The sequence below is a fragment of the Zalophus californianus genome, chromosome 16, assembly GCF_009762305.2.
Source record: "Zalophus californianus isolate mZalCal1 chromosome 16, mZalCal1.pri.v2, whole genome shotgun sequence".
Taxonomy (NCBI): Eukaryota; Metazoa; Chordata; class Mammalia; order Carnivora; family Otariidae; genus Zalophus; species Zalophus californianus.
The window spans coordinates 37,040,247-37,107,156 of NC_045610.1; the positions used below are offsets into that span (position 1 = coordinate 37,040,247).

Genomic DNA, 66,910 nt, shown 5'->3' on the forward strand with positions numbered 1-66,910 from the left:
GTCCCCGGCGGCGGGCACGGCCGAGGCAAAGTCCCGGGGGCCGGAGACCGAGGCTGCTTCTCCCCACGCGGACGCAGTCCGCTCGGGCGAAAGAAAGGGGCCGAGGCGGCTGCTTCTGCGGCTCGTAAATTTGTTCCTCCTTACTTTTAACCCGCCCCCCCCTCCGGCCGTCTTTCTTTTCAGGACAGGAGGGGACGTAAACCATTTGAAGTTCATCAACACGGCGAAGTTTTATTGTATTTCCGGTCCCCAAGATTTATACCCGGGAGGGGGAGCGGGCGGCCAGGCAGACTCCTGCCCTCCCTCGGACTTCCCCGGCGGACACGTGGCCACTCGGACCCTCGCCTCCGGGGCCGGGGCGGGAGGGAGCCGGGCCCGGACCGGGACAGGCCGCTGGCTGCGCACCTTCCGCACCTTCCGACGGCCGCTCCCGCCCCGCGCCGCCGCCGCCGCCGCCCAGGTGAGTCCGCCGCCTCTGCCCGCGGGGCCGCCCGCCTGCTGCGGGGTGTGTGCGTGAGCACCTGCGACGCTGCGGGTGTCTGGAGGGGGGAGAGGTGGCAGGAGGGGACATCGGTGGGGGCGGGGAGCGAAGGGCTCAGGCTGAAGGTCAGGAAGGAAGATGCAAACTTGCTCTCTGCGTCCCAATCTGAGTCCTCAGCCTCTCGGGTTCGTTTATGAACTCGGAACGCACGGTCTTACCTGGGACAGCTCAGCCTCTGCAGAGCCAGCCCCACCGCCCCCCCCCCCCCCAGGACGCTTCTGGCAGGGCGACTTCACAGCGACTCTTCAGGTCAGCCCGCTTCCCCTGCCAGTCATATTCTTCTGTTTGCTCCCTAGTTTTCCTGGTACTTTCTCACACTCTGCTTTTCCATCTATGTCCCCTGCAGACACTTTCTCAGCACTCCCCTCCACTCTCTGTCTATACTGCAGTCTCAAAGCAGAGCTGCCCTGAGTGACCCTGGAATACAGGCACTAGCCCGCCGGCAAGTGTAGACGCACCTTGATTACAATTTGAAGGTGAGAAATCTTATCTGGGGAGACCTCCAGCTGCAGAGACGGAGGCCGAGGTGGTGACCAGGCAGGTGTATTGCTGAGGCCTTGCCCAGCCCTGGCGCTGGGCCTAGTGTCCCCATCCATCAGGGCTCCTGGAAGAGAGCAGAAGTCCCTGGAATCTGAGCTGCCAGGCCCAGCTCCAGAGTGGTTTTTCCTGGAGTCCTGCCTCCAGGTCTTTGGACATGTTGTTTACTAGCAACTGGGTTCTGTTGGGGAAGTCGTGGAGGAAAATGGAGTTAGCTGGCCAGCTGCTTGGGCGCACAAAATGGCTGCAGGGGCCTGCCCTCAGGGAGCCCTTGACCTGGAGCGTGAACTGGAACTGCTGAGTGAATTAGGTAGTTTCATGTTGTTGGGCCTGGATTTCTGAACACAACGACATTAAACCACCCGACTCACGGCAGTTACTGCTCCTCGCTTAGCTGGAGGAGTGGGGAGCTGGGGAGGGAAGTAGAGTGAGGGCTAGTGTATCACCCTTGCGAAGTCGTGAGGAGGTTTGAGGTACCTCACCCAGAAGCAGCAAGGATGTTCCCCCAGAGGAGAGATCTGGGAAGTTTCTAGGGTGTCTTTCCACTTCTGTATCTTTTCGTGTGCGTTGGGAGGGAAAGGGGGAATGGGGAGCATTCCACTCACCAGAGGCACCTTGCTGGGCTGTTCCACAGAGCCAAAGAAAATGGTGGTTGGGGTTTCAAGCTTTCTGTCTTGGGATCTTGGGCTCCTGTCTACATTTAGATTTTCCAGAGTAAGTCTCTCCAACTTGGCAAAATGCTTGCTTTCAAGAGATATGGGGGGGGGGGGGGTCCTTGAGGTCTCTGTAACCCTTGGAGGGGGGAGAGGACTCCACTTCAACAGGAAACTTCAGGTCCTTGAAGAGGGCTCAGTATGTCCCATTCTGAAAAGGAAATATCAGGATCCCTTGTCGCCTCAGCCTGTGGGCCTCCAGGGTCCTTCCTAGGGCCGCCTAGTGGGGCAGAAGTGGGTCAGAAAATGTCCTACCTTTCCCAATCCCTCAGCTCCTTCCCCACAAAGTGGCCAAGGCTTCCCCATAGACCTTGGGGCTGGACTGCAGGTTTACCTTAGGTCCCAAGGGCCACCCACTGGGAGAGGGGCCTGGCTTGCCTGCTACAGGGGAGCCCCGGCTGTTGGGCCCTTCATTCCAGACTTAAGGACTGACTGGAGATGGAGCAGAGCCGGGGGCAGGGGCAAAGCTGTGATACCCTCTTTGACCCCAACCCATTCGAGGCTGCTGGCTCGCTGCCCAGGAAAGGAAAAACTGGAAGTACCGGAGGAAGGAGGGGGACGGTCCAAAGCATAAGCTAACTTTTGTTCCCAAACTTTTCCCCCCTGCTTGAGGCAGAGGAAATGTGGAAAGCGGCTGGGAAAGAAGCCCCGACCGGATGGGGCTCCGGCGCCAAGCTGACCTGGGGGGGGGGGTCTCTGAACAAGGGGCATCTGCTGGGAGTGGAAGGGTCCTTGGGAGACCCACCCCCAGCCCTGGAAGAAATGCAGCCTTCAATCCACTGTCCTGGTGGGCAAAGGCTGACAACGCTGTTCCTTGACATTTTCTTGTTCTCCAGCCTGGGTGAAGGTGGTCTGGAGCGTCTTACTGCCTTACCTTACTTCTCTCTGGGCCTCTCACAAACCTGCCCAGCCACCGGGATCCTGGAGCCTGACTGTCTTCCATCCCTGGTGTCTCTTGGCCACCCCCTCCCAGGAACAGTGCTGTAAAAAGAAAAAAGGGGGATGTTAGAGAGAAAAGAGGAAATAAAGTCTTTGGAAAGCAGAGAGTTTTACAACAGCCACAGGTTTTATGGAAGCAATTCCGTAATAACCTTCTACCTGCTCAGCTCCTTTCCGCCCCGCCTGCCGCCCACCCCGTTTGGCCTCCTGGATGCCCCCTCCCAAAGAGCCAGCCACCCCCACTGCCTTCCATGTCCCTGATGGCTGAGAGTTGGTAAGAAGATTCCTGAGGTCTGCTTGGGCTGCTGACCTCTCTGTTCCTCCTTTCACCTCTGACATCCTGGGAGGGAGATTTGGCAGGAGATTTCGTTACTTTACAATTAAAATCCCCACTTGGAGGCTTTGGAAGCACTGAGGTTTGAACCCATGGGTGTAGATTCGATGTGATCCGTTTTAGAGGCTCTTTTGGATAAAGGCTGAAGGTTCTGGGGACCAGGGTTTCTTCCCCCAACCCCCCTCCCCCAAGCAAGCATCCCCACACCTCTTTCTTTCCCAGAGTGGGTCTGGACTCTGGGTCTGGGTCAGAAGAAATATCCCCGGTTGGTTGGGGACATAGACGTGGGGACCTCTCTAATTTCGTTGGAGACAGCAGGGCTTTGTATGACCCCTGCAGTTACCTGAGGGCTTTCACATTGCACTCACATTTGCCCACTGGCCAGATTCACACTTGTGAGGGACACACTTGTGCACAAGTATGGTGCCTTGATTCTTATGCCCATCTCTACCGTGAAATAGGCATCACACGATGCACACTGTCCCTGCACTTTTGGGTGAGATGTGCAGTAAAGGATGTCATGGTCAAACCAAAAAGTCACAAAATTTCATGACCTCTCCTGGGCCAATTCGAGTCATTTCCTTCACCTTTCAGAGAAATATTTTAGGAGAAAGTTGTAAAAGAATTCAAATTTAAGTTACATGCTCTTGTTTGAGGATACGGTAAATATTTTGCTTGAATATCAAGTCAACAGGAGATTTTCAAACAAAGCTTCCTAATCAGATAATGTTTTATAGCCAAAATTCAAGTACACGAATACTCAAGTTTTCATCCTTTCCATAGGTGTGTGATTGTTATAAAAATGTACGCAACAATTTTTGGGTAATAGATCTTCTTATATGAACAGAATTGTAAACCCACATCATTCACAGGGGTTATACACGCATCCACATATGCACCATTGGATCTTCTATATGAATGCCCAAGCACATCCAGTATTATAGTTGGGCATATTTATTTATTACATAGTCTATACACAGCATAGAGCACAGCACATTTGCACACTGGGTCCCCATAAATAAATATTGATTTGAAATATACCTATAGGACACACACGTCTATCCAAATACAACATGCATAAATTTCAGCTTAGCTTATCAATTATCAAAGTTTAAACACAAACTTTCCCCCTTTTCCCATTTATTGTTTTTCTTTTTGTTTTTCCTTCTCTCTTTTCCTTCCCTCTGTCTAGATTTTCTCTCTCTCCTTATTGACAAGAATCTTTCCAAAAGCCACCCCTGTAACACAGGCACTCACCGGTTGGGCTGGTCCTGGCCAGGGTCGGCCTCTTCTCTCCCCACCTCGGCCTCGCTCTTGGCTGCTCTGGGCCCCAGTGTGGCCCAGGGTTGCAGCTCTCCCCTGCCTGCCCTTCTCTGAGCCACTAGTTCCTGGCCCTAGCTGTGTTCAGGCGCGGCTCCTGTGCTGGGAATGGCTAGAGGCTGCGAAGGAAGGCAAGGTTTTCCTTCTTTCTCTTTAGGATCTAGGGTGGGATGGGGAGCAGTTTGCCCTCCGGACAAAGTGATCCCCCCACTCAAGCAACCTCTCCATTAAGCATCTTTAGAAGCTGGGCTCCAGGGGCGGCGATCCTGTTTGCCTCCCTCTTCCACTGTGGGTACCATTGTTTGGGAGAGGAAACAAGGTTCTCAGGGCGTCCACAGACCCTCAGAGCACCCAGACAAGGGGCTCCTTCCCAGCTGACACTTTAACCCTTTCCCTGAGCTGGAGTTCAGCTCCAGTTTGGGGCAGCAGTGTGTTCTAGAAAGCCTGGCTAGGATGGGACTATTGCTTGATGCATCTGCATCCCCACCTGGAGGGAAGAGAGCTGGGGTGTAGGGTCCAGGGTGTGGGTGCTTGCTCATTCCCTTTGCTCCAGAGTTCCCTCTCCTGAGAAGACAGAGACCTCAAAACCTGTCATTTTGAAATTGTCCCCACCCTCCAGTTTTATGAGCAAAGGCAAAGCTCTGGTCTCAGGAAAGAGGCCTGGGTCTCCTCCTTACCCAGCACCTGGGAGCTACCAGGGCTTAGGAGCAACTCCCCATACAGACAGCAATTCACAAACTTAGCCCCCCTCCGCTGGGACTCTCCACCCTTGTGGGGCACAAGTCCTGAGCCCAAATGTTCTTCCTCTAACTTCTTCCCTAAACTAAGTGTCCCTCTCGACTTCTCTCTTATTGCAAAGAGAGGCAGCATCAAAGTCTGGGCCAGGAATGGGAACCAGAAGGGCTGCAGTCAGAGCCCAGCGCCTGCACAGCCTGGGTCTTAAGAACAGCCCAGTGCTGTGGCTTTTCTATAAATAAAAAAGGCCCTGCCCACAGTCCATATGGCCTTTTGGGCCCTAATTTATATACTACAGAAAGTCATATACTCAGCCCGCCATGCTTCATAACACCATTATTTATGGCAGGAGAGGGTTTTTTTTTTCTTTGAAGAATATATTTATTACAGGTAAAGCCAACAGCAGACTCCATACGTCTGGCAAATCGAGAACAGGTGCTTTGCCTTAACTGTGATTCATTCGCTCTGCGAGCAGCTTTCTCGCTGTCGAGTCCGGGGAGCTCCCTGGACTTTCCCAAGCGTCCAACCGCTACTTAGAAGAATTTGCATCGGATTTTTGTTTCCCCACTTGGGTCCCATGGAAAGAGCAGATCTTCACGCCGTTTGGTTCCGGATCTGCTGGGCTGTCGCCCTCGGAGAGCTGGGGTGGAAGAGGAGGGGGCCGGCTGGGCGCTGGCATTGATCTTTAAAAAATCATTTTGAAATCGCCATAATGTGAAGAAATATGGCGCTTCACCCTCGTATTTCACACGTAATGACACGAGATGGCTTCATTTGGAAAAGAAAAGCGGGCGGGAGTGTGTCTGTGTGTGCGCGGAGGTGATCCGCAGCCTTCTGCATGGCAGAGGGGTACATGGCCAAAAAGATAAAACCTCAAATTAGAAAGGCCCCGCTTTTGTTAAAAGGACAGGCCTGGTTGAGGGCCCAGGGCCCGGCAATGCTGAGAAAACCCGCCCCAGCCGGCTCCTAAACCCACCCGGAGGAGAATCGGGTCTGGCCAGGGGCTGTGCCTCCCTGTGTGCCTACATCACAAGAAGCGACTGTACCCAGGGCAGAAGCTGGAGGAGCAGCGGCTGGGAGATGAGCCAGAAAGCCAGCCGGTGGCCCCAGGGGAGTCCCAGCGCAGAGCCGCATAGTAGATACCAATAAAACGGGCTATCTGAAAGCTCCAGCCAGAGTTCACAGGAGGGAAGGCGACGGGTGGTCGGGAGACTGACCCGCAGTCTCTCTGTCTACACTGGTACCTAATACCGATATTTGGAAATCTATCAGGACGGCAATGCCGGGCGAGAGGAGCCATCCAGAAGAGGCAAAAACTCACTGGTCCCCTTCTTCCCTGGGTGTCGGGAAATAACCATGGGACCCCTGTCCATACTGTGCTCTGTGGACACCTTAGGGAAGTTCCCTTAACCCTTTCTCACATTCAGCTTCCCCAATGGGCAATTTTAAGGGCCTGGGTGGTTATCAGGGAAGGGAAGGAGTCATGGCTATGCCCCCACCCCTGGAACACCATACTTCCCTCTGAGCAGGGCCAGAGAGAGGCCCTAGAAATTTAAAGGAGCTTTGGCTAGTTGTATTAAACTCTTTCAGAGGCTCAACTTTCCAGAGCCTGATGAATACCTTCAACCTCATGTAGGTTCTACTTTTAGGATAACTGAATTTTAGGACCAGATCATTGGACACGTACCCCCTTTAATTCCCCTGTCTCCTGTCTCAGCTCCGGAGGGGTCAGGAGAAGCTCCCAGGCCTGTAAACCTCCCAACATAGTCACAGAGAACCCTCCAAAGCAGATAACGCCCTATAACCCCCCAACTTCTCCCCCATCCCCTTCACTTCATCTCCAATGGATTGCCGCTGCACTGCCGTTTAATAAACATCTTGTGTCAAGGGGACAGAGGAGAGGAAACGAGGCCTGCGGGGTGGAGTGGCAGTGCGTTTGGGGGGGGGGAGAGGACCACCTCCTCTTTAATTATGCTGTGGGCCTCTCGGTCTGCGCCCCAGGCTGGCTCCCTCCCTCCCTCTGCCCAGCTCGCCCTCTCTTCCTCCCGGACCCGCCTGGGGAGAGGGCTCCACAGCCTGCATCCCTCCCGAGGCAGCCCGCTGCTTTCCCTCCGCCTCTCCTCCGCCCCCGCCGCCCCATGTCGAGAACAACCCCCCTTCCCGCAAAAGGGGGGGAGCGCGGGCGGGCGGGCGGGCGGCCGGCAGCTCAGGCTGAGGTTACGTGGCCGCTGGAGCCCTGACGTGATAGCACATTGCATCAGCATAAAACAATCCATCCTCGATATGGAATGCGGTGCGGACGGATGACAGCGAGAGCGCAGCCCCCTCGCCCGATTGATTTATGTTGGAGCTGACGCTTTATCAGGCAGTCGGAAAAACTTTGACCAATCATTTTGCAAGGAGCGCTGAGCCGGGCTGCTCCACTGTACTTTGTTGGCTGAGAAGTTGAGCAGGGGGTGGGGGTGGGAGGGTGGGGGGCTGGGGGGGTCGCGTCCGAAAGCCCTCACACCGGTCTGGGTGCCACCTCTCCCTGCTTGGGCGCCGCCGCGCGAGCGCTTCCCTTCCCCCTGCGAGCGCCCGGATAATGTCTGAGAATGTCCATTTCTGGGACGCTTAGCAGCTATTATGTCGACTCGATCATAAGTCACGAGAGTGAGGACGCTCCTCCAGCCAAGTTTCCTTCCGGCCAGTACGCGAGCCCCCGGCAGCCGGGCCACGCGGAGCACCTGGAGTTCCCCTCGTGCAGCTTCCAGCCCAAAGCGCCGGTGTTCGGCGCCTCCTGGGCGCCGCTGAGCCCGCACGCGTCCGCAAGCCTGCCGTCCGTCTACCACCCCTACCTGCAGCCCCAGGGCGTCCCGCCGGCCGAGAGCAGGTACCTCCGCACCTGGCTGGAGCCGGCGCCGCGCGGCGAAGCTGCTCCGGGGCAGGGCCAGGCGGCCGTGAAGGCGGAGCCGCTGCTGGGCGCGCCTGGGGAGCTGCTCAAACAGGGCACGCCCGAGTACAGTTTGGAAACTTCGGCGGGCAGGGAGGCCGTCCTGTCTAATCAAAGACCCGGCTACGGGGACAATAAAATTTGCGAAGGAAGCGAGGACAAAGAGAGGCCGGATCAAAGTAAGTTATAAAAAGTGAGGAAATACCAGGCCGAAGGCCAGGCGAGGGGGAGGGGAGGGGAGAGGCAATAAACTGCGGACAATGTGAAGGGAGACCGCGGCGGTGGCCGGAGAGCGAGCGGGGGAGGAGGGAAGAGGGAGCAAGGAGGCAAGCAAGCGGGGTGCCCCCGAAGGGGAGACAGGCCGCTGGAGGAGCGCCGCCCCCACGGCTCCGCGTCCGGGAGGGGAACTGGGGCGCAGGCACCACCTCGCTGCTCTCTCGGCCTCCCTTCCCCCCACTCCCCCGGGGCTCGGGCTCAGAGCCCGGGGAGGAGGCTGACGACGGCCGGCCGGGGAGAGGGGCTGGCGGGGCCGGGGACCGGGCGGCAGCCAGCGAGGCCGGGAGCCCGCGCGGGCGAGGCCGGGAGCGCACGGCGCTGCTCGGGGCCGCGCGGCTGGCAGAGCTCCCCGCGCCACGCGCAGACCGTAAAAGCCGGCCAAGGGGAAGTGGGAGGGGGCTCATTAGGATTTTATTTGCGATGCAACAGCTTGGCGGAGGATCGTTCGTAGCAGATCTCGCGCAGTAGCCGCTCAGGGTCCGCAGCCGGCGCCGGGAGGGGCGGGGAAGCCCAGGACCCGGTGACTGAGCCCCCTCCCCGGATGCGCCGGCCCCTCCCCGGGAGCCTTCCCTCCGGCCCCCCCCCTTCCCTCCTAGGCATCCTCGCCCGGGTTGCAGCTTCCTTTTCTGCAGCGCCCGCTGAGCTCCGCGGGGCTCCCTAGCCCCAGCCGGAGCTGTCCGCCTCTCGGGGAGTCCGGGAATCGCTTCTGAACTTCGGGGCCGACAGCCAGAGTGGAGAAGGAGAGATCCCAAAGGGACCCTGGGGAGAGAAAGGGTGGGGGGGGAGAGAGGCTTGCGGAAAGGCGGAGAACTTTACCCTCCGATGGTAGTTACTCCTCATCTCCCACTCCTCCAGAAGCACCCCCGCCAGGAACCCAAGTCTGGCTAATTTCCAGGAGGTGCTGCTGGCTGGATGTGGAGGAGGGGGGAGTCTCATATTTTCCGTTTGTAAGGTTGAGACAGGCAAATTGGTTGGGGGCTCTTAGCTCCAAACAATAACCCCCAGGCTGGCCGGAACAAGTCCTCACCCCTTACTCTTTTGGGGGAGCGAGGGTCAGATTTTTTTTCGTCTCTGCTTGCCCTGCCAGATTCCCCATGAACATAGTGGCCCACAGGCCCTTTGGGGCGTCCTCGTCGGCTGGAGGACAGAGGGCTGTCCCACTCCGCTGAGGTCCCTGCAGGGTGCTACCTCCTCCAGCCAGCCGGGGTTAAGAACCAGAACTAGCGTTTGGGTAACCCGGGCTCTTCCCAAAACCTCCCTGCTCACACCCAAACAGACCCCCCACCCCAAACCCCCAAACTCTGCCTGGAAAGCCCATTACTGCAAGGCCGTGGTTTGGCTAGGATCAATTATTAACAGTTTTTTTCCTCTTTCATATTTAATGTGGCTGCGGGTCCCATCCCAGGCAATCACATTAAGGAAATAGCACTGCAAATTGGTAAGACACGGTACTTAGTGTAGGAGGAACCAGATTATTTTTAAAAAATATATTCAGTGCTTTTCATTTGGGGATAAGAATCTAGCAAAGGGTGGCTGTTATTTTTAATTGGCTCTGCTTTATTTGGCAACTTTTCTGAGTTCAGGAGGGTAGGGAGAGAGATGGTAAAGGAGACAAGCCTGTATATATTTTTGTTTCCTCTTCCCCCCCCCAATTACCCCTTTCTCTGCTCTTCCTCACATGGAACCAGTTGGAGTTAGGTGTGCTCTGAAGGGCTTTCTGTTACCCCCACATCATCCACGGCTCCCCACCTTGGGACTGGAGCAATCTTGCTTCCCAATTTCCCTGAACTTGCTTTAACCAAACTGCGAGCTGAGCAGGAGCGGAAAAGGAGAGACTATTGCAACCATAAGTTATCTGTGAGCCCCTGGCGCTCCCTTGTCTACAGGCTGGAGTTGATAAATGGTTGCAATTGGGTTGTATGTGAATTGGAGTGTGTTGGATGTTTGCGTCTCTAAGTGCAGACCCATGTTTGCGGTGTGTGTGTGGGGGGGGGGACAAGTTATCTACAGACACACATACCTGCTGCCATGTGGCCAAGGGATGCAAGCTTGTGATTAAGGCAGGGTGCACTCTGACTGGGCTGGAGAGCCAGGAGGTCTCTCGGCTGTGGCTGAACAGAAGCCGCTCTCCCCCAGCCCAATCCTACTCTGATGCCCCCAGACCCAAGGCCAGGACCCTCCAGGTCAACCACCTCTGGTTAGTCTGATGATGCCAGTGTGTGTGTGTGTGTGGGGGGTGCTTTAGCCATGCTGGGCTTTGACCTCAGTCCTGATCAGTGGGGACCCAAGTGGAGAAAGAGATTGAGAGAGGACCTGAGGCAGGCAAAGCTTTGGAAATGCTGAGAAGCCTGGTACGTGTTTGGCTCCACTCTGTTCAAGTAACTCTCACCTGAAGGTGTCATTAGCAACTCCTGGCCCATCTCTGGGATGCCTTCTGGGAACTTGAAGGCCCAGGTCCCCTCTCTGCAATGCAAGGTGAGGAGTGGAGGCCAAGGGTACGTCCTCTTGGAAGGAGAACATGGGGGCCTTCCATCCCCCCTTCCTTTCTTTGATTCTATCGCTGCTTCTCTTTCAGCCAACCCCTCCGCCAACTGGCTGCACGCTCGCTCTTCCCGGAAAAAGCGCTGTCCCTACACCAAATACCAGACGCTGGAGCTAGAGAAGGAGTTTCTGTTCAATATGTACCTCACCAGGGACCGTAGGCACGAAGTGGCCAGACTCCTCAATCTGAGTGAGAGACAAGTCAAAATCTGGTTTCAGAACCGGCGGATGAAAATGAAGAAAATGAATAAGGAACAGGGCAAAGAGTGAAGACCCCCCCCCCAGCCCTCCCCACCCCTTCCCCATCTCACACGTATTTATAAGTGATGGCTACAGGGCCAGTGCTGTCTGGGATGTATTCAAGTGAATGGGGAAGGGAGGCTTTCTCCTCCAAGTCCTTTTCTGCATCTAGAGCGTCTCCTTTCCTCTCCCCCTTTACCTGTCCTTCTCTTCTCCCTGAGCCTCAGAAGGAAGTTTTGTTGATTTAGAAGGTAGACATGTAGTTGGCTTCTAACAAGGTTGATGGGCCACAAGGAAAGAGAGACCCTAGTCAAGCCCCCCTAGCAATCCCCTTAATTTTTCTGGGAAGCCCCCACCCCTCACTTCCAGCCTACCTATCTCCGCACCCACCCCAAAGTCACCCAGGGACATTCCAACTGCACACAGCCCAACAGAAGCACACATACATAAAGCCTGGAGCCCACAGTAATAACGGGGAAAGCTCACAGCCAACACTCAATGAAGTGACACCCCAAATTCAGACCATCGCACCCCAAATCTGGCAGAACAGCCCTCAGACCACCAGCAAGCCCAGATTTTACCTTTGACACAAGTAACACATCGAGAGGATGTCTAGAGACACATTCCTGAATGAGGCTCTGTAGCCCAAAGGGCTCAGCATCACAATACCGTCTCTATGGAATCCCCAACTGTACCCCCTCTGGACCCAAGGGCAAATGGGGGTAAACTCAGCCCCCAAGCTGGGGGGCTAGAAGGGGCAAGGAAAGGCAGCAGTGGTCTTATGAAGGTATCCTAGGACTTACGAAGGTGTTCCACACACACACATTTTGTTGCAGGAAATGTTTAATTCTGCATGTTGTTTTCCTCTCCTTCCAACCAAAGGAGGTCAAATCGTGGGTCGTAAGCCTTGACAATGTCGTCTGTCTGTTCATCTGTGCCCCGCTTGACAGAGACTGTAGCTTCTCTTGCTCTCCACCGGCCCTGCATCCTTCCAAATCCTTCCCAGCTCTGAAATCAACTCTGTTCGGCCAAATCCACCTTGCACCAGCGAGTCAAGCCGCCCCTTGTAGAAACCGCCCCCCCCCATCCACCCTCCATCCCCTGCTAGCTCAACCCTACTAGAGACAGGAAAGCCAGGTCAGGAGAGTCCTATTGAGAATTTATTGTGAATCGATTCCTGAGCTCCCTTCCGGGATAACTTGTGGAGGACCGGGAGGAGCAAAGGCTCCAGCGCGGGGAGCCTGGCGCATTCCTCCCCATCCTGCCCACGTCTCGACCCAAGCGGAGGAGCCCCGGGCTCGGCGGCTGCCTGCCCCAGCGCAGAACGAGACCTGCCCCGGCGCCGGGCTTTGCCTCCCGCGACTCGGGCCTGGATGGCGGTCCGCTCGGCTGCTGCGCGCAGTTCTGGGCAACGCGGTCCCGCGTGCAAAGGAAAGAGGCGAGATGGCACCTAAGCATCGGCCCGAAGCTCACTCTCTGCTTCCCTTCTTCCCCCCTGCTCCCCCATCTGTCTAGTCCCCTTCAATTCCATGAACTCTTCTTGCTCCTGCTTCTCCCGACCCTGCAAGGGGACATTCCAGTAGAACTTTTTTTGCTTTGTCGGTGACTGTCGTGAAATTGTGCTGTGTTTTGTGATTTCTTTGGGGGTGATTGTATCGTCTGTTTTCAGTTGTCGCTTATATGGGAGGGTTGTGGGTGGGAACGGGGAGGGCAAGGGGCCTAGAGCTCTGTTTCTTTTGGAAGAAAAAAAAACAAGAAAAAGAACAAAAAAATATATATCACTCTAGAAAATAAATCTCTCTTTGTGTCTCATTCTGTGTTGGCTCTCCTCACCTGGCCAGAGGTAGAGGTCCTAGTTCCAAGAGGGCAGCTTGGAAAAAACAGAGACTCCGGGGCCCAAGAGGTGTCTCCTTAGACCTTGCAGAGCAAGCTTCCTGGTGGAGCTGAGAACTGGTCTGGACCCAAGGTCCCAAGACCTCTGCTTAAAGTGAGCAAGAGCCTTCCAGCGGGAGAGCTGGAAGACCGGAGGGGGATGGAAGGAAAGATGAGTGGTTTGGAGAGGGGTCTTGTCTGCAGGGAGCAATATCTTCCTCCAAAGTGGCACTGGAGACCTCCCTACCAACTCCAGAGCCAGAGGGAAGGCAAGGCCTGCCCTGCTACTCCTGGAAGCGGTTCCTCTCTCAGCTGCCCAAGAACATCAGCTTGGTTTGGGCACTAACTTCCTTCACCCATTCCCTGCAGCCAGGCTACTGCGCATAGATAGAGGCCTTAGGAAGACCAGGCTGTCCTTCCTTCCGCTCAAAAGGAGTGAACCTCTGAGGGTTCTGGCCCCCACCTGGAATGTGAGGCTGGGATTTGAGCCACAGGGTAGCAGTCTTGGTGGAAAGCGGGTGGTTTGGTAAGGGGAGAGGCCTGGACAGGCAGCTCCCATGGATAGGCAGGGAGAGGAGTTTGGGAGTGCAACAGAAGTGTCTCCGGAGGGGGGGGGAAATCACTCCCCAGTCGGACCCCAAAACTAAATTTGGTTGCCAGAGGCACCTTTCTGTCCCCATCAGACCGTGGTGTCCCCTCCAGAGCCTCTTAGGAAGATCGCTGCTCCCCGCGGCCTTGCCCGTCTCAGCCAGGCGCTCGGATTGGGCTTCTGCCCGCCCGGCTGGCGCTGGGGAACCGGCCGGCCGCCGGAGCCTCCCGCCAGGCCCACCCCAGCGGCGCTGCAGCCCGCCGAGCCCCCGAGGGTTGGGGGAGAGGTGGGGACAAAGCGTGGCCCGAGTGAGAGGCGCCTGGAAGAGAAAAGGCCAGGCCTACCCCTCTCCAGCGAACGAAAGATATAATCGGACAGATAGCCAAAGGCAGGAGAAGGCGAAGCTCCCGGGTACGGCACTGGGTACGGTCCCCGGGACCGCATCCTCCGAGGAGGGTTCCATTCAGGTTATAAAATGAATCTGGCTTTAGAGCTTGTGTAGACTAGGCTCCCTCCCCATCCTGGGCGCCCTGGAGCCAGCCGGCGCGGAGGGTGAGCCGAGCAGGCAAGCTTCTGCCGAGAGGAAAGGCGAAGGCGCGGCTGGAACCGGACGGAGAGCGGCGGGGCGGGGGGCGAGGCCTCCCGGGGAAGCCTCTGGCGGCGTCTGGGTCCCGAGCCCGGGGTGGCTTCTTTAAAGACAAACAAAGGCGAAGATGCGGAGGCTGGGAAGCCGGAGATGGGGAAATCTGTTGTCATAAAAGAGAGCGAGAGATTCAGAGAGGGAGACCGCGAGAGTGCGAGACGGAGAAGCCGGGAGAGGAATTCAATGCCGTGTGCGCAGCAATAAAAGAATATGACCGCTATAAAAGTTTATAGCGTATAAATTTCTGAAGGTTAAGAAACTAAACAGCAGCAAAGCAAACAGTGAGGGGAAACTTTCCGGAGCTGAGAGAGCCGCAGCTGGGCCTGGGCTCTGGGGCTGGCGGGCGAACGGGTGGGCCAGGCTCCGGAGCCCCCACCCTCGCCCGTCCTGGGCCGCGGGGCTTGGGGTTTGCGGGGGCCGCCCAGGGGGCAAAGAGGGGAGAAGGGGGACTGGGGAGGGAAGAACACTTTGTTTTCACGCAAGCTTCAGAGAACGCAATTCGGACTCTTCTCTTTGTTCTTCACCCCCCCTCCAGAATCGGGCGTCATAAACGAGAAGCCCCCTGCGCACACGCGCGCGCGCACACGCACACACACACACGCGCGCGCACACGCACACACGGGTCCGGCGGGGCCAGACGTCTGGGCGCGGGCAGACTCTTGATCCTTTTACAGCCCCCTCCCCTCCCCCCAGGTCTCTCCCCCCCCGCCCCGCAAAAAAAGCCCAATTGTTTCTCCTCAGATTTTGAAACAATCGTGTTGGGTTTGAAAAGTGCTCGGCTCCCCCCTTTTACGGGCCATAAAGGGCGCACTGCCTGGCGGTCTCCGCCAGAAATTAGGGGCTTGCTGGGGGGCGGGGGTCAGTACGAGAGGAAAAAAGCTTATGGTTTCTTTTTTCCCTCCTTACCCCCTCCCCCCCCTTTTTTTTAGCTTATCTGCACAATTTCATGAGCCATTTCCTGATTTCCGATGTCTTTTCTCTCGCCTGCTCTCGTTTCCCTCCCCCTTTTCTGCTAATAATGAAAGTTTCTCCCGCTTGTCGCCTCGGTGGCTGGCTCTGGGGAGAAACTGGCCAAGCCGGTGGTGGCGGCGGCGTCTTTTCTCAGGATGGCCGCTAGATGGCACCCTTGCTCCACGCGAAAATCCCCGGAGCGGCGGCTGCGGGCTCTGGCGGCTGCACATCGCACCTTGGGTCGGCCCTGAGTCTGTGAACTGAGCGCTACCAAAAGTCATGAATAATTTGCGCGTAATAAAAATATAGGGTTCATTATGGCCGTTCCCCCCATTTTATAGATTTCAGGCATAGCGTATTGCGCCCCCCCCAAATGGTCAATTTTCTGAGTTTTCCCCAGGAGGAGGTCTCAGTGCTTCTCACCTAGTTTCTGTGGTCGGTGGGGCAACAAATGCATGAAAACGGGGAATAGTAATAATAATAATAATAATAATAATAATAATAATAATAATAAAAGAAAAATGGGCAAAATAAAAGAGGAGAATTCGTTCGGAAAAATGAGATTTTCCGGGAGGGGGGCTAGAGGAATATCTGCGGATGCGGGTGAGCAGGTCAGGTGAAAGGGGCGAGCGGGCAGAAGAAGGTCGGATGGAGAGGAAGCTGCCCCGAAACGGGATCAGCAGCAGAGGGAACCGGGCGAGCCAGCCCGAGGTGTGCGGGGTACACCTTGGGGGGGTGGAATGGATCCCCGGCTTTGGTGGGGATTCGAAGGTGCCCAAAGCGGGCGGAGCGGATCAGCACGGACAGAAGCTTCAGAGCCTTTGTACGCGTCCGGGGCTGGGCGCGCGCCGGGTGAGCCGGGCGCGGGGCAGGGGCTCCCCAGGACTGCGAGGCGCGGGGAGGTCTCATATGTTTTCTCGGTTGTTCTGCGCGCCCCAAGTTGGGCAGCCCAAAAAGTGTGCGTTTGCCGGATGGATGTGGGGGCAGGCACGGCGGCAGGAAGCAGGAGCCCGATTCTCGCCGCGTTCCGTGGTTTCCAGGTGGGAGCTCGGACTCCGTGCGCCACGGCCCCGGCAAACCTAGGGGACAAGGGTCCTTTCGCAGTTTAGCAGCTGGAGGCCTGGATTCGGGCAATTTTCCTTCTGAGACCCGCGCGCTGTCTGCCCATAACCCCTTTAATTCCAAATCTCCCATTTCCTCCCGGCCCAGCCCGATCCGTGTCCCCCATCCGGACAAACCTGCCTGAGAAACACACAGCCCCCTCCTTAAAATTAGCCCTGCCGCGGTCTCTCTTCTCTTCCCCCAGGACCTGGTGCAAAGAAGCAAGCGGAGTTTCTCAACTTGAGTTTCTCTAATAAATCTGCGCTCCGTTGGGTGTTTATAAATTATCTCCTCGCTCTTTCTTGTTTTTTCTTATAATAGAAACATTTTCCTTCCATCAGGAATTTCTGGCACGGTGTAGGGATGATTTAGAACAAGCCATTGAATTTCTCCCTCACCGGTGAGTCCTCAAATCATGACCATAAAATCCCCCGCACTTGATAAAAATGTTCTCTTCGGCAACAACTTAACTCTGCCTTCGGCTGCCTCACCGCCCCCTCAGCCTCGCACTGAAAATCCAAGACCCTGGTTCTCTCCCCTCCTCTTCTCTGTTCCCTCTCAGCCCCTCTCCCATTCTCCCGATTCACTTTTGAAGGACCAAGTGGCTCTACTGGGAACTTCCCCTTGGAAAAAGCCGATGGTTTCAATTTTTACAAAGGTGGGGGTAAATGGGATCCCCCCCCAAAGCACCCTTCCAAAAGCAAACCACTCTCTGGTGAATAAACAATGGCTTGAATGTTTTTGTGAAGCCTCTACCTTTGTTACTAGAAATTTTCCTTCTTTCTCCCTCTCTCTCCTTCCCTTCTTTCTTTCCTTTCCTTGGCCAGTGAGCCGATTCAGGAGGCCATTGGTTGGAACCCCGAGACTGGGGCCTTTGAAAACCTGGCCACCACCCTCAGTAGGCCAGGCAGGCGGGGGAAGGCAAAGGCAGGAGGGGGTGGTACCCACTCAGCTCAGCGAGGTAGGCTGTGCCTCAGGCCCCAGGTCCTCAGGTCTGGAGAGAGAGTTGGGTTTAACTACAGGCTCCCCAGGGGGAGAGAAGAGAAAATGGGGGACTCTGTGGCCTTGCTGCATCCAAATCCCCTCTACCCCAAGGTCAGTTTAGGTAGTGACGATGGCTCAAAGGCCACTGAAAGCTAAAAGTTCCCCCGCCCCATACATACACTCTGCAGCCTCTACCTAGAGCAGAGGTGAGGACAGGACCGCAAGCCTCAAACCAAGCACCTGGGCCTCAGTGTCCCACAGTGGCCTCCGTGGCCCTTCCCTCCCTTTGATGTGCTCATGGGCTAGGTGGTGCCCCCTCACCCTAGGGTGCTGCAGAAGGTGTGGGGGGCTGGCCTGGAAGGTTGGGGAGCCAGTTGAGCTTGGTTAGTAGGTCCCAAGGCCTGGGTGCAGGAGTGGGACAGCCCAGCGGGGTGTCATCCTGCCAGTGGCACCAGGCCCCTCTCCATCACACAAAGTTGGTCCCCCAAAGCGCTGACTGGAGACCCTCCTCTCCATCCCAGCACTTCTATCCAGGCCAAGGAGGTTGTGCACAACTGCAGATTTGGCGGTTGCTGGGCGAACTTTGCTCCCTGCTTCACCACTGCCCATTAAGCAGAAAGTTTCTGTCCCCCCTCCTGATCCCTCCTCATGCCCTGCGGGACCCCTTCTCCAGAGAAAATCCTTGCTTGTTTGTTGAATGAGGGAAAGTGGGTGCGTGACCTGGGGGAACAGAGAGGAGGTGGTTTGGGGGCTGGGGGTGGGTGGGTAGGGGCAGGTGCTGGCCGCAGCTGAAGGAGGTGAAAATCTCCGAAAAGTCACCGTTTGCGCCGAAAAAAAACCATAATCGTTCTCATTTCGGCTTCGTCACCCCCACCGCGCTGCAGTCGGGCGGCGGGGCGTTCGAAGCTGCAGTTTTATAGCTGTAGAGGAAAGAACTCGTAAAATGCTAACAGCTTTTATGCGCTGCGGCATAAACAACAACAGACTCTGGCTTTATTGCGTTTTATAGTTTGTTAAAGAGTTTACAGCCGTTTTTTGGGGGCCGGTTACCCAGCCAATTCCCTCCACACGATAGTTAAACCTTTATCAATAATAAGGAAATTGATCATTAAAGCCTTAAATATGACTACCTCGTTTGTTTGAAAATATGTTTAGGAGAGGAAGCTGTATGATTTGATAACTTGTATTAAAATACCAATTACATTTATAGGACCTTTTAAAACTCGGCGCAATTAAACCGCGTTCTTTTACATTTTTCCGAAGCGACCCTGACATTTAAAAAGACTCCAACTGCCTCGTTAAAATCGCGAAATTAACAGCGTGCCTACGCCTGGCGCGTTGTGTATGTGTGTGCCTGTTTTTTTCTGTGACTCCCCCACATCAGTCTTTGGGGGTGGTCTGCGAAGGTATTTGATTTGTTGTGAGGCGAGAGATATCTCATTAATGTAGGTAGTTAAACAGATTTAATCCGTATTCATTCTCTCTCTCACCCCCTCTTCCCTCTCCCCCTCTCTCCCCCTCTCCCCCTCGCTCTCCCTGGGTGTTTTTTTTCTTCCCCTCCTTTTTTTTTTTTCCCGCTCTCTCCTCACTCCCTGGCGCTCTCTCGCTCTAGCTCTCTCTCTCGCTCGCTCTCTCTCGCTCGCACCCTCGCTCTGCGTTCTGTCCGGGAGGAGTACGGAGAAGCCAATAGGATGCGGGGTCTCTAATGGATGCAAATGATCATGAAAAGACAGTGCAAAATATGAAACAACTCATTTGCAGGGAAGTAAATCACCGAAAACTGTTTATGAACTGGCATCCCTTCTTCGAAATGTAAAGCGAGGACCTCTTTAAGTGGCGGTATATTTTTGTTTGGGGGGTGGGGGGTGGGGGGAGGGCGAGCGAGCCGCGGCTGCCATGCAAGCTTAGACTTTTGGAGGCTTCGCTGTCCTTTTCTATTCCTGGAAATCACAAAAAGTGTGGCGGCTTCGAGATCTTCTTCGCCTTTTCTTTCTTTTCTTTTTTTTCCCCCTCCTCCCTTTCCCTCTCCTTTCCTGGCGAGGGTGACTAGGAGCCGGCGAATCCGCGTTTTTTTTCTCTCTCTCTCCCTCCCTTTCCCCCTCCCCACCCCCTCCCCAACAGCCCCCAACTACAGCCGCCGCCGCCGCCGCCGCCGCCTCAAAATTCAATAAAATGAGCTCTTATTTCGTCAACTCACTGTTCTCCAAATACAAAACCGGGGAGTCCCTGCGCCCCAATTATTATGACTGCGGCTTCGCCCAGGACCTGGGCGGCCGACCCACCGTGGTGTACGGTCCCAGCGGCGGCGGCAGCTTCCAGCACCCGTCGCAAATCCAGGAGTTCTACCACGGGCCGTCGTCGCTGTCCACCGCTCCCTACCAGCAGAACCCGTGCGCCGTGGCGTGCCACGGGGACCCGGGCAACTTCTACGGCTACGACCCGCTGCAGCGGCAGAGCCTGTTTGGTGCGCAGGATCCAGACCTGGTGCAGTACGCCGACTGCAAGCTCGCGGCCGCCAGCGGCCTGGGCGAGGAGGCCGAGGGTTCAGAGCAGAGCCCGTCGCCCACACAGCTCTTCCCCTGGATGCGCCCGCAAGGTGAGCTCGCGTCGGGGCCGGCCGGGGGCGGAAGGGAGACCGGAGGGCCCGAGGCCGGGCAGGGGGCCGGGCAGGCCCGGAGCATTTCCCCCAGCTCCTGGGAGAAGTGCCTGCTCAGGTCCGATCGCCTCCCACTTCTTTCCTCCTTCCTTCCTCCCTCCTTCCCTCCCTTCCTCCCTTCCTTCCTCCTTTCCTTCCTCCCTTCCTTCCTCCTTTCCTTCCTTCCTTCCCTCCCTCCTTCCTCCTTCCCTCCCTCCCTTCCTCCCTCCCTCCCTCCCTCCCTTCCTTCCTTTCTTTTTTGTTTCCCTTGAAGGGGGGTCGCTAAGCGACATTTCCTGAATCCATAAACCCCTCACCCTGCCTTACTTTGCTTCTTCTCATCCTTTTTTCCCCCTTTTACTGTTTTATGGGGGTAGTGGAGAGAGGGTGGTGGGAGTGGGGGCGCTCAACTTTTGCACTTCTCAATTGCTTTATAGTTTAATTACCCTGAAGAAACTTTTCTTCTGGGGCAGAGGCTCTGGGGGCTTTTCAAGGTGGGTCCATTCGTCCCCATCCCGGCTTTTTTTATTCTTATTGCCCCCCCCTTCACATCCTTCCTTCTAAAGTTTATGGCACTTTTAATAGATTTGAACCACCCCCACCCAACTCTCTGGTGCTGGTTACCAGAGGAGGGGGCTCCCCCCTTCTGGCTCCCTTAGATCCAGTGCTGTCTGATCCCTCTCACCACCACCACCACCACCACCACCACCACCCCCCCGCGACCGCTGACCGCGGCCTCCCAGCGCCCCCGCCCCTGCACGGGGCAGAAGGTCCCCTGCCCTTATTATACTGGTCTCCTAGGCTGGTTCACGAATCTTCCAACCTTCTCCGTCTCTGCCCCCTCCCCCACCCTCCCCTCCCCCCCTGCCCCCGTCTCGCCTTTTCCCCCCTTCCCAGCAGCCGCCGGACGCAGGCGAGGCCGACAGACCTACAGCCGCTACCAGACCCTGGAGCTGGAGAAGGAGTTCCTATTTAATCCCTATCTGACTCGCAAGCGGCGGATCGAGGTATCGCATGCGCTGGGACTGACAGAGAGACAGGTCAAAATCTGGTTCCAGAACCGGAGGATGAAGTGGAAAAAAGAGAACAACAAAGACAAGTTCCCCAGCAGCAAATGCGAGCAGGAGGAGCTGGAGAAACAGAAGCTGGAGCGGGCCCCGGAGGCGGCGGACGAGGGCGACGCGCAGAAGGGCGACAAGAAGTAGGCTCCAGCTGGGACTGCCAGGGCCGCGGCGCCCTCCGTCCGTGGGCCCCCCGACCACGCCACGGCCGTCGCCCGCCCCCGCCCGAGAGAGCTCTGGCCCCGCAAGCGGGGCCCGGAGCCCGGCCTCCCGCCGCAGCGTCCCCCGCCGCGCCAGTCCCCGCTAGTGGTAGTATCTCGTAATAGCTTCTGTGTGTGAGCTACCGTGGATCTCCTTCCCTTCTCTTGGGGGCCGGAGGGGGGGGGGTGAAGAAAAGGATTTTAAGCAAGGACTCCCTCGCCCTGCGAGGGTGAGCGGCTGCGGCCTGGCTGAGCCCCCCACGCCCCGCCCCGTGTAAAAAGCCTCCTTGTGCAATGGTCTTTTTTCCTTTGAACGTGCTTCTTTGTAATGACCGAGGTACCAATTTCTGCTAAGTTCTCCCAACAACATGAAACTGCCTATTCACGCCGTAATTCTTTCTGTCTCCCTCTCCTTCTCTCTCTTCTCTCTCTCTCTCTCTTTCTCTCTCTCTCTCCGTCCTCATTTCCCCCTCCCAACCCCTCTCTCCCCGCTGCCCTCCCTAGCTCGCTGGCTTTCTCTCTTGCTTCTCTCTTTTCCTCCCAACCCCCCCCTTTGGTTTGGCAATTTCGTCTTAAGTGTTTCTCAAAAGAGGTTACTTTAGTTAGCATGCGCGCTGTGGGCAATTGTTAAAAGTGTTCTTAGGTTTACTGTGAAGAGAATGTATCCTGTATCCGTGAATTGCTTTATTGGGGGGTGGGAGGGCTAATTATATATTTTGTTGTTCCTCTATACTTTGTTCTGTTGTCTGCGCCTGAAAAGGGCGGAAGAGTTACAATAAAGTTTACAAGCGAGAACCCGAGACTGGCCCGGCCCGCGCTCCTCATTTGCCCCGGGCGCCTTGCAGAGCTGGGGGGAGCCGGTCACCGGGCTCCTGCGCCCGCCAGGCCAGGCAGCCCAGAGGAGGGGGCGGGGGCTGGAGGCAGGTGGTGCGAGTCCCTTGGCCCAGGGGCGCAGGGGGTGAGGGAGGCGGCTGCGCCTGATTGGAGGAGAGAGGAACGGGGGAGGGGAGCCCAGAGAAACCCCCTCCCTTCGCGTTCCGAGGCTGCCCGCGCGAGACCCAGGCGCCCAGGCCACGCTGGAGAGATGCGCCCGGGCTGGTGGCTGTATCCCCCTCCACCTCCCCCTTTGTTTTCTGTGGGCCCTCTCCTGTTTGTGCGTGCGTGTGTGGGGGGGGGGTGGATAAAAGTGGAGTGCAGGGCCGCTGAACAAGCTTATATATTTATTTTTCCCGGATTGGGTGGGTGGGGGGAGCAGGAGGAGAGGAGAGATGCTCTTCCCCGCCTCTCCCTCTCCACGACTTGGCCACCTTCGCCCAGCTCCGAGGTCGTGGCTCGCCGCCTTCCTTCCTTCGCTGCCCCTGCTTCTCCGGCAGCCACGCTCGACTGAGGCATCCGCCTCCCGGAACCAGGAGAGCAGTATACCCAGGCCGCCCTCCTCCCTTCCTTTCTCTTCCCACCCACCCCACCCCCTTCCTTTTTTATTTTCAAACCTTTTTTTTTTTTTTTTTAAGCCGCCAGAAACCGCAGCATCCAACGCCCGTGGGCTGGATCCCGCGCCTGTAGGAGCACCCACGAAACCTCACTGCATCCCTGCCTGTATGTCTGGGGGCGCCAAGAGAGAGCCAGGAGGCCAGGCTCACCTCCGCTCCTCACCTCGGGAGGACCGGACCAAGTTCCCCCAAAGGCCCAGCCAGGCCGAACTGGCCCAGATTAATAAAGACCTGACCTGCCCCCCACTCATCCAGTTGCGGGCAATCCCTGCATTTGTTTCTCGTTGGGTAACCGGCTGGGGAGGTGGGGGGGGTGACAACGCGGATCGCTCGGAGGTTATTTATTTTCCCTTCTACTCAATCCCTTCCTCCCCAAATCTCGCCTGCAAGCTGCCTCCAGCCCAAGGGGGTCGACAGCGGCCCTTGAGCCCCCAGCCCCAATCCTCAGGGCTTGGCTTTCCCATTCATTATTGATCATATTTTATAAATCTAACGCCACACAATTTTTTCCACATTACCGGGAGCCGTGGGGAGGCCGCCCGGCCATTGGCGGAGGGGACGTCACGTGGGCGGGGTCACGTGGTCCGGAGAGGAAAAAGGGGGTCCTTTTTGGTGTAAATCTGGACTCTAATTCTGTAATATATCAAGGAATCTCGTAAAACCGACACTAAAACGTCCCTGCCTACAAATCATCCGGCCAAATTATGAGTTCATTGTATTATGCGAATGCTTTATTTTCTAAATATCCAGCCGCAAGTTCGGTTTTCGCTACCGGAGCCTTCCCTGAACAAACTTCTTGTGCGTTTGCTTCCAACCCCCAGCGCCCGGGCTATGGAGCGGGTTCGGGCGCTTCCTTCGCCGCCTCGATGCAGGGCTTGTACCCCGGCGGGGGGGGCATGGCGGGCCAGAGTGCAGCCGGCGTCTACGCGGCCGGCTACGGGCTCGAGCCGAGTTCCTTCAACATGCACTGCGCGCCCTTTGAGCAGAACCTCTCCGGGGTGTGTCCCGGCGACTCCGCCAAGGCGGCGGGCGCCAAGGAGCAGAGGGACTCGGACTTGGCGGCCGAGAGTAACTTCCGGATCTACCCCTGGATGCGAAGCTCAGGTAACGCCGCGCACCGAGCCATCCCGAGCCTCAGTGGCCCGGCCACATTCCCCGGAAGGCGCCCCCTTCCCGGCCAAGTGCTCCTTTCCGCGTCCAGAGTGCTCCCGGTAGGAGGTCGGCCCTGGGGACGCGGCAGCCCCTCGGCCCGCAACCCGGCGCGCCGCCCCCACCCCCATTTTTGCTCGGTGCTCTCAGGCTCCTTCTGCTCCCTCGGCGGATCTTTCTCCGCCGACGCCGTGGCGCTCCGAGCCCCCCGCCCGCCCCCCACCTTTCCTCCCGGCCTTTTAGCTTTAAATATTTATCAGCCGCGCCGGCACGGGCTGGAGACGAGGCCGTTTGTCTTGTGGAGGAAGGCTGGGGTTTGCAGAGAATAGCCATTAGGGTCTCCCCCCTCCCTTCTCCCTTCCCCCGCCGGGGATCTCAGCTCTGGGTGTGTCCCCCAGCCCCAGCTTGGAGGTCTGGGGGAGGGGGCCCGCAGCGCAGAGCAATTCTCCCCTCCCCCTTCCTTCCCAGCCAACCCCGCTCCCCCATTATTCCCTTCTGGACAATTAGAGGTGGGCTCTAGAGGCTTGGCGGGAGGAGGGGGTATGAGAAGAGATGAAGATCCAGCCAGGGACGCAGAGCCAGAGAGGCAGGTGGAGAGAGGGGGGCTGAGGCCAAGAGAGATGAGGCTCCTGACCCCCCGGTGAACTTGGGAAGGGGGAAGCAGAACTAGAGAAAGGGTCAGAAGCCTCATAGGAGTACAGCTGGCTTCCTCAGGTGCCCTTCGTAGGGCGCCTAAGTACCCCCTGGAGAACTGGCCCGCAAGTTTGCAGGTATCGTTCCAGAAGGAACGTGATGTTCCAGAAGGGTGAATGTTCTCTTTGGGGAGGGACTAGGACTGCGTGGAGCCAGATCACGGGCTGGAGAGTTGCAGGCCACTGAGCCAGCTGCTGCGGGAGCCCCAAGGGACCCCGGCCCTGTGGGGTCTCCTGACTAGCCTGAACCAGACGTCTTTCTTCGTGCTGCCCTGGACTCAGGGGCCAACTCCAAGGTTCAGAAGGCCCAAGACTTGTGGTCAGAGGCTCCCCAGTCCAGTCAGAAGAGGCCCAGCTCTTACACCATCAGTATTGGTGGTCACGGTCCCCATTACCTGCTCCATAATTCAACTGCCTTTCCAGTTGGTTTATCAAAGCCCAAATTTTTCTGCTCGTAAACATTTCAGCTTGGCTTTTATCTGACTTGAAATTAGGGCCCCTAGGCTCTCCTCCCATGTCTACTTCCCAGGAGGGCTGGCACCAGCACCTCCCCCAGGACAACCTCCCCCAAGGCTCCTCAGGGTTTCGGTCTAACCTGGAAAGCTCTCCTCTGCCCTTCAGTCCCCACTTCCCAGATACTTCATGTTCCACCCCAAGCCAGGCTGCTGTCTCCCCTGTGCCATCCTGGAGGCCCAAAGATTGATTTGGAAAACTGGGTTGTCTGGGCAGGTGGGCAGGCAGGACAGCCTGGCCCTGTCTGAACCTGAGCCACTCACTGGAAAAAGTCATCAGAGGGCCCCTGCTGTCAGGCCAACTCCAGGCTCCCAGGAAATCTGCAAATTCTCACCTCCTCATTCCACAACAGGCTGTGTGTGTGTGTGTGTGTGTGTGTGTGTGTGTGTGTGTGTGTGTGATAGAGAGAGACTGGGTCTGTGAGCTTCCTTTGTTTCCTTTTCTTTTTGGGAAAAGCACTCAAGCCAGGCCTAGAGCCCCACTCCACTTGCATGGTTTCCATTGCCTCTTACCCTAAAGACCATCAGAGTCGTATCCAAAAGGGGAGTCTTAGGGTGCCTGGTCCCAGGGGTGATGGGAAGATTAACCTTCCTTCTATACCACATACACTCCTCAGGTGCAGGGCCTTCAAAAGCCAGCCAGTTAAATCTTGGGTTCAGAAGCCCTAGGTTGGAAGACTTTCTGGGTGGCAAATGGGGATGTTTGCCTCAGGAGGCCTCTAGAAACGTTGAGGGAAGAGGGAAGGCACACGCTGGGGTATAGAAAGTAAGAATTTGGTTTAGAGGGGAAATGGGCTCTTCCACCCACTGACCCCAAACCTAAGGGTCTGAGAGGGAGATGGGCACTCTCGTGGCTTTTCCCACACGCACTTATCATTCTGCTTTAAATACCGTGAGCAGGGACTGACCGAAAGCGCGGCCGCCAGACCTACACCCGCTATCAGACCCTGGAGCTGGAGAAGGAGTTTCACTATAATCGCTACCTGACGCGGCGGCGGCGCATCGAGATCGCGCACGCGCTCTGCCTCACCGAAAGACAGATCAAGATCTGGTTCCAGAACCGGCGCATGAAATGGAAAAAGGAGAACAAGACCGCGGGCCCTGGGGCCACAGGCCAGGACAAGGCCGAGGTGGAGGAGGAGGAGGAAGAGTAAGAGCCGGATGAAGGGCAGAGGAAGAGAGCCAGAAGGGAGAGAGGGTGAAGCCCAGCTCTGAGAACTGAACCAGGAAACTCCAATTAAATAGGGAGGGGGAAAACTATTTAAGTAGTGGAAAGCAGTTTAAAATTTTTTTTAAGGAGAGACGTGAAATTTTGGTTTCTTAACACTGAAAAAAAAAATACTACCTACAGAAAAGTCCGGCGGGTTTGTTTTGTACGATATGGGAAGAAAATCACCTACCTGTTCTGTAGCTTTTCTGCCTCCCCTTTTCTATGTCGCTATTGTAAGGTCTTTGTAAAATCTTGCTGTTTTGTAAGCCCCTTTCTTCGATGCTGTCTTTGTGGTCTGTGGGTCTGGACTAATGTGTGTGGTTCCCCGTCCTCCTGAGCCCCCCGCCTTCCCAGTAGCGGCACTGACGGGGCCTTAGGGAGCCCCATGGACCCACCGACTAGCTCAAGTGTTGCCTCTGTGCACCTGGCCTGCCCGATGCTCCTTGCTCCCGCTAGCCCCTGTGATCCCCTTTACATTGTATGTGTACCTGAAGGATGGAGAAATAAAAGGCAATTTAAAAATGAACAGATGACCTATTTTCTGTGTTCCCCTAAAGCTGAGGGTGGGGGGTCAGGGTGAGCCATGCATCCCTGAGGCCCTTGGCTCCAACTTCTGCGGCTAGTCATTTCTTTCTGTGCTGGGGTCTGCTCTTTTTCCTGGTGCTCCTGGCCCTGGGGGCTGTCAACAAGTGAACCCCGATAGGACACACGCACCTCCCTTTACATTCTTTTACACACACTGACATACCCAAATGCACAAATCACACATATTTACAGGCTGACATCACACATAAATAAATCTATAAACTGTCACCTACAGTCACAACTAAACACCCCATATTCATATGTCCATAAATAAACATACAGGCATTCACACATCCCAACTCTACCCTGGAACACTGCGTTCACACACACTCACAAGAAAACACACATTCACACTCACAGAGACATTTATACATACCAATGGCACATTCACACATTGGCTTATAAACACAGATTCACATTTGCCCCCAAGTAAACACATCCATGAGCCCACACGCTCAGTCACACCCGTTCACAAAACAAAACCCCCACCCTTCCGCAAACTCTGCCTCCTCCAGGCCTTCAAACCAGGCTGCGGGCTTGGTGGCCCAGCTGGGGCACAAATACAGAGCTGAAATCCAAAGTGTTAGGCCCCATGCGACGGAAGAGGGGAAGGAAAGGGAAGGTGACCACCCAAATCCACTCCCGCTTCTTGGGCGATGTTGGGCACAAGCCAGGTTCCCGCCAGCCCAAAGAGGCCTCCAAAACCAGGGCGCGCCGGTCTTCCGCCCCCTCGGCAAGCATTTTCCGCAAGACCTATTCCGTTATTTTATTTCAACTTATTTTACTTTCATTTATCTCATTCTAAATTAACACATCGATCCAAATAGAATTTTTAAATGGGTGGAGGGAGGAGTGGATGACCCCTGAGAAAGGGAGCCTGAGCGGTGCAAGTTTACCCGGCTAGTGTGGCCGCATCCCGGCCGCTCTGAGCCCAGCCGCGCCGGCCGCCGGAGCTCCGCGGGCTTCCTCAGCGCCTTGCTGCCCGCGGTCCGCGCTGCCGGCGACCTGGAATCTTCTCCGGAATACAGAGAAAGAGAGAAAAAAGAGAAAACCATTTTGGGGGGATGGTATTTCGTTTCCTGCATTTAGGCGCTGGTAGCTCAATGCAAAATACAGGAGTATTTCAGGGAAACTGGGAAACGGGGTAAATTTTGTTTGGTGGTGGTGGTGGTGGTGGTTGGTTGGTTGGTTGGTTGGTTTGTTTCCCTCCAAAACACCCCTTGATTGAGGAACATAAACCTGGAGGATGGCCCCTATGGCAATCTAGAACTGTGGAGCTGATTTTTAGAATTTATTCGATTATAAACCTTGGATTATTTAAATGCAAAGAACAGGTTTGGGGACAGAAAGGGGGAAGCAGTTGGAATGGAAGTGCGTTTTAGGAGAATCTCTTTAATTTGAATTTGTAAGTAAAAGTCCCCTGAACCTGCAGTTTTCCCCATTAATGACCACAGAACCCCCAGGAGAGCACATGGGGCTGTCATTGGGAACCTGGGCATGTGGGCATTTTGGTGGGAGAGGCAGGGATCTGACCTCACCCTCTTCCAATTTCTGGGGTGCAGAGGCGAGAATCTGGTAGCTAAATTGTCCACCTTGACCCCTCTCAGGGCTGCCTTTCTTCCCCAGGCAAAAACTAGGCCCTAGGGGATGTAGGGCCCCCACACCCGCAATGCTACAAGCCTCACAGGTGGGGGGCCCGCCATCTAGAGGGCTGGGAACAAGGGGGGCATTCAGGGGGCACTGAAGCCTTCATTTTGCCCTGATGCAAGTGGCAATTTTGGATACCCACTGTTACTCCCGACTCACCCCAAAACTACCTTAGAATGGCCCCTGTGTGGAGGATTTGGGGTGAATTCTTACTAGAAGAGGGGGCAGAGCTCCTGCGGGAATAGGGAGGTTCTGGAAAGAATCCCCTTCCCAGATGGACCCTTGTGGCTCCTCCGCCTGATTCCCTGCACCCCAAATCTCACCCCTTCTCAGATTGGGGTTTCCCCAAATAGCGAGAAGGAGAAGAAAAGAAGATGGCGACCGAGAAAAGGGTTGCTGGTGGAGCAGCCATGAAGAAATGCAATAAATTCCTTGTTGTTTTATGAAAATTTACAACTTTGTGATAGAAGTTTATGAGTGGTTGAATCCAGCGATTGGCCGGCGCCGGTCATGTGGCCGGGCGATCGTGAACATGAACTTTTTATCATTTCCCTGGTGGTTATAATGCAGCATTCTTTTGGACACCACACCTAGGTCGGAGCACTGTCGTCCTTCAGGGCTCCAGCCTCTTGATATTTTTATACTTCAGTATCAGCTTGATAAAGCAAGAGAGAGAGGAAGAGAGAGGGAGAGGAAAGGCGGGAGAGAGAGAGAGAGAGAGAGAGAGAGGAGGGGTGGGAACTACACAAAAGAGAGAACCAAAAATAATTTTAATTTCTAAGTTGATTTGCTTGCTGATCTGGGATTTTAGTCATCATGGAGGGTAAATGGACAATCTGCCCAGGACTGCAGCCTGATACCATTTTTCAAAGCCAGAACTTACTCCATTTTCTATGCAAATATCAGAAAAGCGAAACACCCTCTCTCCCAAGTCAGAGAAGGGGAAGCGACGGCTCTCAGGTTGGGACAATATTATCTGGAAGATGAAGGCGAAACAGAATGCTTTTCCCCCCTTCCTCCTCACCTCTTTCAATCGGAGGAAAGAAATCCCAAGGTCTACAAAGGTAAGGGAGATTCTACAATTCTCTTCTTATTCTTTTGCACCGATTTTGTAGGGGGTGGGGCTTAGGTTTGTCTCTCTCTCCCCCCCACCCCAAGACGGGGCTGAACCCCACCTCTGGGCACTGCAGGGAGAGGCTTCTCAGGAAATTCGGTGGCCGAGAGAGAGAGAGAGAGAGAGAGAGAGAGAGAGAGAGAGAGAGAGGTGGCTGCTTCCTGGAGGGGGAGCCAAGGCAGGGAAGACGGGAGGAGGAACCGAAAGGGGCCATGGAGGCGAGCTCTAAGTCGCCTTTTTAAGCTGGAAGAAGAGGCTCAAGCGAGGGGGCTGCGAAAGAGAGGACAGGGGTGTCTGGGCTGCGGGGCGCCCCAGAAGCCGGTTGCTACGGCCCCGGTGGGTGTGCGCCCCCTCCCCCTCCCACCATCCCTCCCTTGTTCCGGCCTCCCCCAGTTGCCCCAGTGCACTTCTCTTGCCCGGTGTGGGTATCGGCGGTTTCCCGGAGGCACTGGCACAAGGGGCGGTGGCGCTGAGGGACGTCCTGGTCTCTGGAGGGCCTGGAATCTCCGCAGAGGCCCGCGAGGGTGAGGAGGCAGCGGCTAGAGGGACAGAGAAAGAACAATTCACAGAGAAATGCTCATTATCTCCTTTCGGGAGACGTTTCTGAAATTAAAGGGCTGTGGGTGGAGGCACCCAAATCGAGGGAGACCCCCCTCCCCCCAGGAAGCCAGCCCGAGAATACCCAGGTCTCTCGATACTCCCGCAGGAGGGAGCCTCGCTCTGCAGGGAGACAGTTTTGTGGTTTTTTAATGCGGTAGGTTACAGCGTGTTGGTTTCCGTGCAATATTGATTCTATTACTTGTGTTTTATTGGTATGGGCGTGTGGATTTCGGTGGAGAAAATTGTCATGTGTGTGTGTCTAAAGTGGGAGCATTTCAAACTTTCCTGGATCCAAACGTGTTGATTGTGGAGAAGCTGTTGAGCATGTTGTGTTTTAAGCTTGTAAACAAAAACAAAAACAAAAAAAAAAAAAGAGAGAGAGAGAGAGAGGGACAAAGGGAGAGAAGAAGAAAATAAAAAGAGAACCCAGTTAGGGAACCTGATGGTGTCCGGACTGGAGAGCTGCCTGGTGCTGAGCTCAGACAGCTAGTCCTCTCCCTCTGGCGCCTGATTTCATTCTCCAGCCAGGCCTCCTGGGCGTGAGGAGTGGGGAGAAGAAGCACTGGGCGGGATACTGAAATTCCTAAAGTAGCTGGTGGGGTGGAAGAAGGGGGAAGCTGGTCAGAGCCTAAAAACCAAGTGAGAGGGCTTCTGGGGGAAGCGCCAGCGGAGAGATAAGCAGCTTTGGGCATGGAGGGCAGGAGAGACTGCGATTTAGTTTGGTTTGCACAAATAGGTGATTGCTTTTCTCTTTTTTCTGAAGACCAGATGCAGAGCGTTCAGCCTCGGGCCTGTGGTAGCCCAGGAATTGCTGGCCGCGGGGGTGGGTAAGGGGATATTGGCCCTCTCGAGCCTGGGCTGGGAAGAGAGGGATGCAGGCCACTTGTGGCGCTGGAAGGGGGCCCCTGGAGGCGCAGGTAGATGCCCAGGAAGCAGGCCCAGACCGGGTGCCTGCAGGCACTCCTGGGCTGCGCCGCGAGAGAAGTTCTCGGTCAGCACCCACGGCACTCGGGGCCTATTCTCAAAGGAAAATTTCCCCAAACCCATCCAGACTAAAGGTCTTTTTCTCCTGTAGTCTTGGCGGGGTATAAATCACCCCTTAGACAGTTTGCTCTGACCCAAATTATGCGGTTTGCTGCCATCTACCGTCCGTTCGGAGACATGCGGCTTCGGCGCCGCAAGCCCGGCGACACCGCCTGAACCGTGCCCGACGCCTGGAGCCCCCGCTGCTCAGGTTCGGCGGGTTTCGGGGGACGTCGGCCCAGATTGTCGCTTTCCGCTGGACCATGGTACCCGCCCGTCCGCGTGTGGATTAGAGAACAAGTGTGCCCTCCCCCTCGTCCGCCCCATCCCAGCTCCAAACCCAGCGGCTGGCTGAGAACACGGCTTTTTCTAGGTCATATTTAAAAAGGACTAATACTGCATCCGGCGGGCAGGGGGCCCTGAACCAAAGGGTTGGGGGATCAGAGTCGCGAGCCCTCACCCTCCTACCCGTCCAAGGCTCGAGAGGGGATCATCCGGGAGGCTCAGGAGATTCGAGGCCAAGGCTGTTCAAGGTTTATTTGGTTTTCTTTTCGGCCAAGGCGGGGGGGGGGGGGGGCGGGCAGCAGGGGAGGCGCCGGCCCCCGCAGTTCCACTCGGTTGTCAAAAGACAAACCCGGGTCTGTGTTCTCCGGGTTGGCTGGTGGGGTCTTGCCAGTTGCTTGGCCGGTGAGTCGGTGGTGAAGGAACGGAGCCGAAATTTTCTGGAAACTGTTGGTGTCTGCAAGTGAGTGTGGGTCCCCTCCCCCATTCTCGATCGTTTCAAGCGAAATCGACACAAATATGCTTCGGGAAAAAATTGGGAGTGGGAGTGGGGATCAACCATTAAGGAACCAAACCATTGTGATTTCCGTTCCTGCCGGACCCCTCACACCCGCTTAACCCGACCGCTTTCCCAGAAGAGGGTGGCGAGGGCAGGGGTACGCGCCTCTGCTGCCGCGTTTGAATATTGGCCCCTGTCTCGCGGGTTACTGATTAGCTCGGGCTTTCAAGCCGCAGGAGGAAACCCTGGCTGCTCCTTTCAAGGTGCTGTGGCCCCAGTTCCTGGGCGGAGGCTCCAGGAAATTGCCTGCGGTGCCAGGCAGGCCGAGGTGTTACTAGGGTCTGGCCTAGAGCTGGAGGAGCGGCCGAGGTCGAGGGGGCCCGGCGGTGCTGGGGGGCAAACCCCGCGGCTGCGCTCCCCGGGTCGATGGCGCCTCAAGTGTCTGCACCACAGGAGCCGCCTTTCAGCTTTCCGGCAGCAAGAGTGACTTTCGGCGGCCAGAAGGCCCGGCCCAGTGCGGAGGCCCCCAGGCAGCCGCTGGAAAGTCTTGGGCCCCTCTTTCTTGGGGGCGGTCCGGAGGACAGGTAGGGAGGGAAGGCGGCTGGTACAGGGGGTTGAAACACTTTGGCTCTTAGGGTGCCGATGGACCTGGTTAGGGAGAAAGGGGAGGGAGCCCAGTGCCACCGCCAATCCCACCCTCCCCATATCAGAGAGGAGGATGTTCATTTGCATAATGGAAATGAGGTCTTTGTACCGCGTGCAGGACAGGCAAATTTTAAGGCAATATCCCATGTAAACAGCTCCCAAAGGTTGAGAACTCCCTCTGGGAACATTTATGCTCCCCAAATTCAGAGCATCACACAGTCTAGGGGAAGAATCGGGTTGAGATGTCTTAATTTGCTCCACCCCAGCCGGAGTTGGGAGTGGGTTGGGGCAAGATGCTCACAACCCAATGAGCTGGAGGTGGGGGGAGCTTTGAAGCTGAGAGGAAATGGGAAGCCTGGACAGTGTCTCAATACCCCCTCACCTCCATACACATCCCGGCAAAAACCCCTCCCTGAGGTTGCCGGTACAGGAGAATTTTACTCACAAGCTGAACACAACTTGGACATTTCCCTGGGAGATGAAAATGCGTGCGTGTCCGCGGGAGCTCAGATTCACAGCACAGAAAATTACAATTATAAATTCTGCCTGTGGGGTTTCTCTGCAATCCTTCTGTTGTATCCTCAGTACTTGGTACACGTTTATATCCACCTCTCTCTATACACACTTCCTCAGTGAGGCTGGGAGAGACACCTCAGACTGGCAGACAGCTGTGCCTGCTGGGTATTTACATATTCCCCCTTGGAGACAGACAGACGATGGTGGACCGAACCACAGACAAATTCGTAGAGATCTGGCTCCAGAAACCAGGCGGCCTCTGGCCAGGCCCTACCCGTCTGCTCTTTCTCCCAAACAAACGGATCAGACGAATAAACGCTCATAAATACCTCTGGGCTTAGATAAGAGCAATGAGGCGCTATTTCCTTTCATGCTGGACTCCAGGCGCCCAGGCCCTGCCTTTGCGGCTCCATCTCATGACAGGCAACCTGCAGAGGTGAGGTTAATTTGGGGCCGTGACTCTAAGGATAAGGCAGTTATTTTCGTACTTCTATCACAGGGAAGTCTCCCTGCCTTATGGCATCCTACTTAGTCCAGACTCTACAGCAAAGCCCACACCGTCCAGTTCTAGGAAGGGGACATTGTGGCTGGGGAGGAGGCAGAACGGATGTGGCCCAAGGCCCAGCCTCAGTGGCAGGGAGGAGGGAGGTGCATACAGACACTCTCCTGACCTTGTTCCCCCAGACCAAATGTTCCCTATTCCTCTCTAGGAGTGGGCCCAATCACTGCTAGACTGGGGCACGTAGGATTCTTCATCATTAGCAGGCTTGAGTTTTCTTAAATCTTGATAAACCTCCCCCTAGAGTTTGGCTAGGAAGTGGTTGGTGGGACATGCAGGGATCACCACTCGGCCGTGAAGGTATAGCCTAGAAGTTCTCCTGAATTCGGGGAGCCTTGTAGGCCACTTTGCAGCCAACCACGTTCCTGCCCTTGGTCACCAACCTCAGCCCTCTACCACCTTCCCTAGTGTCTTGTGCCATCTGCAGCGGACAAATCTGGCCCACAAAAGGGAGCCCAAAGAACAAGGCAGAGGAGAGTCAGCCTGGCCCCTCTATCATCAGATTTTGTCACGCATCCTGGGTCATTCCAGAACCCAGGTCTGAAGGTTATCACCCTTTACTGCCTGGCCTCCACGTGCCTAGTTAGAATGTTGAAAACACATTGTGGTTCAGTCTTCCAGCCTGGCTTCGGTGCTCATTTTCCTTAGATGAGAGAGAGAGACAGAAAGAGAGAGAGAGCGAGAAATGAATGGAGAGGAGCACTCTTTCTCACACCCAAGCTTGTGCAGCAGCAAAGCTGGCGTTACAAATATGAGGTGTGGGAGGGAATGGAGAGATGCTGAGAGACAGACAGGAGGGTGGTGAGCATCTGGAGAGGGGATTCGGGCTGATAGTTATAAGCTGCCTGCTGGGTCCCCAGGAAGATGTGGACACCTCTCCCTCCTTAGAAAACTAAATCCAAACCAAGTTTTGGGAAAGAGTTAATTTTAAAAAGAACTGCCAGCTTCTGGAGAGACCTGGAAAAGGAGCAAGGGCCCCTCTCTTTCCGGTTGTCTTTGATTGCCTCAAATATCAGGAGGTTTTGAGGACCTGGAATTGGAGGAAGAACAATTTCTTCCCTGGGCCCAGATGTCCTGAGACATCTTTGATTCCTAAGACTCTGTAGCCCAGGATATTCTAATAATGTGGGGGGTAGAGGGTGGGGATGGAGTGAGGGTTGCAGGCAGGATAGGGATCAGACAACCTAGGCTGGGCAACGCCCCTCACTCTTCCTCTCCCTACCGCGCAAGTGAAGAGAAGGCGAGTCCCTTTCCCCAGTGCCCCTTCCTGTGCCAAGAGCAAGCAGCACTTGCTCAAACCAGCAGGATGTCTTGGGCAGCAGAGGTAGCAGAGCCTTCCAAGAAGCTTCTAGCCTAGCCTAACCTGGCCACAGAGCCAGAGGGAGAAGCTTGGGCTCAGACCCTCCTCCCATTTCCCAGCCTGCTGGGTCCTCTGGGCAGCAGGCTCTGGCCTGCCCTTCAGACCATAAGAGCTGAGAAGCAGCAGGAATAATAAACCCAGGCGTGGAGGAGGCAGGGTAGACCTGAGAAATAGGAAAAACCAGTTTTCAAAACCTGGGGAGGGGAGAGTTTCTTCTTCTTCGCCTCTCCTTCTGAAAATGATGCTAAATAGTGAACTCTGCTCCTGGTCTACCGACACAAAACCCTAGACACAACCCTTTTTCCTTTAGTTCTCACCTCACCACACAGAGAGGGACATTTACGCACCCTTCCCTTGAGGGAATGGGGCTCAAGCAACGCAGGGGTTAACTTTTCTGAAAACACAATTAACTTTTTCCTATCCTGCGTGGGGAGGGGAGGGATATATTTATTTAATCACTGGGGGATGGGGTGGTCTCAATCCAAACGCTCTCTCCTCCCTCAAAGGCACAGACGCCTCTTTCGCAGATCCTGCGTAGGTGGAACAGGACGCGTTGTGTTGTGGGGGAGAGAGAGAGAGAGAGAGAGAGAGAGAGAGAGAGAGAGAGAGAGAGAGAGAGAGAGAAAGGAGAAGGAGAAGAAGGAGGAAAAAAAAAAGGTTGATAGGTTTGTGCGCGGGTCCCTCGCGCGGGCTGCGCTCCTCCTGGGTGCTATTTGACAATTCCTGCCTCTGCCATTGGTCAGTGTTGGATCAGATGGTTGTATTTCCTTCTGGCCCTCACTGGCACCTCGCCATCCCCCCTCAGCTAAAACCCAATCTCAGATATACTACTAATAGGCGCGGCGCTCGGACTATAAAACACAACAAATCATAAACCCGGCGGAGCAGCAGCGGCCAAGCGCGCCTCCCCTCCCAATGAGTTCCTATTTCGTGAACTCCACCTTCCCCGTCACTCTGGCCAGCGGGCAGGAGTCCTTCCTGGGCCAGCTGCCGCTCTACTCGTCGGGCTATGCGGACCCGCTGAGGCACTACCCCGCGCCCTACGGGCCCGGGCCCGGCCAGGACAAGGGCTTTGCCGCTTCCTCCTATTACCCGCCTGCTGGCGGCGGCTACGGCCGAGCGGCGCCCTGCGACTACGGGCCGGCGCCGGCCTTCTACCGCGAGAAGGAGTCGGCCTGCGCGCTCTCGGGCGCCGAAGAGCCGCCCCGGTTCCACCCCGAGCCGCGGAAGTCCGACTGTGCGCAGGACAAGAGCGTGTTCGGCGAGGCCGAAGAGCAGAAGTGCTCCACTCCGGTCTACCCGTGGATGCAGCGGATGAATTCGTGCAACAGTGAGTGAGCCCTCCCGCGGCCGCCCCGACCCCCGCGGGCCCCCACCCCTGGGGACAGACGTAGCGCCCCCCTCCCCCCGGGGTGCCGGGTGGGCATCTCAGTTAGGGGCTCAGGGAAGACTGGGCGCCCGTCCGAGGTCTCCCGCTCTGTCCTCTCGCCCTCAGGAGTTACAAAGTTTGCAAAGTCCCAGCTGCACTGGGAGCCAGGGGGAGTGAGTGGGCTCTCCGGGAGCGCCGCGCCAGAGCCCGATGCCGGGGCAGGGGAGGGGGCAGGGGCCGCAGCCACTGGCGTAGCTTCCCCCCCGCCCCCCCCCGGGCCCCCCTAGCCCCGGTCGGGTCCCCCACCCGAAGACGGGTTCCATTAAAAACGGAGTGCGTCACGGGAAGGGGGGCGGCGTGACGCTGGCGAGGAGAGTTGAATCCGTCCCGGACTGTGTTTCCCTGGGGGTTCGGGGCTGGGGAAAGAGGAGGCACTAGGAAAGGGGTGGTAGTCAGAGGAAGGAGGGAGGGAGAATAAGGGGAAGAAAGGGAGAGGCAGCTGGCCGAGGGGGAGAGAGGGAGAAGCAGGCGCCTGGGTCTCAGGTTGGATTATTTGTCGGCCTTAAGTCCCAAATTGATGTCCATTAGCGGGACACGAAAGTGAGGAGCCGTTAATGCCGACTATGGATCGATCCACGTCATTACGGATTAAAGGCTGGAATCTATCACAGGGTGGTGGGGGAGCCAGATAGATGGAAAGAAAAGATAAGGCTAGGAAGAGACACACCTGGCCAGTACTTCCCCAGCCCCTCCCCGCTAGGGCTCAGGTGGGTTTTTAAACTCGCCTCCCATCCCCCACCAAGAGTCTAGACCAGAGGCACAGGCCTGGGAGACCCGGAGGGAATCTGGAGGGGGCGCTGGAGGAGTGAGGAAGTGGGGTGGGGGGAAGCAGGGAACTCGAAGAGTGGAGGGCATCCCGGGACAGGCTAGAGTCCATGTTTGAGGGTCGAGTGGGGGAGGGGGTTCTGGCCCTGGTGACCCCAGGCCTCAGCATCTTCTCTCTGCGTAACAGGTTCCTCCTTTGGGCCCAGTGGCCGGCGCGGCCGCCAGACCTACACGCGCTACCAGACGCTGGAGCTGGAGAAGGAGTTTCACTACAATCGCTACCTGACGCGGCGGCGGCGCATCGAGATCGCGCACGCCCTGTGCCTGACCGAGAGGCAGATCAAGATCTGGTTCCAGAACCGGCGCATGAAGTGGAAAAAGGAGAGTAAACTGCTCAGCGCGTCTCAGCTCAGTGCCGAGGAGGAGGAAGAAAAGCCAGCCGAGTGAAGGCGCCGGAAAGGGAGGGGGGACGCGAAGGGAGCGGCCTGTGTGGAGCCGAGGGCGTCGGAGAGCCCGGAGAAGGCTCTGCGGGCTGGGGGCCCCGGGGACCTGATCTCTAGCACGCGACAGGCGGGGCCCAGCGCTCTCCTGGACGCCCCCACCCGCAGAGCTCTCCCTGGGTGCTGGGAGGCCTTGCCGCCTGAGCCCACCCAGCACCCCGAGCGCCCCCTCCATCCCTGCTGGACCGCTTCAGCCCCATCAGGCTCCCCTATGAGAACTGAGGACCGGATTCACTTGATGTTTCCTGGAAGCAGAGCAAAATGCTCTTGTCCGTGTCGCGTCTCATTTCGTCCATGTCCCCCGTGCACGGTTCAATGGTAGATTCGCAGTCCCCTCAGCAGGGGCCTCGAAGACTCCCTGACCCCAGACCTCTCTCCCACCCCCTCCCTAAAGCCACTGGAAGGAGCACATACTACCTAGAAGTAAGAAGAGGAGCCTCAGAAGAAAACAAAGTTCTATTTTATTAATTTTCTATGTGTTGTGTTTGTAGTCTTGTCTTAGCTCTGGACGTGAAATACTTCGGTAATAATATTAATATTATTAATGATGATGATGATGATGATAATAATAATAATAATAAAGATGTAAAAACTCGCCGCTCAGTCACCTCTGCTCCTCCCCTGCCACTCCCCCACCCCGAAGGTCACCCCAGAGTCCCAGTGCCGGAAACTCCTTAGCAAAGGCGGGAGCCCTGGTCGCCCGGGCGGGCCCGACTCGACTCGGAAGTTATAGTTGAGATAGAGGCTGGGGAGGTCCCGCCCAGGCTCCGGTGCTGCGCCTTGCCACTGCTGAGGCTCCCAACAGCCTCTCCTAGTGCAGACTTGGGGGACAGAGAAGAGCCGTTTCCCTCTTATTCTCTAAGCTTTTCCTCGTTTGTCTGTGGCACGAGGGACACCGCCGAGGCCCCGAGCCCGGAGCCCCTGCAGAGACAGCCAGGCGGGTGTCGCGCCTCAGCAGCGCCTTTCTGTCCTCACGCTCGCGAGGCCCGCAGTCTTTGGCCTGCCCACATGGCCTGATCTCCGCAAGCCTTGGCCCTCGGCTCCGGGCCTGTGGCTCCGGAGACTAAATCAGGGCCGCCGGGTGTCTCTCTGCCCAGAGTTGAAGGCTCAGGCGCCCTTTCCTGCTTAGCGACAAGTAGGGGAATTCGAAGCGGCCGGCAGCCACGGGGCGAAGGGCACGACTTTCCGCTGCTCCTTGGAGACCTGAGGGCAGGAGTCCAGGTGATGAGGCGGCTTGGTCTCATCCCCTCAACCAAAAACGACCCATTCTCTCCCCACCCCCTACCCTCACCCAGGCGGCAAGCTGCGGACACTGTTTTCCTTTCTTTCTCTTCCGTCTCTCTCCCTTTTTTATTTTTAAAGAAAATACACGCCCCCAGAAGGAGCCCAGCTGCGGCAGTCTCTGGCCGCCCAGCGCGCTCAGCAAGGCGCCGCTGGTCCTTGGAACCCCTTTCCAGGGAAGATGTGGGCCGCCAGGCAAATTCTGAAACTACCCAGATGTCAGCGAGGGGCCTCGAGTGGGGCCTCCCAGTGCAATAGCTGGCATCTGGTGATGAGGGGAAAGGGTCTTGCCTTGATCCCCAACTCTCAGAACCCCAAACTCCAGCCACCGGTAATGTCATTGCCACTGTTTCTCCCCTGCAACTAGGCCGCTTCGCCCCAGTCCTGCACGTCCTCTGGGCTCCCTGTCCTGCTTTGCCATTCTCTGGGCCTGGGCTAAGGAGGAGGAGAAAGTCAGGAAGAGGATCCCAAACTTCTAAGGGGCACAGAAGTGAAAGCTTCTCCGTGGAACGCTTGGCCCAGCCCTACAAGCTCCGCCTGGACGCTGTGCGTGGGCCACTGCAGCCCCGGCAGGAAGCAGGCCAGGCCGAGCTCACGGGGAAACGCGTTGCAGTAATTGTTTTTCACACACATCTTCCAGCCCTCCCCCCCATTTCCGCCCCCAACACGGAGACTTGCAAAGCCCAAGTGAGGGAAAAGCAACTCAATTTTTGATCATCTCATCCAGAGTGAAAATAATAATGATGATAATAATAACACTAATAATAATAATAATAATAATAATGACAGGGAGAAGGGCACAGATGGTCTAACCCCACTCCCAAGAAAGTGGGTGAAGGCTCAAGTGGGTCCCTCCTCTAAAAGATTCAACTCTGCGGGTGAGCCCAGGCCGGGTTTCCTTCTCGCCCGGCGGTTGCAGGGAGCCAGCAGGGAGGCAGCCGTCTCCGCCATGGCAGTCCGCGGCCCGCGCTCCCGCCGATCGCCGGGAGGTGGCGCGCTCTGCTCAGAGGCCGCCGCCAACCTTCTCCCGGTTTCTCCCCCTTCTCCGTTTTTCCCCCTCTCTCGGAGGTTCGCATTGAATCGGCCCTAACGATTCTCGGATCGTCATTATTTGTAACCATAGAGCATGAATTACCTCTTGAGGTCATCAGCGAGAATTTACGACTGGTCAACAAAAGCACGTGATTCCCTAACGCCCCCCCATCCCCCTTCCAACCCCCCCCATATTTGGCCGCATACATAGCAAAACGAAGTACAGTGCATCGCTATAATTCATTAATACATCATAAATCGTGAAGCACAGGGTTATAACGACCACGATCCACAAATCAAGCCCTCCAAAATCACCCAAATGAGCTCGTACTTTGTAAACTCCTTCTCGGGGCGTTATCCAAATGGCCCGGACTATCAGTTGCTAAATTATGGCAGTGGCAGCTCTCTGAGCGGCTCTTACAGGGATCCCGCTGCCATGCACACCGGCTCTTACGGCTACAATTACAATGGGATGGACCTCAGCGTCAACCGCTCCTCGGCCTCCTCCAGCCACTTTGGGGCGGTGGGCGAGAGCTCGCGCGCCTTCCCCGCGCCCGCGCCCGCCCAGGAGCCCCGCTTCAGGCAAGCGGCGTCGAGCTGCTCCCTGTCCTCGCCCGAGTCCCTGCCCTGCACCAACGGCGACAGCCACGGCGCCAAGCCCTCTGCTTCGTCCCCCTCCGACCAGGCGACCCCGGCCAGCTCCAGCGCCAATTTCACCGAAATAGACGAGGCCAGCGCGTCCTCGGAGCCTGAGGAAGCGGCGAGCCAGCTAAGCAGCCCGAGCCTAGCTCGGGCACAGCCAGAGCCCATGGCCACCTCCACTGCCGCGCCCGAGGGGCAGACTCCGCAGATATTCCCCTGGATGAGGAAGCTTCACATCAGCCATGGTAATTCTCGCTTTCGCTCCCTTTTTTTGTCTCCTCGGCTTTCCTTCTCTGCCTTTGGGGAGGTGGGGGGGGGAGGGAGGCGAGGAGAGCTTGGCTTCTCCTCAAATACAGATTTATTTTTTTTCCAGAGGTGGAGAAGTCTCTAAGAGGGTCCTCACAGCTCGAGGGGATAGAGCCAAAGAAGGTCTAGGTCTTTAGCTGGGGAGGAGTATTTTTAATCATTTGTCTCCAGCTTCAGCTAAGGTTTTATTCGCCCAGCTGTACTAGCTATGGGATGAAGGATGGGGTTTATGTAACGTGGGGAAGGGTCCTGCTTACCCCCCGAAATTTTGACGCTGCTGCTAGCAAAGAAGGGGCAAGCAGTAATAGGAGCTTTCCAGGGCAAAAGTGCAGCCGCTCTCCTCCCTCCCGGGGCGAGCGGCCGCCTGAGCCCAGCGAAGGGTGAGGCACAGGGAGGGAGCAAGAGACAAAGCCGGGCGCATTCGCTGCCGGCAGAAGTGGGGGCTGCAGGAGAAGGGGGTGTAGGAGCGAGCTCGGATGCGGGCGTCTGGAGTGGGGAGGCTTGGAGCTGCGGTGAGCTGGGTGCCGGGGACGCCTGGGTCCTGCTCCACGCCCCTCTCCCATCCAGGGCCCCCTCCCTTAACCGGAATAACGTTGCCTCGCGGCTCTACTCTGTCTGCTCCAGATATGACCGGGCCGGACGGGAAACGGGCCCGGACCGCGTACACCCGCTACCAGACCCTAGAGCTGGAGAAGGAGTTCCACTTCAACCGCTACCTGACGCGGCGGCGGCGCATCGAGATTGCCCACGCGCTCTGCCTGTCCGAGCGCCAGATCAAGATCTGGTTCCAGAACCGGCGCATGAAGTGGAAGAAAGACAACAAACTGAAAAGTATGAGCCTGGCTACAGCCGGCAGCGCCTTCCAGCCCTGAGCCCGCCTGGAGGAGCCCTGGGTGGCCCAAGAGCCCTTGCCGCCCCCCAGCCCTGGCCCCTCCAAGCCTCCCGGCGCTGCCACTGCCCGCTGGGGACCGGTTCCCACGAGCCTGCCTCGCCCCGGCCTTGTGTTACGATTTTTCGTTTGGTCTTAGGTCTTCCTGTGGCTCCCTCTCTCCTGGACTGGTTAATCTTGTTATTATTGTTAATAATAATGATAATTATTATTTTCCCTCCCTGCTCCCCACGCCCCTCCACTCACCCCAAATCCGCCAGTGTTTCTGAATGTTCGTGTCTGTGGTTGCACTCCTTCCCCCAGGAAAGAAAGAAACTCGCATGTTTAATGTGAACTTTCCCCTCCCCATCTGTGTTCTTCTAACTTATTTATAAAGGATGGTCGCTGTATTTTGAGTTTCAGCTTGAAACTTCTCTAAGGGGCAGCTGTTGAGGTGGGGTAGTGCCGCAGCGCGGGGCCCAGCTGAGCTGGCCTCGGAGATGGAGTCCATGACTGTCTCTTTCCACCCTCCTCCTCCTCCTTCCTCCCCACTCCCCAGGCCCAAGTCTCCCAGTGGCTTGGTCCGAGGGTGGGAAGGGGGCCTGGAGGACCAAAGGGGTGATCTTGAGAAGAGGGAAGGTAAACCGTGAGAGTTCATTTCCTGCCGCCTGGGTAGGCCCCACAAGGCCTGGCCTGGGAATGTAGGGAAACAAAAATAATCCTCAGTGTAAAATGTCTTGTGTATTTCTCTGTGAATCCATGGGTCTGGAGTAGAGGGCCCAAAGCTTGTAAATATGGGGATAGTCTGGGTCAGACCCATCTCCCCCCCCCATTTCGCTTCCAAGACCATTTGTAGTGAGCGGGTGGATGCTGTGCTACGTGTGGAATCTGTCTTTGCATTTGCCGGGCCTGTCTCAGTGATTCGCTTTTGGTATTTGTTTGTAGCTTTCCTTGAAGTCAAATAAATGTTTCCCCCACTCCACTGCCCTTCCACTTGTCTTTTCTCTGGGGGCCTGTCTCTCCCATCACTGGGCACACCCTAGACCACTCTTGACAGATCTGGGGTGTAGGGAAGGGAAAGCAGGATGCTCACCAGTAGCCCCTCTCAGCCACCTACACCCCTCAGTTGGTCAGCCGGTACTTGGGCCAGGGGATTGGCCTTCAAGTCTGGGGGACTGAGAAGTCCAGAAATCCCATGTGGGGCTTAGGGCAAGGGAAAGGGTGAGCTGGATTCCACCCTGGCCTTCCACCAGCCAGCAAGAAAAGCCTCTGGAAACCTCTTCAGGGAAAGTAATGTGGGCCTAAGTCCTGAGCAGGAGGCTCCTGGCCTTTTGGGAGTGGTACAGGCCTGCCCAGCCCCCCTGGCCCCTGGCCCAAATCCCAATTCAGCTCCGCCACCCACTAAGACCAAAAAAAAAAAAAAAAAAAAAAAAATCAGCTCAATTTCAAAGGTTTCCTCTCAACCTCAGTCTTCTCTGTACTTAGCAAGGGTTCCCTCTCTCCAGGGGCCCAGCTGACCTTCCCTCTTGGTTAGGAGCTGGGGTCCCTCCTGGAAGACCCCTGTTTCCCCTGCCAGCCCGAGTGGCCCAGGGTTAAGGCTCAGTTCTCCTCCATCCAAGTCCGCCTTCACCCTGAGTGCAAGAGTCAAGTCTGGGCACTTACCCGGTCAATCCCTTCCAGCTTGGCCCAACTTCTTACAGGACTTGGGGGGGAGGGGGAGCTGGTGAGGAGGCAGCCAAGGGTCGTAGAGGCTCTACTGGGCCCTCCTTCCCCCTCACCCCTTGACTTTGTCCCCCTTTGTCCATAGCAAACTATCCCAAAAGTCGCTATGACATTTAGATGTCAAATGGATAGGGGTTTTATCTCGAAGTTAGATCGTAAAAATCGCCGAGAAGTCAGACAGATACCCCTCACTGGCTCGAGAAAGTCACGTGAGGTCCATAAAGTTAGTTTTATGGTTTTGGGGAGTTGACACCGCGCGGTATATTTCACATTCTCCAGAATGTTAAGTGACACTTTAACTGCTCGCCGTGGTGGGGAAGGGGGCAGAGGTAGGTGAGCGCTCTCCCAGCCCAGAAGGCGGTGGCGGCACTCCCGCGGTAAGTGGCTTCCAGCTTTCGCTTTCTCCCCCTGCAGTTTTGGGGCTTGGAACCCGGGGCAGGAAATCTTGCCTCCGGCAGGGCTGTAGCATAGCAAGTGGGGGACATTTCGTCTGCTTTTTGCACCAAGTTCTGACAGGCTGTGCAACTGACATGGGGGCTCTCGTTTCTGTAAGGCCTCAGCGGTTGGGGTGCCTGGTTTTTATTCACAGGAGTGTCTGACTCTTTGTGGGGGGAAAGGGCTTGTGTGGGTTCCTTCAGTGTCCTTGGAAATTTAGGGGGCGAGAGGGAAGGGTGTGTACTCCTGAAAGAAGGGCCCCTTGTGGGGGGCCACTTCACTGCTGGATATCTTCAGACAGACATCTCCCCACCCCCAGGAAAGAAACTTTATGACATTCATTTGTCAGGGGTGTGTGGGGGCGCGCCGCTGGGCACTTTTATCTGGATACATCTGAGCTGAGAAAAAGCACCGGGAAGGCTAATGCGGCTGCTGTGGGCCGCCTTGCACTGGGGCTCTCTCTGGCTTTCAGATTTTTGAACCCTGTGAAAGGGGGTACCTCCCATTTCTCCATGGCCTCATCGGGGTTACCCAGGATGGGGCGTGCGGCGCTTTTGCACCCAGCTTCCGCCTGTTAATTCCAAGCCAGCCCCTTCCGCTTGGCTCTGAGGAGGGTCAGAGGGGCACAATCCCCTCAAATTCCAAACCTAATTCCTGGCCAGGAGTGCGGGGAAGGGGGGACCTTCTTCCCTTGCCTGGAGGAGTTAGGTGTTTCAGCAGATCCCTGGCAGACCCTCCATAAATAAAACTTGCTCAAGAACACAGGACCCAACTGTCCGGAGGGGAAAAAAGGGACTCAGGAGCAGGAGAGAAAAATCAGAGAGGTTCTCTCTTTCCTCTCCTCTCCCTCCCTCTTCTTCTATCCCTACCAGACCCTTAAAAGCCCCTTTGTTTTGTGGCACCGCAAACCCAGAGGGATTTCATCATCTGACCCCCAGGGGGCCTGTTATTTTCTAAGGGTAAATCACCCTTTTCTAAACTAGAGGCCTCCTCTCCACCAAATTGACCCCCGATTTTAAGACCCATGGGGTCTACCACCCTGTCACTCCTGTTTTTGCTAGCCCTCTGTCTCTTGATTCAGCTTACCAACTCCTGTGAATAGTACTTAGAATTGGACATATGGCACCTTAAGGAGCTTCTGATCTTTGGGACAAGGGGAGGGCCACGAGATTCCCCCCATTTCCCATTGAAGGACATCTGCACTCTCTGCCTCTCTCCTCTCTTCCCTGTAACCATTCTCTGGTCCCTGAGCTCGCCAGTCCCTGCCCAGGCCTGACTTACAGGAGAACCTTCACGGGTTTGAGAGCAAAGAGGACAGAGAGCTTGGGGTCCTCACCCTGATTTGAAGACAAATCCCCCCAAGAATGATGAGGCATTTGTAGTCCTTGGAAAGGAGACTCTGGTCAGCTCCCAGAGGGTCCCCAGCATCATTTAAGATACCAATACATTCTGGAGGCACAGCCTCCACAGGCTTCCACTCTGGACAAGGCAAACGAGTAGAGTAAGGTGCAGAGGAGTGGTGCAGCAGGGGCAGAATCTGACCTGGGGCCTCCTGGGAACCCCCATTCCCGTGTGTCCTGGCCTCCCTCCAATGCCGAGCCCTCTCGCAGAAACCCCAGACCACCAGGCCTGCCTCTGAAGACATTTTTTTGTCCCCTTCTATGTCAGCTCTGCAAACTCTGATAAAGAACGCACGGGGCTAGTGGCCCAGGGACATCTGCTGGGCATATCTAGACAGATTTTCCGGAATGGTGAAGAGCAGCCCCGGGCGGGGGAGGGTGCCCACTTCCGCCCCGGAGGTCAAAACCCTTGAAGGGTCTCCTGCTCTAAGAGGTTCCGGGAAAAGACTCCCTAGCTGGTTTTCCTCTTCCCTGCTTCAGGTTCTCTGGGCAATGGCCTCCCTTGAAACCCAATAAGGACGTGTGTGTGTGTGTGTGTGTGTGTGTGTGTGTGTGTGTGTGTGTGTGTTGGGGGGAGAGGTAAGAAGGGGTTTCTGGTGCAAAGGAACACTTTCTTCGCCACAGACCCGTGCTCTCCCCTCCCACCTTCCCCAAGATATTCTCTGGGAAAGCTGCTCCTCAATCTGGAGGACTCTTTTCTCCCTCTTCGCCCACCTGCTTCCCCCTCCCCGGCTGGGTCCAGGCCTCAACCTTCTGAGCTCCAGGCTAGCACCCTGCCGGCCAGATGCTGCCGCCCAGCCGCCCAGCATCCTCCACCTGGGCAGGCCCCGAGGAGGCAGCCGGGGATTAAGGCCCCAGTTGCCTTTTTCCCTCCAAGGCCTGCCTGACCACCTCTCAGCGGACAATTTGATTTTGGATTTTTTTGTTTGATTTGGTTATTTTGTTTTGTTTTGTTTTGTTTCTCTGCGCGAGGGGTGGCAGGAAGTATAAAGAAGTGTAAACAGGAAAGCCAGCCGGCCCTGGAGTTCCGAGCGCCCATATTTCATCGGCTTCCTCTCCATAACTGCAGCGGGGACACTTAACCCTTCCCTTGCTGTGAGAACCTGTTCACTGGGGGGAGGGGGGAGGCGGGGGTGGGGGCAAGATCCAAGTGGGAGCTCCTCTCCTGGCCTGGTTCCCTTATCCCTGGAGTCTGGATGCTGGGGCAGAAGCCAAGGATTTGGAACAAGAGAGAAGACAGACCACTTAGAACAATCTCCCAAACTCACTCCCTTCCAGGGTAGAGAGGAAGAAGCTCCCTTGCATGAGCTTCTCAGCTTGGGGACCAATTGGATCAACCAAGGAGGACAGAGCTGGGAAGAAACCCTCCCATCTTTTAGGGTCACTCTCTCCATTTTTGGAGTTTCTAGAAGTAATCAGATTTCGAGGCTGGGATCTGCCCACAGCAGGATTTATCGATTGCTGCAGTGCTGTTACACATCCATATTAATTAACCCAGACACCGGCCTGGAAACTGAGCTGCTTGGGGAGGAGGAGGGAAGAAATGGGGGCCCCTTAAGGAAAATGGACATTTCTCCCTAAGTGCCCCTGGGGCCCAGATTGGAGAGTCCTTCCCCACCAGAATCATGTGGCCTTCCCCAGGCTGGAGGTCCCTGCACTTCTCAGCAGGGGCAAGTGTATCTTACTCCCCAGTGTCAGAGTCCACACACAAATCTTCTCAGGGGTGGAATTAAACACCTCTCAAGCCTGACTCTTCCTTGTCAGACGTAGGTTGCCCTCAGATGGATGGATCTTTTGGTGGATGTTCCCAGGACGTCCTTTCTAGAGGGCTTCAGGACTCCTCCCTACCTTCCTTCCAACTTCCCCAAGGTAGAAGCTTTTTATGGCCTGGGGGCTTGTTTTGTTTTTAGTATTTGCTGGTGGTGGTGGTGGTAGCGGTGGCCTCCCCCTTCCACTCACCCCTCCCTCCAAAAAGTGATTAAAATCTGTTAAAGGATTTAATTAAGACAGTTAAATGAAAAGGAAGGAGGCGCAAATGAGTTGGGGGAAAAAACCCACACCAAAGCTATTCTCAACGATTAAATCGCCATTTTAACCATATAATGGAGTTTGCATTCTGAAAGGGGAAATCAACGCTCATATCTCATCAATAATTCATAGAGTCCGGGATCACGCAGAGGTCAGCAGACGGGGCCGGAGTGCTCGGGGCTCCGCGCCGCTGCCGCATACATTACGCGCCTCGGGCCGCGATGCAGTCACCTCCACCGCTCGGGCCCAGGCCGGGGCCCCGGCATGCCGACAGGTTTAGGCCGATTTTTCGATTTTTCGTTCTTCCTTTTGGCGAATTTACTGAGACCCAGATTGGCGGGCTCCCCGGGGGAAGTGGGGGATTTAGGAGACTGGAGAGATTGGACTTCGGGCAATTTGGGACCTCTCGGACAGGAATATCACCCCCTTTCCAAGTTTTAATCTCTCCCCCACCCTTTTTTTTTCTTTCCTCCTTTTCTCTGTTTAAGGCGTCTTCTGTCCTGTCTCTTCTCTTCCCAAATTTCCTCTCCGAGAGGCAAATGCACTCTCTGCAGCATCCTCTAGCCTCTCTTCCCTGGAAACGGCTCCCAGGCTGCCGGGCCGCCCTCTGGCCTTGCTCTCCGGGTGGATTCGGGCTGAGCCCACATAGCTTCGCCCCGGTTGCAGCCTCTGAGCACCGAGGCTGCCTTTGATTGTTGCGATCCTTGACCTCGGAGCCCCGTGGGGTGTAGGGATGAATGCGTCTAGGGAGGAAAGGGACCTGGCAGGCCCCTGTCCAGCTTGCTTAGTTAAGAGATGACCCAGGCCAGGTGGGAAGGGGAGGATTCGGCTTGGAAAGCAGCATCTGGGGGAAAAGTGGAGGGAAAGTGCCAGCATGTGGGAACGTCTCCCCTTGGGGCTTGAAGGCACATGCCGGATAAGCCCTATATTTTGGAGCTTCTGCAGGCTTGTTCCATTCTCTGTGTGTGTCTCTCTCTAATTCGCTCTCTTCTGCTTTCCGACCCCTAAAAGGCCCCTAGGGAAGGGGGAACGAACCCTTCCCTGTGAGAAGTGGGGTCCTCGGAGGGCATATTTGGGCGCAAGGGAAACCGAAAGAGCGCGGGTCGCTCGTGCGGCCGCCGCGCGGGCTGAGAGGCAGAGGCTGTAACGTCCCCGAGCTGCCAGTAGAGTCCGCCTTAGACCAAGTTCACAGCCAGGCTGGGGCCTCGGAGGCGCCAGCGAGCGGCCGTGCAAGGTGGCCCCGGGCCCGCTGGGTCTCGCATGGCCTGGACACTGAGCTCTCTCTTTCCAGCCCTTTGGGGACTGTGGCCCCCTCCGCTCTCAAGGAACCCTTGCTCCAAGCTCTCTCCACTCTTCACCCCAGAAACTCCCTTCTCCAGGTCAGCCGACGCGTCGTACTGCACCCCGTATGTCCCCATGCCCAGCAACCGCGGCCCCGCTCGGAGACAAGAATGGAGCGGGTGGGTCATCAAAAGCTTTTCCAGGCACTCCACAGGAGAGACCCGTGGAAATGCGGGAAGTGGGGTCGATGCGGGAAGTGGGGTGGCATCTTTTCCCAAGGAGTTATTTAATAATCAGAAGACTCCTCTTCCCCAGATCTAAGGCCCTTAGTGGGGGTTTGGGGAGGGTGGCGAGGGGGGAGGGGCACGGAAGGCGTTTTGCGCTTGGATATCGGCAGCCGGCGCAGCAGAATGAGACCCTGGGCCGTGAGGCCAGTGTTATTGCCAGAGGGGTCGCAAAGTTGGAGGGTCAAAAGTTTACAGCGTGCGGGAGCGGGCGGCCGCGTCTAGTGGTGGGGGCGGTGTGGGCAAGGGGAGGAGGCTGTGTGAGCAGAGACAGAAGAGAGGGAGCAAAGGGTGCTGGGGGTAAGGAAGACCTGTGTGTTTGGGGAGTGGGGGAGCAGAAGTGGGGAGGAGGAGAGGCAGCTATCTGGGTCAGGAGAAACTGGGGTGGGGGAGAAACCCTTCTCCAAAAGCCCCCGGGCTGGTGGGGTGGGGAACTGCGCAAGAGTGCTGGGGGCATGGCGAATCCTCTGCGCAATTTTCTCTCCCAAAGATAACCTTTGAGTCACCATATAAAATTTAATTAAAACCTACCCAGCCGCACACATTAAAAAAAATCCAATTACCCACGCATCCTTGCAGGACGTTTGATGGGGCCAAAGGCGGCTTCCAAGGTGAAGGCCTTATTCTCACCAACATCAGCCCCACCCTCCTTCCCCCAAAGGGTCCAAAGAGCTGACTCCCCCAACTCCCCCTATCCCTCAGACAGGCCTATTCTTCAGGGATTCCTAACCTCCAGGCTGGGTCCAGGCAGCTGGAGTCCATGACAGTGGGCCAGGACTGGAGGATTTCTAAACTCCCATTCCTCTTTCCAAATTGCTTGGGTTTAAGAAGTTGGATATTGAAAGAAGGTTGGCTAGCTAATTCTTGCACTCTCTCCCAAACCTCCACTTGTATGTTCATCCAGAATCCCTCTCTTCCTATTTGGAGGAGGGAGGGGAAATGAGAAGGAAAAATACTGAATGGCCTCACAGAGATCTTTTTAACTGGAGTTAAAACAAGCGACCTGAAATGAACCTTGAATCTATGCATTAGGCTTAGCTCATAAGTAAAATGTTTACAGAGACTCTGTAATTATAACACCAGGGCATATGCCTATTTTTGGTCTTTAAATGACTGTTTGTCGTGTTATGAAATGTCATCACATTCTCTTCCAAGCATTGGATATAGGAGGTGCGCTGTGGGTGTTTGTCCTACCAGAATAGAGATAACCTGAGAGTTTTCATAAAAACGCCTTTTGAATTATGGCCGGAAGAGACAACAACCTAATGTCAAATTTCAAATCAATTTGCCCCAGTTTTTGACTAAACCAACTGAGTGTGGGTCCCATTTCTATTCAGCCTTGAGACAAGTTGCTCTGGGGAGTCAAGCCAGGAAGGGATTCCCGAGGACCAGAAGAGGTAGAGGTCAAAGGCTGAACTGAAGACTCTGTTCCTCCACTGTCTCTTTTTCCTCCTTTTCCGGAACAGAATGCTAGCGAATTTATGGTTCTGTGGAATAGCCTGGAGCAGCCAAAGGGCCTGGGCTGGAGGGGCCTCAGGATGGGGAAAGAGAGTCCTCTGCCATCCTAGGCCAAACTGGGTGCCTTGGGATGGTCTCTCTCACCTCCTTGTACCAGAGGGATCTCTCCCTGCAGACACTCCCCCTAGACTTAAACTGGGTGGTAGGGGAGTCACCTGACCTACCTCTGCTGGTCCCTTGGAGGCTAGAGAAAGGGGGAAAATGTCTTGTTGACAGTCCAAGAATTCTAATCCTTGAGAGACAAACCAGAGAAAATCTCTGAGTATTTTTAATGTCTCCTTGCTTTGCTCCTGTACGTCCTTGTGGTGGTGATAGGGGTAGGCAAAAGAGTTACTGTATAGATGAGAAGTGGTTTTAAACAAAAATTGGGGGGAGGGTGTATTGTTTTGTTTTTAAAGGGAAATTAAAGCCTCTGAAAACCAAGTCCTCCTGCTTTGACCAGTACGGTCCAGCTCCTCTCTCAGGATTCTCTCCGTCTTCCCCAGATATGCTGGCCTAGGGACCAAATCTCAGCCCCAGGAGGTGGAGGAGTCATTCTTGGGGACCTGGAACTTCCAAAGTTTGAGCAGAAATGGGATATCTCTGGCACTGGGGGAGGGAATAAGGCAGAGGGAGTATGCAAGGGGGCAGGGATACAGGCCCTGCCAATGCAGCCATTTAATAGGGCAGGCAGGAGGGAAGGGGGCTCTGGCTCAGGCCTGCTCTCTGGGACCCCGAGTCCCAAGGCCACATTTCCATTTCTCCAGGTGCCGTCCTCCCTTCCCAGGCCCCAAAGGGAACCCCTATGGAATCCTACCCTCTCCTACCTTGCCCAGGGAACCAGAACAGACGAGAAAATAGGAATGATGGAATATCAAGGCAGAGGTGGGGTAGGCTGAGTCCTACCATCCTGGGACTTTTTAGGGGGTGGGGGTTGGGTGAAGGGAAGAGAAGGTTCTGGCAAAAAGTCGAGCTGAAGAGGATGAGCTGAATCAAATTCCTGCTCCGTCATTTTTCTCCCAAGTAATGACCTGCGCAAAATTCAATATGACCGAGCGAACTGTGCGAGCGTATTATAGTAACTGCCTGCTCGTGGGGGAGGCCCGGAGAGGGGTGAACCGTAGGTCACGGCGTCTAAAAATTATTAAAATGTTCGAGAGCCTCGTGACGCGCCTAGCTGTTTAACAAAGACTGCCAAAGTATGAGATTAATACGAAAACTTGCGCTTCAAAAACAAAAACACATCAAAAAAAAGTCTTGTTCCGGCCTGCAAGGGGGCCCGTAGCGGCGGTGCCCGCAGCCGCGGTTCGGTTTTCCGGACACACAATAGTGGACGAGAGCGAGCTCATCTGGGGCCGAGCGGGCCCGCGGGCGGGTCTGCGGCGGGAGGGCGCGGTGAGCCGCCCGGTGAGTACTCTTGCCCGCTCCCCCCCTCTGGGCCTTCCACTCCGTGCGGCCTCCGGTGCGCCGGCCGGCTGGGGGCTCGCCTCCTCGGCCCTGCGCTCTCCCTCCCTTGCTCTGTGCTCTCTCCCTGGCGACAAAAGGTAGATGATTCCGTGCGGGCTGGGCGCGCCCGGGACAGCGGAGGGGGCTGAGCAGCGAGAGGTCACTTTAGCAACCTGTGGCTGCCAGGGAAAGGCGGCCGGCGAGCCGGCGAGCGAACGACCCGGGAGCGCAGGGGAGGTGGCTCGGGACGCGCGCGCAGAGCCCTTGCCTTTTCTTATTTTTATTACGAGTACTCGTGTTCGTATTCTTTTGGGGTCGGAGGGGAGAGGCAGCCTCCGGTGTTGGTGAAATCCGTCTGGGGAGTCCCTGATAAACCTTGTCCCCCACCCATCGCGGCTGCACTCGGCTGGGGTGGGGGGCTGCGGCGCCTCGGTGGGATGGGCAGGTGGCGGCTCCCAGCGCGCCGCAGAGAAAATCTCTGAGCTCTGTCCCCAGGAGCAGCCATACCCAGCCCCGCAGTGGCTCTGCCTCCCATACCTCTCTCTTGGGGTGCTCCGAGCACCTGGGCTGCATCCTTTGTGAAGTGTAGAGCAGCAGAGAGGCCCGGTGGCCAGCCTAGCGGCCCTCCCAAAATTCCGAAAAGCCGGCTGAGTTGGACGGGTTTCAGAGAGCGAGTTGAGAAGGACAGGAGGTATGGGGTGGGGGAGGGGCCTGGCCAGTTGGAATGGGTCGTGGAACCCCTGACTAAGTGGCCTTTGACAAGACTTGGAAAGATCCCTGCTTGACGCTGGGGGGCTGGTGGGGGTTCTACCCAGGCATTTTGTCTGTGGGCCCAGGGCCAGACTCATCTCCTTAGGTGCCCAGATGGGGGTCTACTGGACCCTCTCTTGGCAAAGGTAATTAAAATGTGTGTGTGTGTGTGTGTGTGTGTGTGTGTGTGTGTGATTTTTCAAATATATGCAAGTCAGCCTGGCTGGGAGAGTGTTGGTGTTAGAAATCAGGCCTGAGGCCAAAATTGGCAATCTAGATTTGGGATAGAAAAATCAAAAGGTCTCTGGACCTAGTTTCTGGCAAGTGGGAGGGAGCACTCCTCCTACCCACCTGCAAGAGTCCCAGGACTGGGGATGGGGAGAGAATTCTGCAATGTGGTGGTTAGAAGGTTGTTTTTTTGTGTTGTTGCTGTATTTGTTAATGAAATTGATACCGTTCTGACTCCATCACTAAGTATGCAAGTATTTCTCAGGGAGATGGGTAGGGAGTCTGGGCAAGGTAGAGGCTTTCTCTGTGCCAATTCCCCTCACCCTTCGATGGTCTCAGCATTCAGTCTAGGAATCAGTTCCCTCCAGCCCAATCCCAGGCTCCCAGCTTAGTAAATTCAGTGGTTACTGGGACCCTTGGGAAGTTCATTTGTAAACCCCAGATTCCCCCAGGTTTACCAGATCCCCATTTTGGTCCCACGGCCAGAGACCCTAGCAGGTGGCGGAATGAGCAAATTTAGACAGAGAGAGCCTGCCTGGGGCTGGGGAGGTGGGGGAAACGGGGTTCCTCCACACACTTCAGGGATTATCCCCCTTTTCTGGCCCCAGGAGGTGCGGGAGGCTGGGAGGGGCCGGAATATCATCTGGCTGCATCTTTTATGGTTCTTCATTGCCCTTCATTCGGAAATGAAACGCCTTTGATCTTTTTCTCAGGTTGTAAACGGAATTGCCCGTCATTAAATATCCGGGGCCCCATCTGTTTGGTCTCCCAGCATTTTTCTTTACAGCTGTTTCTCTCTCTTTTTACCATTGAATTTTTCCAAAAGGACTTTTATGACACCTCCTTCACACCCAGCCACCTCTCCCTCCTCCCCTCACCAAGAAGCGCCTTGGAAAATATCTAGATATTCGTTTGATGGCAAACTAAAGGCTACGAGGGGCACGGAGGAGCCGATTGGGGTTTTGTTTTTCTTTAAAAAAATAAAAGTCCTGGGGGGGAGGGGAGGGGCACGAGGGCACCCAGAAGGGCCTGATTCTGACTTCGCTGCAGCCTCGGGATGACCCTTCCTCCTTTTGTGCTTAGCTAATGTTTACATCTCATAATTCATGCGCCGCCCAGTGTTGTGCGGTGGCCCCGAGGTTCGCGTCCCTTTGCGGGACCGGCTGCTTCTATTTCTCTCTGATAGAAGAGAAAGAGAGTTGAAAACCTTGTGATCCCCAAAATGGACCCGCGGTGTCTTTTCCTGCTCCCAGAGCTCAAACGTAGAACAAAACGAAATAAAATCAAAGCATTGAAACCACACCCCAAACGAAGAAGGCGCGGAAAGTAGGAGAACTGGAAATTTTCTGGGCCAAGAAGATCTGTCTGTCTTCTGTATATACCCTGTAGATCCGAATTTGTGTAAGGAATTTTGTGGTCACAAATTCGTATCTAGGGGAATATGTAGTTGACATAAACACTCCGCTCATTTTTTTCCCGAAGAAATATTTTTCCCAAAAAGAGGACCATCTGGTGACTGACCACACGAAGACCCCTTCCTTTTTTTTTTTTCCCCCTTCCTCTTTCCTTTCCTCCCTCATTGGTTAGAGATGGAGGAATTATCTACCTGAAATCTTCCATGCCTGCCCCCGGAAGGCTTGGTCCCTTTTCACTTCTCTTAATAGGTTAATATTGGTGGTGGTGTTTTATCCTCTCCTCCAAGCCCACTTATTCTCTATTCTGGGATCAGGGAGGCTTTACTGAAAATCTGGAAAAAATGACTATTGTTGTCAGTGTGCGAAGGCAAAGAAAATCGTTTTTCAAACGGATGTTGAGGTTGTCTTTTCGTTTGGGATCAGAACAAGATGCCCTGGAAATATGCAATTACTAAGGGGTGTTATTGTGTGTGGGGGTCACCCCTAGGGCTCCTACCTCCAGCATCATAAGGATGTGAGATTTCTGTTCACTGCAGACGCAGCTGCATTAGCGGCAATTAGAACGGCTGGGGCTGGACACCGTGGTTAGCATTGCTCGGGTGGTTCTGGAATTAGCAAATTGCTATTCAGTGTGCTCTCAAAAGTTGCAAGATTTTTACTCCAGCACTCACGTTCAGTGTGGGGAACCAAGTCGTTTCTCGGCGTGGGCCGTGCGGGGTAAGGGGAGGACTGGGTAAGAGAGGGGAACGGAAGGACTGACTGACACAGCCAAACTAATAGCGCAGCTAAATGCGATTTGGAAGGCGAGGTCTCCCCGAATTAGTGCATGAATTTCCTATCGATCCGCCCGCGGTTCCATTCATCTCTGACAAGTCCCTCCTGCACCCGCCTGCTTGCTCCCGACGCCTCCTCTCTTCACTCCCTACCCCTCCCCAGGCGACTGCAGAGAAAAGCCCGGTGCTCAGTGCCCTCTCGCCCCCACGCGGGTTCCTCTCTCTAGGCGGAGCCCCCAGTCTGCCCCTCAACTTAACTCCCCACACAGCCTCCTGGGCTCCTTCCCATCGTGAGGAGGGGATGGGGGCGCCTATTGTAGGCAGAGAATGCGGGGCGGTGAGGCCGGACAGGAGGGGGCTGCACCGAGAGCCCCAACTTCGAGGGGATCCAGGGATTGTTCTCTGCCCAGCGCCCCAACAGGCCCTCCGGCGGCAACCTGCCCTCTTCCTCTCTTTCTCTCCCCCTCTTTCTCTCTCACTCTCTTTCTCTGATCCCGGAGAGAGCTGGGCGAGGAGGCGGTCGCCCTGCAGGAGCCCTATGTAAATCCTGGTGTCGGGTGGGTGGGGAGGGGGAAAAGAGAAGAAGGGGAAATAGACCTCTTTGGCTGGAGTAGGGTCCGGGTGAGCAGATTTCCTTATCCGGGAATCGCAGGCGGGGCGGCCATTGGCTCCGAGGATCACGTGGGCCCCTAACTTTGTTCACTTGACAGTAAGTAGGAGGGCTTTCGGAAACAGGAAAACGAGTCAGGGGTCGGAATAAATTTTAGTATATTTTGTGGGCAATTCCCAGAAATTAATGGCTATGAGTTCTTTTTTGATCAACTCAAACTATGTCGACCCCAAGTTCCCTCCGTGCGAGGAATATTCACAGAGCGATTACCTACCCAGCGACCACTCGCCGGGGTACTACGCCGGCGGCCAGAGGCGAGAGAGCAGCTTCCAGCCGGAGGCGGGCTTCGGGCGGCGCGCTGCGTGCACGGTGCAGCGCTACGCGGCCTGCCGGGACCCCGGGCCCCCGCCGCCTCCGCCACCACCCCCGCCGCCCCCGCCACCGCCCGGGCTGTCCCCTCGGGCTCCTGCGCCGCCGCCCTCCGGGGCCCTCCTCTCGGAGCCCGGCCAGCGCTGCGAGGCGGTCAGCAGCAGCCCCCCGCCGCCTCCCTGCGCCCAGAACCCCCTGCACCCCAGCCCGTCCCACTCCGCGTGCAAAGAGCCCGTCGTCTACCCCTGGATGCGCAAAGTTCACGTGAGCACGGGTGAGTGCGTGGGCACCCCTTCCCCCTCCCACCCCCGGTGCTTTACACCGAAGGGACCTCAGAGGCATGGGGGGGGAGCTGAGGGAAGCCAATTGTCCCCGCTATAAACTCGCCATTGCCGGAGATTTACGGTCGCCTGTTTTCAGAGCCACATAATTACATCCCCCATAAATTTTTATGGCCTGGTGGGCCCCGCGCCTTTGAAGTCGGTTCCCCCATCCTCTTTGCCATTCTCACCAGCGACTTTTTCGCCTGGGAGATGCAGTCTCAGTGAAGTTGCAAGTTGGGGAGGGGTGTGTGGGGTGGGGGAGGAGAAGGAGGAGGAGGTAATCTGTATTTGAAGGGAGAGTTGAGTCAACTCCCAATATTTATTTTTTCCTTTCTTTCCTCTAGTCTGGCTCCTTGGCTTCAGAAGTGGGCAAAAGTTTTTACTGGGGGCAGGCGCTACATGGAATCTGAGCACAGAGGGTGGGAACTAGCAGAAGAAAGGTTTAGGGAAGCCCCCCTCCCTCTTTCACCCCCCCATTCTCCCATTCCGGGCCCCAGGCCAAGGGGGCAGAGAGGAGCGGTTAAAACCTTGTGAAGATTCCTCACTGTCCCCACCCCCTCTCCAGACACCCAAACAACAACGTGGAGACAACACAACCCTCCAAAACTTTGAGGTCTCTTTCTCTTCCTGGGGGCCCGCTTTCTTCCCTGGGCGTCCCCACCCCCCTCTGGAGGAAGAAGAGGTGGCGGGGGAGGGAGGGAGGGAGACACTGTGCTAGCTGGAAGAAAGCGCTCTCCCTCCTCCCTTTCGGGGCAATAAAACTTTCTCTTTCTCCCTCTCTCTGTGTGTGTCCAGTAAACCCCAATTATGCCGGCGGGGAGCCCAAGCGCTCTCGGACAGCCTACACTCGCCAGCAGGTCTTGGAGCTGGAGAAGGAATTTCACTACAACCGCTACCTGACGCGGCGCCGGAGGGTGGAGATCGCCCACGCGCTCTGCCTGTCCGAGCGCCAGATCAAGATCTGGTTCCAGAACCGGCGCATGAAGTGGAAAAAAGACCACAAGTTGCCCAACACCAAGATCCGCTCGGGTGGCACCGCAGGCGCAGCTGGAGGGCCCCCTGGCCGGCCCAACGGAGGGCCCCCCGCGCTCTAGTGCCCCCCCCCCGCACGGGAGCCGCGAACCTCGGGGCGGGGGTGGGTTGTGAGCGCGGGGGTGGGGGCGGGCGGGGGGAGATGCAGGAGGGGACCCTAGGGCCTGGGTCCGCAAAAGCCTACCTGCCCTCCCCCCACTTTACTTACACGAATAAACGCAGAGGAGGGGGAGGGGAAGCTTTATTTATAGAAATGACAATAGGGAGCCGGGTGAGGCCCCCCCAGAAGCAAGGTTCAAGTCTCTTGCTTTCTTCCTTAAAAAGAAGAAAAAGAAGAAGAAGAAGAAGAAGAAGAAGAAGAAGAAGAAGAAGAAGAAGAAGAAGAAGAAGAAGACGACAGAAAAAGAAATAGGAGGAGGCTGCACTCCTCGCTTTCAGCTTTGGCGAAGATGGATCCACGTTTCATCTTTAATCACGCCAGGCCCAGGCCCATCTGTCTTGTTTACTCTGCCGAGGAGAGGATGGGCCTCGGTGGCGACCATTACCTCGACACCCGGCTAACAAATGAGGCCCGGCTCGGCCGCCTTTACTGCTGCCGCCGCTGGAACACAGCCTGGATTTTCTTTCTTTGTCCCCCATTCCTGACACCCAGCGAAAGCACCCTGTGACTGCCAGATAGCGCAGTGTTTTGGCCACGGTAACACACACACACACACACACACACACACACACCCTCCCCTTCTGTGCCCCCGCACAGGCACACTGACTTCTCACCCCCCCTTCCACCAAGAGGCTGGGCTGGGGGGCAGCAGGAAGGGGACAAGTGGAGGCGGGGGTGCAGGAACAGGCAGGGAAGTTGAGTCCCAAGAAAAAAAAATGAGAGACCCGGAGACATGGGAGGGCCTTCTTCTGGAAGGTCAGGCCGTTCCTGGCAGAGCCAGAGGCCAGTTGAGTTCTGGGAGCTGGGCGCAACCCTGTCGCCAATCTAGAGTTGTTCTGCTGAGGCCTTCTCCCCTAGACTGCGAACGAATGTGAAACTAGCAGATAAAACGGGGTGCCCCTCCCGGTCTGGGAGATGGTGTTGCAGAGACCTCTCCCATAGTTTATCATTGTTTTGCATTGATTATTATTATTATTATTATTAATTATTATTATTATTATTTTATGTCATGTGCGTCCTCTCTCCTGTTCGCTCTCTGACATTCCAAACCAGGCCCCTTCCTAGTTCTGGGGCTGCCTGAGTCTAGAACCCTTCGTTGGCGTGAAAATTTGTGTCCTGTACAGAGTGACAATAGAAATAAATGTTTGGTTTCTTGTGACCAGCACGGCGTGTTTTTGTTGAAACCTCGATATAAAGATACAGACAAATGCCACCCAGAGTATATATTAAGCATCTCAGTCCATTCGGCCTCATATTGGATGTGGTTGAGGATTTTTTTCAAAGGGTCCAAGGGGACTTTCTGTCTCAGAGGACTCCAAATTGTGGTAACTCGTTTGTTTTCCTTTTGGGATGGGTGTGTTTTGTTTGGGGCTTTTAATTTTTTCCCTCCAGTCCAAAAATGGATTGAAAGTACTGGGAGGGCTGACTCCAATCCCTAATGGGGGGGGGGAATGTTTCATTGTAGGACACGAGAGGCTTAAGTATGGCAAAGCCTTTCATATCGTGATTTATCTGTCATAAGCAAATAAAATGCGGTTAAGCTGTCTCTTTCTAGACAGACGACTCTTTGCTTATTAAGGTTCGGAGGGAGGATTCTGCGAGGCCGGCGTCTTTCCTCCCGCCTAAGAAGGTATCGTTTTCCTCTGAGGTGTTTAAAGCTTTAATGAGTCTAATTTTTTGCACAGATGTTTCTGGGTGTTTGCAGTTTTCAGAGTATTTTTATATTACAAAGGAGCTAGCCGGTGCCATAGCTCAAACTCTGACAAGCAAATAGATAATCAAGAAGACAAATGGCCTCTTTTGTGAAGCCCTGCTCCTGTATTAATTTTCATTTTCTTTCTCATAGAAAGTATCAAAAGTACGACTAGGGACCAAATAGCTTTCTGTCTCTGAGGTCCCAGTCACCCCTAGAATGGAGTGGGGGAAGGGGAAGGGGGTGCCGGTGACCCTCACAAACTCTGTCAGGCTCAGGCCACTTTGGGAGAGCACCCAAGAGAAGTGCTAAGGTCTAAGGGCTCCAGCCCCAGGGTCTCTGGTCTTGTGGTGGGCCAGGATACCGCCACCCACCCGCCTCCAAAAAGCTTGGGGCTCAAGAGAGCATATGCAATTAAAAGTCGTTTTTCGGTCCCGTCTCCCTCCAGAAAATAAACATAGCTGATTCCACCAGCACGTTTTATTGGTATTTCTTTTGTATCCCTCTGGTTTGCAGCGTCCCCGGGGGGAGTGTGAGGCTGCGTAGGGCCCAGGACACACGGGCCGGTGTCCACAGCGCGGGAAAGGGCCATAGAACGGCCCTGTTGAAATGCTGCTGGAAGCCTCATAAAAAACCGCCCGGAACCTGGAGGCTCAGAGCGGCGAGCTTTGTTTCCGTCGAATCTCGGTGTGATGTTTAGCTGCCAGGGGATGCGGCTGCCCTTAGTGGAGGGGGGAAATAGTTCTTAAAAAGCATATGCCCCCCCAGGAATGTCTCTATAGAACCAAATCAAAGCTGCTCCTTGGAAGGTATGAATAGAATAAAAAAAGATTTCTATGGAGCTTAAAGTTCACAGCCATTCTGTGTAGACAAGAGCTAAGAAAAATGTGAGAATTATACAGAAAACCATTAATCACTTCTTTTCTTTAAATACGTATCCTCTCTCCTTTGTTATTATTCAACAGCAAATCTCCGCAGACCGGCTGTTGGGGGAAAAAAGTGTTAGCTGGCTCTCCCGGATCTGCGAGGGGGAAAAAATTTGGAACCATAAAGTTGAAAACTTTTTTCTCTCAGTTTGGAAGAAGCCCGTCGTCATGAATGGGATCCGCGGAATTCAGGCCAGAGGAGGCGAGAGGCGCAAAGGTAACAAAGCCCCCGCCTGGGCTGTCTTTTTTTTTTTTTTTTTTTTAATCGTTTTATGAGCTCTTTTTTTACAAAGGAAAGAAGAAATTCTCTCGCCTCCTTCTTTTCCTTTTTCAACTTTTGTCGCGGGGTTTTTTTATGGTGGATGCTTGGTCAGATTTGCTGCCTTTTATGATGACTGATGCTTGGGTCAGAGGGAGACAGAGGGGCCTCGCACCTGGAGAGTGTTTGAACTGCTTGGGACTGAGGTGTCAGGGCCCCTGAAAAACCCCAGAGAAGGTTGTTTGTGAGGCTGCTCAGAAGTGCTTTTCAGGTTTTGGAAAATGCAGGCGGGCCTGGGGAGGTCCAGCATGTGTGCGTGTTTAGCGACACGCACATGTGGCCCGTGTGTTCTGTGACTTCGCTTGTCTACACTGGGGGCTTGTGTCCCATATGTCTGTTTACCGGGGAGATGTCACTGCTGCCTCCTGGAAAAACGGAATGCAGTTCTTGGATGGAATGCCCCAAGGATTGGAGCAGGGTATAGGTAGACGTCTTCATTTTTTTTTTTCTTTCTTTCTTTTTGTGTCTAGCTTGGGATTCTGGACTAAATATTTGCAACTCTGAAGCAGGAAACTGTTCCGTTTACAGGCAAGGTTCGTTGATGCCGGAATCTTCCTCTTCAACTCTGCCCCCCTTTCTTCCTGGAGGCTCAGTGTTCAGTTTGGTTTCCTTTTGCTCTCTTGTTTTAGGGGCTCTGTTCCCCCGTGTGGGGCCCTGCTTCTGAGGGCAAGGGAGCCAGGGGGCTCTGCCTCAGACCTGAATGTGCTGGCCCTTTTACCCTGGGGCTACACTGTGGGTTTGGAGGCAGGAGGCTGGCAGGAGAGAGAGTTCATGGAGAGGCCACGTTTTCTAGGCGATTAGCTCAGTATTAGAACCACAAAATGACCTCGGAAGCCCCTTGACCTCTCTGAGACTGGACAGTGTGCTGGCTCCTGGCTCCTGACTCCTGCCCAGGAGGGAAAGTCACACCTCTGCAGGGAGGGGTGCTTGGGCTGTTGTGTGGCCCACCTTCTGCATCTCCCTCCAGCCCCCAACCCCTTCTTTACTATCTGGGAATTTCTGGGTTGTTTTTCTATGACTGTCCATTGGGGAGAAAAGGAGTAAAAATTTTAGCTCAGGGGTACGGCTGGGGGAGGGAAGTAGGGTGCTGATCTGGCCCTCTGTGTAGAACTCCTTTCCTAGGCCAGGTTCTAAGCCCCCCCCCCCCCATATCCAGCTCATCCCTCCTTCTTTCCTCTTTCTCTTGGAGGGAGCTGAGGGAAGAAAGGCAAAGGGAGGTGAAAAGATAGGTCCATAGGGCTTCAGAGGGCTAAGGGAACAAGCCCCTGGGTTCTAAAGAGGGGGAAACCCCCCCCCCCGCAAAAGTCCCTTGGAGGCTACTTTCTCTCAAGGTCTCATATCCAAATCCACAAAGCTGTGGATTTTCTGAAGTTCCTTTGTTTAGGAAGCTATTCCTATAATCACTTATGCCCTCTTCCCCTAATCCCCAGTCCCACCCCAGCTACTCACAGGACCCATGGATACCTCCCTACCAGAGGAGCAAGAGAGTTGGGAGAAGCGTCAGGACAGGCTGTTCTGCCCATTTCCAGGGACAGCACTGCCACAGTGACCAAAGTTTTAGAAACTTTTAATTTTAAGAGATGGGTGGAGAATTTGCTAACATGGAGCCTTTCCAAATCTCTATTCTACTTGATGCATCTTAAAATCCACACCAGCAGCCATTCTCTTAGGAGGAGAAAGAGACAAAGAGAGACAGACAGACAGGCAGGCCGACAGACAGACAGACTGAGACTCCAGCTGAGAAGAGAGGAAATGTTCCTTCAGTTAAAACTAGGAGAGACAGAACCTTGCTGGGATGTGTGTGGGGTATTGATTTGCATTTTGTAAATTGTCTCCTGTAACTTGGGGACTCTAACTCAGGCAAGAAATAACTGGCATCCGTGGGTACCTTCTCCTTTGTCCCTGAATGGTAGAATACACCCAGGGGCTGGAGGCCTCGGGCAGGAGAGGGAGTGAGTTGAAAGGGAGCTGGGCCGCTGCTGGACTGCAAATGTTTGGGGCTCATGTAAGATATGCACCCATTACTCATAAGGGCAGATAGCCAATTGCGGGCCCTCTAGAGGCCCAGGTGAGGAAGCTGTAGTCACCTGGGACTTTAGGAGTTAGCAGTGTGAGGGGTCCATCAAGGGGAAGGAGGAGGGAAACAATGGAAGGCAAGGTTGGGGTTCATTCCAGGGTTTCCGCCCCATAGGCGAGAGCTTCGAGATTTCCCTTTTCCCTTACTCCCAGACCCCCAGTGTTTTCAGGGATGAGCACCTCCAGCAGGCTCCCCCAGCTGGGTGGGCTCACCTTCTATAATTCCAGCGGCACGCCTCATCTTTGCCCTCTCTTCCCTCCCGGTCCCCAGGCCCTTCCCGTTGGCCCTCCTGTTTGCACCTCCGGGGGCAGAGGGGCTGCCCTAGTCCTGCCACAGCCCTCGAGGCCGCTCCAGCGCCCGTGGTGGGTCTCCCTGGGAAGAGTGGACAGCCGAGGAGGGGAGTCTGGTTGGAAAACAGAGTTGGGAAGTTTCCCAGCGTGAGTTGAGCGCTGACGGATTTGTGATCAGCCATAAAACCGGCGCGTTCAGATTCGTAAATCAATCTCGCCTTTCTCGCAGAATGAAACGTTCGCTTTATCGGCAGCAAGAAAGCGCTCCGCTTGCGCTCAGGCTCTTGTTTATTTGAACATGGACATTCCCAGGATCCGAAAAGAGTGTGGGCATTTTAACAGAACCTGCCTGGCGTGCCTTCCTGTCATTCTGCTGTTCTTTTTCTTGTCCTTAAAGACAATTTCTCAGTTTCAAAGATTGTTGTCTTCCCATGCTCCTGGCTATTACTTCCTTTCTGTCTCTCTATCTCGCTCTGTCTCTCTCTCTCTCTCTTTTCTTTCAGACTATAGGGGGCTGTTTTCCCAAAGGGGACCATTTTTAATGGATTTGTGGCCAGGACCTTGCAAGGAGTTGCCCTGGCTGGAGCCAGGCGCAGGGCCCACGTTGGGAGCAGGCTGAATTCAATACCAGTCTGTGTTTTGTATCTGGACAATCAAAGCCGCCCACCCCCCTACAGAGTGCGGGGCTCCGCCGGCGCTCCACCCGTGCGTCGGGAGCAGGGATTCCGGAGGAGGAGGCAGGGGCCGCCCGGCCGCCCCAGCTGGAACTTAAGCGGGCCCGGCGGGCGAGGTGACTGTTTCTTTGGGGGCTGCTAAGGCATCTGGGTCCTCAGCCTTCTCCCCATTGAGTTGTTTTTGGTTCAGGTCTCTCCAAACAAACCGGTGGCGACCCCTCGGCCCCTGCTCCCTTACCCTAAGCCGAATTTATTCTCCTATCCTGCCTGCTCTGGCGGCGCGGGCCAGGCTGCGCACGGAGCTGCTGAAGATAAGGCTGGGAATGTGCCGAGCGGGGCTTCTTCAGGAATGTCTTTTCTGCTCCCCTTTGCACTCCCACCCCTCACGGTGGCCCAGGACTCCGATTCTGGTTGTAACTGGTCTGCTCCTTCTGGGGCCAAGCTGTAAGTGAGGGTTTGGGGGATTTTTTTGTTTTGTTTACATCTGGGAGGAAGGAGTGTGTGTCCCTTTCTGTAGGCCTAGGGAATGGATTGCTCCTATAGTCCCTGTGTTTAACCCTTTATTATGAGATTCCACACCCCCCCCCCCCAATCTTTCCCCATCGATCAGACTCCATTGTCTGCTGATTGGGAGCTCAGGATATTAACACCTGGGAAATAGGGACCCCGGGCTGCCAGGCCAACTTCAAAGCCTGTTTCTTCCCTCTCCTTCCTCTCTAGTTCAAATCTTCGGCTGTCTTCACTGGTGTGTTAGGGGTGGAGGGGGTCACTGATATGGGGTGTGACATAGGTAGAGAGCTGCTGAGTGTCCACTTCTTTTGTGTAGATACCTTAGTCTGGGGTCTTTGTCTCTAGAGCGTATTCTCAGTTGGTCACTAGAATTTGTTTCCCTGTGATGGTAATAATACAACGGAAAAAAAAAAGTCCCCCTTGTGGTTATTCTCAGCTGTGGGAGCCCCAGAGTCATCTCTTCACCCTGTCCCTTTTCTGCCCCTTCCAAAGGTACCACAAAAGGTCAGAAGGAGAATTAAAGCCAGAAGCCCCATTCTTTATACATATGTAACTTGGACTGATGAAGTGTTTGTTTTGAAGCTAGTCCCTTTAGAAATGTTGCTTTTTTAGGAAGAGGGGAGTGGGTCCCACTAAAATCAATATCCTAGGAGCGAGAGAGAGAACTGAGTTGGGGGGAATCTTGATCTTAAAGGATGCAGAGAGAAGAACTGGAAGCTGAGAAATCCAGGGGCTTGGAGCAGGGCTCCGCGCCCACCCCACCCCCACCCCCCAGACGCCCCTGCAGACTATTTCTGCACCTCCACGAACTAAGCAGAAGCAGGAGGAGAAGGGAGAGAGGAGAGGTGGGCTGTGGGTAAGTGTGTGTCTGGGGAGGGGAGGTTAGGGAGCTGTAGGTAGAGTAGGTATAGATGTGAATGTGGGAGAGAGAAGGAGAACTCACTACTCTTCCATTGGTGGGTTGGGGGGAACCTATTTTGCAGGAAAATTTCTCCTCCTGAAGGGGAAGGTCATAGTGGTCCTTTGAGCCTGAAATCAAAAGACCCCCTTCCCCCTCCTGGTCACGTGATTCATTAAATAATTAATGCCGAGGTTGCAGAATAGATATGTATTCGTCAGGAAAATCGCAGGCTCGGTCTCCCTGTTTCTGACGTGCAATTCAACTGTCCTTTGAAAAACAAGCCTGTACCCCGAGAAAAAAAAAGAGAGAGGGAGAGAGAGAGGGAGAGAGAGAGAAAAAGAGAGGGAGGCAGCAATAAAACAGCCCCGCAGCCGGAGCCACACCGCGGGCTGGGGTATTGTAAGTAGAAGGGATTTCTCACTACCTACCGCGTCTTCTGTGTCCATGTAAATTTATTGTTTGTTATTAATGTTATTGTCGTAAAATGTGACAAATAGCCATCTTCATTTCCTGCCATTTCTCTTCACATGGTGCTCTATGTGTTTATACCCATTGAGGCATTGCATAGAGATTTTAGGAATATTCCTCTTCTCTCTCTCTCTCTCCCCCTCTCTCTTTCTCTCTCTCTCTCTCCCTCTCCTCCAACCTTTTTCTTGATTTATAGCAATATGGGTGTCAGCTTCTCGACCAGCATGCCAGCCATTGTGTGTGTGTGTGTGTGTGTGTGTGTGCGTGCGTGCGCGCGTCTGTGTGTTTGTGAGCAAGTTGTGTTGTTTATGGCCATGTCTTCGATAAATCATTTCTCACGGAAAATGATGTGGAAGCTAGGCTATTTCTGCGGCCGGGAGAGACTCGCTCTCGGAGCCACTTCCTCCCCTCTCTGCTCTGCTCCCAGGAGTTGGTTATTTCAGATGATTTGCAGTAATATATCAGCAGTTAATATGAAAGCTCTATGGCTGGAGGTCTTAAATTACAGCATCTGTGATTATCAATTAAGGCGAGATTTGTATAAATTTGGTAAACCAGAAATGCCTCATTGGCATATAAACCCAGTCAAAGACCACGACCTAATATAAAAATTATATTTGCAAGGCTGAGAGAGCCAACATTCCTAAAGCAGCAGACAGAGCTTCATTTTTCAGCCGTTCCCCTCCAGGAGTTTGGCTGCTCTGACTCCAGCCCAGGGTAAAGAACCCAAATCTGAAGGCAGAAGGAGCCTGGGGGCAGGAGAGGTGGAGGCGGAGGGAGAAATGGCTGGAGTTGAAGGCAAAGATTTTTGTAATCAATGGGGACCAAATTGAAGCCCTCTGCAATGGGAAGGGGGCTGGAAGGATTCAGTCATAGTACTAACGCATCATCTGTAGGATCGATGTGTATGGCACGGTACTGAGGGTGGAGAAGGAGCTTTCCAAATTGGGGGAGACAATGGGGGCAGAGGGTGAAGGGCAGGGAGAGAAGCTGAAAGCTCCCCACCCTCCTGGCTAACAAAACAAGGAAATGAATTCACACCCCAGTAGCCTTCCTTCGACCTCCTGAAACAAAGAAGTTTCCTCAGCAGTGAGGGACTCTGTGTTTGGGGCTAAAGCAGGGAGAAGTTCTCTAAGTTTTTCTAGAAAAGAAATGTTCCAGGAATCAGGTGGTCCCAGAAAGTTGGTGAGGGTTCCAGGACATAGGGTGTGTTCCCCTCCATAAGCCCCCCTCCAAAGAGGGAGCAAATGGGGTGCAGATTGGGAGGGGGAGAGCTGGTAACTTTTCCCTTGGGTTTCATGTGGGGGTCTCAGTTCCTCCCCATTAGGGAAGAGCCTGATGGTCAAGAGCAAAGCCAGAAGTAGCTTCTGGGGACATTCAACACTGCACCCCAAACTTGTGATGGATGAGGAGCAGAGGGCCAGAGCCTTTGCCAAGTAAGGTCCAGGC

The 66,910-nt window shown here is 55.3% G+C and overlaps 6 protein-coding genes across 8 annotated transcripts; all 6 read left to right on the top strand.

Annotated features, from left to right (window-relative positions):
* Positions 1-7,649: 7,649 nt before the first annotated feature.
* On the top strand, positions 7,650-19,054 carry HOXB9 (homeobox B9). Of its 2 annotated transcripts, none has more exons than XM_027567477.1 (2): positions 7,650-8,230; positions 18,861-19,054. In XM_027567477.1, the coding sequence occupies exons 1-2, from the start codon at positions 7,714-7,716 to the stop codon at positions 18,965-18,967; spliced, it is 624 nt and encodes a 207-aa protein (XP_027423278.1). In that variant the 5' UTR covers positions 7,650-7,713; the 3' UTR covers positions 18,968-19,054. The 2 variants fall into 2 exon arrangements, with proteins under 2 accessions (XP_027423278.1, XP_027423277.1); XM_027567476.2 differs by lacking the exon at positions 18,861-19,054 and adding an exon at positions 10,903-12,899.
* A 253-nt stretch (positions 19,055-19,307) lies between these two features.
* On the top strand, positions 19,308-21,931 carry HOXB8 (homeobox B8). Its single transcript, XM_027567472.2, has 2 exons — positions 19,308-19,844; positions 20,781-21,931. Exons 1-2 carry the CDS (start codon positions 19,421-19,423, stop codon positions 21,086-21,088), a joined length of 732 nt encoding a protein of 243 aa, XP_027423273.1. The 5' UTR covers positions 19,308-19,420; the 3' UTR covers positions 21,089-21,931.
* Positions 21,932-23,216: 1,285 nt separating this feature from the next.
* HOXB7 (homeobox B7) lies at positions 23,217-26,723 on the top strand. Its single transcript, XM_027567475.2, has 2 exons — positions 23,217-23,738; positions 25,888-26,723. The coding sequence occupies exons 1-2, from the start codon at positions 23,339-23,341 to the stop codon at positions 26,139-26,141; spliced, it is 654 nt and encodes a 217-aa protein (XP_027423276.1). The 5' UTR covers positions 23,217-23,338; the 3' UTR covers positions 26,142-26,723.
* A 2,568-nt stretch (positions 26,724-29,291) lies between these two features.
* Positions 29,292-38,308, top strand: HOXB6 (homeobox B6). 2 transcript variants are annotated; one of them, XM_027567474.2, is made up of 3 exons: positions 29,292-29,493; positions 35,865-36,357; positions 37,409-38,308. In XM_027567474.2, the coding sequence occupies exons 1-3, from the start codon at positions 29,323-29,325 to the stop codon at positions 37,666-37,668; spliced, it is 924 nt and encodes a 307-aa protein (XP_027423275.1). In that variant the 5' UTR covers positions 29,292-29,322; the 3' UTR covers positions 37,669-38,308. The 2 variants fall into 2 exon arrangements, with proteins under 2 accessions (XP_027423275.1, XP_027423274.1); XM_027567473.2 differs by having other exon boundaries at positions 29,359-29,493; positions 35,833-36,357.
* A 1,986-nt stretch (positions 38,309-40,294) lies between these two features.
* On the top strand, positions 40,295-42,818 carry HOXB5 (homeobox B5). Its single transcript, XM_027567469.2, has 2 exons — positions 40,295-40,921; positions 41,607-42,818. Exons 1-2 carry the CDS (start codon positions 40,354-40,356, stop codon positions 41,852-41,854), a joined length of 816 nt encoding a protein of 271 aa, XP_027423270.1. The 5' UTR covers positions 40,295-40,353; the 3' UTR covers positions 41,855-42,818.
* Positions 42,819-55,700: 12,882 nt separating this feature from the next.
* HOXB4 (homeobox B4) lies at positions 55,701-57,542 on the top strand. Its single transcript, XM_027567470.2, has 2 exons — positions 55,701-56,362; positions 57,207-57,542. The coding sequence occupies exons 1-2, from the start codon at positions 55,906-55,908 to the stop codon at positions 57,503-57,505; spliced, it is 756 nt and encodes a 251-aa protein (XP_027423271.1). The 5' UTR covers positions 55,701-55,905; the 3' UTR covers positions 57,506-57,542.
* The last annotated feature ends 9,368 nt before the right edge of the window (positions 57,543-66,910 follow it).

Coding starts and splice junctions, on each gene's coding strand:
- HOXB7 (XM_027567475.2), top strand. CDS start 23,339: ATGAGTTCATTGTATTATGCGAATGCTTTATTTTCTAAATATCCAGCC. Junction 23,739..25,887: donor CCCCTGGATGCGAAGCTCAG/GTAACGCCGCGC, acceptor TACCGTGAGCAG/GGACTGACCGAAAGCGCGGC.
- HOXB9 (XM_027567476.2), top strand. CDS start 7,714: ATGTCCATTTCTGGGACGCTTAGCAGCTATTATGTCGACTCGATCATA. Junction 8,231..10,902: donor CAAAGAGAGGCCGGATCAAA/GTAAGTTATAAA, acceptor CTTCTCTTTCAG/CCAACCCCTCCGCCAACTGG.
- HOXB4 (XM_027567470.2), top strand. CDS start 55,906: ATGGCTATGAGTTCTTTTTTGATCAACTCAAACTATGTCGACCCCAAG. Junction 56,363..57,206: donor CAAAGTTCACGTGAGCACGG/GTGAGTGCGTGG, acceptor GTGTGTGTCCAG/TAAACCCCAATTATGCCGGC.
- HOXB6 (XM_027567474.2), top strand. CDS start 29,323: ATGCAAATATCAGAAAAGCGAAACACCCTCTCTCCCAAGTCAGAGAAG. Junction 29,494..35,864: donor AAATCCCAAGGTCTACAAAG/GTAAGGGAGATT, acceptor TACTACTAATAG/GCGCGGCGCTCGGACTATAA. Junction 36,358..37,408: donor GCGGATGAATTCGTGCAACA/GTGAGTGAGCCC, acceptor TCTGCGTAACAG/GTTCCTCCTTTGGGCCCAGT.
- HOXB5 (XM_027567469.2), top strand. CDS start 40,354: ATGAGCTCGTACTTTGTAAACTCCTTCTCGGGGCGTTATCCAAATGGC. Junction 40,922..41,606: donor GAAGCTTCACATCAGCCATG/GTAATTCTCGCT, acceptor TGTCTGCTCCAG/ATATGACCGGGCCGGACGGG.
- HOXB8 (XM_027567472.2), top strand. CDS start 19,421: ATGAGCTCTTATTTCGTCAACTCACTGTTCTCCAAATACAAAACCGGG. Junction 19,845..20,780: donor CCCCTGGATGCGCCCGCAAG/GTGAGCTCGCGT, acceptor CCCCCTTCCCAG/CAGCCGCCGGACGCAGGCGA.